This window comes from Porites lutea, chromosome 3 (assembly GCF_958299795.1).
Source record: "Porites lutea chromosome 3, jaPorLute2.1, whole genome shotgun sequence".
NCBI lineage: Eukaryota > Metazoa > Cnidaria > Anthozoa > Scleractinia > Poritidae > Porites > Porites lutea.
This window is the reverse complement of record NC_133203.1, coordinates 26425511-26483010: the sequence shown is the minus strand read 5'-3', so window position 1 is coordinate 26483010 and position 57500 is coordinate 26425511. Positions and strand designations below refer to the sequence as shown.

Sequence of the window (57500 nt, the reverse complement as noted above, 5' to 3'; positions counted from 1 at the left end):
ATCACTGGTCAACACGTGGCCCATGAACGGGATCTCGTTGAGACCAAAACGACACTTCTCTTTGCTCAAGGTGATACCCTTATCGACACAGCACTTGAGGAAGGTACAGACACGTGCATCGTGTTCTTCATCTGTTCGACCCCAAATAATCACATCGTCAGCGATACAGCGGACTCCCTCAAGGCCTTCAAGAGCATGATGTAGTCGTTTTTGGAAGATTTCACTGCTGACTTTCAAACCAAATGGGAGACGAAGCCACCGATAGCGTCCGAAAGGCGTGGCAAACGTGGTCAACAAACTTGATGCATGATCGAGCTCACAGTGAAGGTACCCAGACTTGAGATCACAAACAGAGAATACTTTCGCCTTGGTAAGGTCTGGAAGAACATCTTCTAGAGTGGGAAGCTTGTAGTGTTCACGTTTCAGTGCTTCATTAAGAGGTCTTGGGTCAATGCAGATACGAATTCCAGCTTTCTTTTCAGCAACAGACATTTGACTGACCCAGTCAGTAGGTTCATCCACAGGCACAATGATTCCTGCATCCACTAAACGCTGAAGTTCATCTCTGACAACTTGTTTTCTAGACTCAGGCAGAGTGCGGGCACAACGGACGACAGGAGTGGAACCTTCAATGGTTGTTAAGTGAACTTTCTTCCCAGGTAGGGTACCAGGGGTGTCTTTAAAGGCATCAGGAAACTGTTTGAAGTATTGGCTACCATGGGTGACAACATTAACTGCTTTAAACTTGTCATAATGGACACTCATGAGATTCATCTTCTGTGCAGCAATACAGCTGAGGAGAGGTGTGAAGTGGTTGTCAACAATGACAAAGTCCACCTTGTACTTCTTCTTAGTGGTGGGGTTCTTGACTTTGACCTCACACTTGCCAAGGGCAGGTAAAGACGTTTTGTTCCACATCTGAAGATGAACCCTCTCAGGACGAATAGCGTGCTGATCCCCCAGGTAGTGCTTTGGAAGAATACAAACTGTAGCCCCACAGTCAATTTGCATTCTGACAGGCCTTTTGTTGATTTCCATTTCGCAGAAAATAAGCTGGTTGCCAGGGTTTACTGAATTGACAACTTGATCTTCAAAAGCTGTTACAGTGCTAATTGTTCCAGTGCTGCTTTCAGATGAATCAGAGGAGTAACCATCAGCAAGAGAGTTGACACCTTGGTGTTTACACTTCTTTGAGGCTTTGAAGTGATTTCTTTCACCACAGGCTGCACAGGTTTTTCCCCAGGCAGGGCACAATTCTTTTTTCATCACATGAATTTGAAGACAGTATAGACACTTCTTCTTTGCAGGTTTCTGATCATCACTTTGGGGAGGTTTCTTGGTTTTATGCTGGTGTTTATCTACGTTTACATGCCTTTACATGTTATTTTTGTGTCACATAAATTCATCTTTCGTGAAGTCAAGTTCAACAGCAAAAAAGTCAGTTACATGCTTACATTTTCATGCAGGCCAGGTTACATAGAATGTTGAAAGATAGTCGCTATACACATAACACTGAAAGCAGAGGTAACTAAAAATTACACTTCAATGATTCTGTATAATTATTTCTTTGTATATCCGATATGCTGTTCATTTTATCATGGTTTTGCCCATGTTTTTAAACGTTGGCTATTGTATGTTTTCTTTGCGAGACATCAACGCGACACCGGATAGGGCTGTTGGCATTGCGTGTGGGTCGCAGAACATTCCAGTTCTGTTTGTTACACCATGCTGACGAGCGACTGGCGAAACAGCTGTCCACTGCTACAACCCCGTTCTGCTGAGGTTCTGTTGGTGTGGTGTTTATGTCTCGCAAAGTTAATTTTTTACGTAGTACGGTCAGCCTTGCAGTTCACATGTTTTTAAATACATAATATTATTTATAGTTCCTGATTGACTCCAATTCATTTATAATAGGCTAGCCCTTCAATAATGACCTTAAGAATTGAAAAATATATTAAGAAAATAATATTACTTATTACGGAACCACATAAAAGATACTTTGTTGCATGTATATTCCTCACAACTGGCAAGAAAAAATTCTCAGCTATCAAATGAAAATGACACCAGAGTCACAAGCACAAATGGCCATGTACAATTTGTAGAATCAGTAAGAAATGCTGCATGTGAACTTTTTCATGCCAACTGAATTTGCTACCTAATAAGCTTCAATTTACTTTGAAACAATTTCATTATGATAAAACAGTACAACTCCGTATATACTATTTTTGTTGTGCCAGTCAACTGAAGATAGCTAATATAAACAAATATCAGGTTTATCATATTTTGTTTTTTTAAACACAAAAGTAGGATAAATGTGCAATAGTCTAACACTATGCTGTTAGATTGAAAGTATTTACTATTAATTATTGGCATAAAGCAAAGGACAACTACTGACACCTTCGATTTTCCATTTTCCTGCATGGACATTGTCTCAAGAGCCTGCTTTTTCATCTCCCCATGCACACGCACTGGGGCATGTACCAATGGGTTAATGGCATGTTCTTTATAGAAAGGATATATGTGGCAATATATGTACCTGGACATTCTTCTTCCCAACTCCTATCATGAGCTGCTTACCAGGCTCTTTACACTTGCCACACCCAAAATAACCATTAAACTGTTTCATACATAGCCACATGGCACAAGCTGGTGCATCCACAGTAACATCGAGGAGAATGGCTTTGTGTGTTCGTACCTCCTGTTCTGTGGGTGAAGGGACAGTTAATCCTTGGAGAAAAGAATAAAGAAAAATATTAAAATTGGAATCAACAAGAGTTACTTATAAACAGATTGTGTGACATGACTCCACTGAAATGGGTCTCGATCAAGGGCATGTTTACACTGTATTGCTATAACAATTGTAGAATAACCAACAGATAAAGTAAACAATTACTCTTGAGAAGTTCCAACAAGTTACTATCACGTTAATTAATATATGTACATGATGTAATTTGATTTAAAAGCCACACCTCAAGTTGTGAACCTTGCAGGTCCTTGTAATTTTCTGCTACAGATTTGCATTAATATTATTTTTCCCACCATATTTAGCTTGCATTAATTTATTTTGTATGTATATTTGGGTGATTGTGCGTGGTAAGAAGAATGACACACTTACCACTAGAGAAAAGCCCCTTGATTGAAAGGGAAAATGGTCTTAGAAATGTTGGTAAGTGCGGCTTTCCTTTCCCAAACCAAAGTCCAGCAAACAAACGATTTTTACGGCTCGATCTGAGAAGAAAAATATATTAAATAAGTAGATATTTAGTGCTTATACTATTAAGAGAAGTCAAATAATTATTGTATGATCATGGAATGTTTGGTTACCTGAACCAATTCTGGTTATGTAAATAAATAAGTGCATCAAACAAATACATGTATACTATACAGTTCCAGGGTCCAAAACTATATCAAACCTCTTCAAAAAGGAGCAAACTGGTGACTGACTTAAATGTTTAAGTAGCGAGATCATAAAGCTTGGTTGCTAATTTTATATTTCTATCCATTTACTCTAAAATTTCCATTTTACAGTCAAAATGCAAAATTTTATCTCACTTTGCATCTTCTTTAGTGTACTTGTGATAAACCTCAATGAAGAAGCTGATAGCACTCAATAAAACAGATTTGTTTGTTTTGTTTATAATATCTGGTCGCATAAATTGTACATTTTAACCTAACTGAAATACAATATAAATCTATTATATATAACCAAATAGTGAATAGGAATCCTAGTCTAATAGTAGAGTGCTTGATTATATATATGCTTAACAAGCCATGTACATTAACCTTTCCAGTGGTGGCAGTTCATTAATTGTGAGATAAACTGGCCAGACACTAGCACCTGTAGAACGCACAATTGCTACACCATCTGTATTTGCTAGAAATGATAAATTGCTTGGATCATACAGGAAACCTCCTTCTGCACACAGGCGGCCCAAGCTCACTGCACGTGACTCTTGCTTGCGAGCGGTGTTGTATTACAAACGGATTTACAAAGGCTTGTATGGGATGTCAACGGTTTTTTCTTAAAGGAGCTGTGTCACGAAATTCAGCCAAATTAGGTAATTACAAAATGCCCGTTAAATTAAGAGAAACGTAAAAATAACCGCTTAAAACATTAAAGGAAGGTTAAAATAACACAACAGAAACAACAGATGCCACGGATGGGAAAACTGAAGAAGATTGAAACGGATTGAAATTACGGTTTTTGAAAACTATTCAGCCTAACAGTTTTTCAAAGTTGACCCCTGCTGCTTGCAACTTAAAAAATAATGCTCAGGAGACATATTTGTTTGCCTGTTTTGTCATTTACCTGTAAATTCTTTGCTTAGTTTAAGTTCCATAGCGATTGAGGTCGAGTAATTGGCAAAATTAAACAAAATGAACTGGACTGCCGTGACACAGTCCCTTTAAAAGAAGGGAAAATGTTATGTTTTCAAATAAAATCGACTTGCCTTATTGCCTTGTTGTATTCTTTGTTGTTTGCCCGCGTCTCCGGCCGTTTTGAAGCGTTTTCGGCGAGTTAGCGTGTTTTTGGTGTTCCACTGCTAAGATAAAGACAAGGCAGCACAGAGATTTCAGGAGCAACCAGGAGTGTCCGTCGCTCGAGGCGAATAATTCCGCTGGAAAATTACCCCCCGGCCTCAATTCCTCCACACATTCAAAGCAGAGATGTTGCAGTTCCATGTCCATTCACTCGATTCGCAATACCTCCCACAGATCGTTCACTAGCGATGCTTTTATCTCTTGCTCGATCGGCTTCCCAATTTCGAATTACGCTCGTCCAAACTGCCGTGGACACGTTCGCCGATCGCATAGTATGTCGGGTAACTAAAATAAGCCCGGCGAGGGTAGCCAGCGTCTTGCAGTCGACAAACAAACCCGTTAGCTCCCCGGGTCCCCTCGAGAGGTTTTGTCAAGACCGCATTGTTTATATCGACCAATCAAAATCGACTGGAAATGTGTTTGCAAATTCAAAAATAAAAATCGCTTTTAATTTGCTTTGATCGTGGAGTGAATACAGAATCGTCCTCGAGGAATTCGCAGAATCGAACGTGATTTAAGACTTTGTATCTATAGAGTGAATTGAATAAAATGTAAAAATTGGTTTTAGTCCCTTATTTTACTATAGCGGACCGCAAAGGAAACCTATGTTTGGAATCGAAGGACTCAAAAACGGAAATTTGGTTTATCAACGGAGTTGATAAATGTAAATTGACCACCGTACAGAGAGTGAAAAACTGACGTCTCGAGCGTTAGCCCTTCGTCAGCCGTTCACTCTGACATTTATCAACTCCGTTGATAAACCAAATTTCCGGGTCCACGGCAGTTTGGACGAGCCTAATTCGAAATTGGGAAGCCGATCGAGCAAGAGATAAAAGCAACGCTAGTGAACGATCTGTGGGAGGAATTGCGAATCGAGTGAATGGACATGGAACTGCAACATCTCTGCTTTGAATTTGTCGAGGAATTGGGGCCGGGGGTAATTTTCCAGCGGAATTATTCGCCTCGAGCGACGGACACTCCTGGACACTCCTGAAATCTCTGTGCTGCCTTGTCGTTATCACCTTAGCAGTGGAACACCAAAAACACGCTAACTCGCCGAAAACGCTTCAAAACGGCCGGAGACGCGGGCAAACAACAAAGAATACAACAAGGCAATAAGGCAAGTCGATTTTATTTGAAAACATAACATTTTCTCTTCTTTTAAGAAAAAACCGTTGACATCCCATACAAACCTTTGTAAATCCGTTTGTAATACAACACCGCTCGCAAGCAAGAGTCACGTGTAGTGAGCTTGGGCCGCCTGTGAAAAAGTTGAGTGAAAAACTCAGAGCCACTACACATGGCTACTCTCATAGTCAAATTTGCCTGTCTGGTGAGGCTTTCTTGGAATCTTTTTGACTGCAAGCAAGCCCAGTAGAAGGCCAATCACTGAAGCAAAAACAAAAGAAACGGAGAAAAAGGAAAAGAAAAACAAAAAAACAATTCAAAAATCTCAAAATTTTGATTTCTGCGCATGCCCGAGCCTGAATGTCGTAAAACGGGATGCTAGTGGCAAGAAGGGCAAACTGTTGTTTTGCAAATGCCTTTTGGACCAGATTAAAGCTAATTTGGCCGAAATACAGCCAGAAAACCACCAAAATGTCCAAAAAAAACGCTTTTTTGACAAAAAGCTCCGGGAGTCAATGGGTTAAAGTTTTAAAGCGATTCATCGTTACAAGAGGATCATGAGAGGTACCCTTGTTACCAGGCCCTTACTCCATTACTCAATTCTCGTCCCCCGTCCCCAGAGGCCTCGATTCCAACGAGAGCGCGGCCTCTGGGGATGAGAATAGGCGATTCCAGAATTGCGCAGGGAACTATGGCGAGATTTTTTTTTAACTAATCGATAAACCATTTAAATCGATAAATATTTGACCAAGTTTGGTGATTTTAGGGTGAACAGAAACCAAGTTATAGACCTTGAAACATGGTTCAAAATCCATGGTTCAAAATCTGTATAATGTCGAAACATCGTCCCCCAAAACCATACAAACTCTTATTTTTTTTATCAGTTTTGTGACAACTGTAAAATCCCGTCATTCAGCTACCATTTGAAAGAGGCTGAGACGAAAATCACGCATGTTTGCCCATTTCTCAGAGTATCACAGAAATCATAAAAAAATGTAAGAGTTTATGTGGTTTTGGGGACGCTGTCTCAACATTAGGGCCTTGCATACGGCGGCTGAGCTCGCAGTACGAACGGCAATCAAAACTTAGGTGTCCTGACAAAACGATACGATAACAGCCTTTTTCTTCGCAGTTAACAAAACTAAAGACAGTACGTAAGTTGCTTTGGCCTCTACTAGTAGTTAACTTGAGTATTCCGGGTTTAAGTTGATGAGGAAAAGCATATTTTGTTCAAAATAACACAACTATTATCCTACTTGCCGATACTCGACGACGAACAACGAGCGAGTTGCCATGCCGAGCGCCGGCGACCCATTTTTGGCGCCAAAAGACAAGCTTAGAAACACAAAATGTCAAAATGGTACACATTTTTACTTATTGTAAACTGTAAAAAATTGCGATAAAACATTTCTTAAAAAGCGACGACGTTTCGACGTTATCTGAACGTCATTATCAAGTCAAAATATGTTAGTGATTTTTGGTCTATTGATAATGACGTTCAGCTAACGTCGAAACGTCGTCGCTTTTTTAGCAATTTTTTTTAATCTTAAAATGATTTTAAGAAATGTTTTATCGCAATTTTTTATAGTTAAATGCTTTTCAAAATCACTTCTTGTTCGTATTGTAAACTGGTATGGTTTTTGAAGTGCTGTTTAAAAAACGAGCAGCAGTGCTTTATCGGGTTTAAAAGCACGAGGCGTAGCCGAGTGCTGTTAGACCCGATAAAGCACGTGCTGCGAGTTTTTTTAACAGCTTCAAAAACATGCCTGAAACGCGTGTCCAGAGGGAATCAAAACAATGGAGTTTTTGTGCAAAGAAGAAATAAGCATATAAGAAAAACAAGTCGACCTAATAAGCAGTATGGTAATTTTTAAAAGCATACCTTTCTCCTTCACTCCTTATTCTTCGTTGACGCCGGTCGAAGGAGGTTGGCTTAAAATGCCGCCTAAAAGAAAGTTCAGAGAATTTTTACAAACTGCGCACCAAAGAAGAAAAAGCACTGCTGATAAAACCCGTTCCAAAATGAACACGATATCAGGGGCACCCAACGGCAATTTTCGGGAAAATATCTGTTCGGAAGACGATTTGAGATCTAGAATTTTCGGAGCATTTGTAGTAAAATTTCTTGCTTGCCTGCTGCTCCTAGGATTTTCGAACATCCACAAAATGGTATAATTACCCATTTTTAAGGGATTTTGACCCTAAAAAAGGCCACCGGGAGCCTTTTCCTGGCTGAAATTTTCGAGAAGGTAAGTTTTTATCCCTATAATTTTCGGATCAATAGACTTTCAGCTAGGAAATCCAAACAGATGAAAAGTTTTTAGGGGATAAAAATATGCCTATATCTACCGTTTGAATACTAAAATACGTTCAACAATGCTATGTTAAGTGGTTTTGAACTATATCCTCGTTGGGTGCCCCTGACGATATGTCCCAAAGTGGTCTTTTTATATTTTCGCACAGTGGCAAAATGCAAGGCTGAACAAACGAGCAGCGAACGAAGACGCAGCGTTCGACGTGGAACTGGACAAAATCCAAAGTCTAGATACGAACATTATTAACATGACGTTGAGTTTTTGGTTGACAAAATTTACTGAAGACGTCTGGAAGGAGGATGGCTGAGATTGCGATGAAAATGATTAGGACTATTTCTTAAAAATCACGAGTAATCTTTATATAAAGATCACTAGTGATCTTTATATAAAGATCACGGTAATCATATTATCATTAATAATTCAGTGGTAAATTCATTGTTTATGTATTGTTCCCCGATTTCCCCCGAGACCGAAATCAAAACCCTCTCCGGGCTTTTCAGAATGATCATTCTATACCGGGTATAAAGATGCAAGCACGTGACTGATTTCTGTCATCTGATAGGATAATAGGCTCATGAATTATTTATGAGTTTTTGAAATGTAAATCCCTTTTCGTGGATATTTAATACAATTTCCAGTGAAAAAAGTTGCCTGATTTCGAAGCCTTTCCTGACTCGTTTACTTGACGTCAGGACACTAGATTTTTTCCCGCTTGCTGAATCCTGATTGGTCAATTCAAATTTCCCGCGCGCCAGCTGTATGCAAGGAGAGAAGTTTGAATGGATTTTTGGACCATGTTTTGAGGTCCATAAGTTGATCTCTGTTTACCCTAAAGGCATGAAACTTTGTCAAATGACTAATCTCAACGTGATCTTTCATACAGTGGTGTCAGTGTTAGGACTGGTTAAAATATGAAACTCGCCTACTGGCCGGTGTATGTTAAGCTTACATCTGTGAGCGTGCTGGACTGTGGAATAAAGATTCGCGAAATGAAAGTCTTCTGACATCTTTCTTGCCATTGCAGACAGGGCTGAATAACGTCTGCGCATGTGCGAGATCTCATGGCTCCCGCTAGCGCCAACGGCCTGGGCACCATAAAAACCTCGAAAAAATGGCAATTTCAATCCCGTCCAAGAACCGAGCAATGGCCCCGTCAAACCGCCTCAGGCGACCTTGTCGTGTTTCTCCAGCTCGTGTTCGCTTAATACCTAGCAAGCCCACGCACTGGGCTTTGCATGTGCTCAAAGAACAATAGGATGGACGTAAATAAAATCCAAAACCCGGCGTAACTCTGATGTCATCTCCCAAATCCTCGATAAATCTCTCGTGTTTACGCCCTGTTTTCACCAAATGTACAAGCTTTAAACCCCAGTGTAAAAAAGGTATGTGCCGACCAATGGTCGAGGGAGCTATTGTTAAGATTTCTTTCTACCGTTTTCAGTGTGGCTCTACCTTTTCACCATAAACTGGGCACCATACGAAAAACGCCGCCATTTTTTCGAAGTTTGGTATGGTGCTCAGGCCGTTGGCGCCAGCGCGAGCCATGAGATCTCGCACATGTGCAGACGTTATTCCGCCCTCCTGCCAATTGCAACCCGAAAATTGGTGGTGCAACCCGAAAATTGACACAAATTTTCTCAATTTTTACCGAGCGGATTTCGTCTCACAGGAGGGAATTCTCTGGGCATATCTTTGAGAGTGACCGAGAAAAAGCAATTTAAAATCTTCGCTTTTGCTTCAACGTTAATTGGTCAAGTTAAACGGCTCATTTTGTTCCAAACGGACACTATCATTATTATACTGATTACGCAAAATATTTTATAAGCCTATGAAGTTTTCTTTTACATGTAACAGTAGCGCTTGATAAAAAAAAAAAAACAAACAAACATCGAAAGTTTCGAGTTCAAGAGTAGCTTTCTAATTTAATTATTTAGCTAAAATTTGACTGCTATGTAATAAATAAGAATTCGCTTGCAGCGCTGTCTTGTAACCAACAAGTTTTATGGAAGGTAATTACCTTGAAAAATTAAACTTAACCTTGCATGTACAGTAATTTCTATGCGCACGTTTTTTTTTTTAAGAAGCACTTAAATTAACCGGGTATGTCGGTCAGCGGAAAATGTTTTAGACCTAGAGTATTCAATATGGCGGGCTGAGATACTGAGGGACGAAGGACTTAAATTTGTGCGAAAAATTATCTGCCAATGGAACGAGGAGACGAGAAGGTGAAGGCTGGACAATCAGGGGCGTAGCCAGTCTTTTTGCATAGAGGGTTCCTACTGTTTATTGCTTACCTAATTGGCAAGCGAGGGCCGGAGGCGCTCTTTACTAGGAAGGGGCGAGGGGTTCCGAGAGCATGCTCCCCCGGAAAATTTTTAAATTTTGGGTCTTCAGAAATGGCATTTCCTTGATTCTGAGCACAAATTTCCAATGATTTCAGCGCCAAACGTAGTTAGCATTTCTAAGAGGAGATTGTAAATCTCGTTTTCTGAAGAGGTCTACCGTAATAGAATTAAAAATGGGTAATATAAGAGTTGTTTAACATATATAAATTAAATTGTTCATCAAATGCTGTAGACTTGTGTTTTACCGTTCACTCGGCTAGGATATCAGAAGAAAGGAGGTGCCGTGGATACTTCCGTGCAAACATGCTTTAATACCATAATAAACGTTCATTAGCGCAACGTACATGCCTGAACTGCACTGTTGGGTAGGTCGTGATCCGCGTTTAGCCACTTACGCCGCCAACGAAAAACTTCCACATCAAATGAAAACCTGGGGTGATGGTAGGTCATCTGCATTGTACTGCAAAGCAGCTTGCCAGCACAGGGTTTCCTTCTCGAGAAACTAGCCGGGCCGGAAGTAGGCACGGGAGGCTCGTATGATCCGTCCAATTTATGCACCCTCATAATATTGTAGTCTGTGATATTAATAATACCTATTTTCATAACCCAAAAGGGGGGTTCCAGAACCCCTGGAACCCTCCCCTGGCTACGTCCTTGCAGTCAATGCTGCAGGGCGGGACCAAATTTATGCATTCTCAGTACATCTGTTGACATAATGCACGAATTAGAAGTTCGACGTTTGAGTCGGTGTCGAGAAAATGAGAAATTAAAAGTTGCTCAAAATCCGTTACAGACTTATTTCGTAAAATTTTGGCTCTGAACGCGATTTATCTTTACCAATCACCTGTGAAAATTTCATTTTAGGTTTTATGGTAAGTTTTCGAGCAATCCTTGATTAAACCCGTGCTCATGTGACGCCATGTCTTGCGTACGAGAAAGGAAGAGTAAATGTGAGCTCTTTTTTTATCGTTGTTTATCGACCTTTTTTGTCATATTTTATTGGTCCTAGGCTTAAACACATGTTTGAACGGAGTTTGAAACTATCACTTAATATACTTAATATACTATCACTTAATATATAGTGATTTAACGCCTTTCTTGCGTCATTTTTGATCTCGCAATTAATACTGATGTCTGGCAAGCAATCGTAGTGAGTGCTACTGAGACTCGGAAAAGCTGTAGAAAGCCTCCTTAAGAGTAAAAATTTTCCACAAGATCACCCGTACAAAAACCTAGCTTGTGTACAGCCGCCCCCTTCCCTAAAAATCGGGGAAAGAAAAACAGGATTAGCGATGCCGCTACACAAACGTCTCTCTTCCTTATTTTTTTCAGGAGAGAGGGTGCTTGAACACAAACTAACTAGGCGCAAAAGAAAAACAACACTTCGATGTCTCTGACCCCGATGCCGAAATGAACTTTCAAACAGACTTCCATATTTACTACTGAGGAGCCGGAGTAGTTTAAATTTCACCATTTGGTGTGATCAAAAGGCAGAAATGTCCAGGAAAACTAATTAAACTTTGGAGGAGGCCGGAAGAATCCCTATCGGCTATAGGAGAAGAAAGGAAGAGGAATGGATGTCAGAACACACTTGGACCATGGTGGCTGAAGGGAAGTGTATAAAGAAGCGTCCGAGTGACAATTATAACAATCAAAGCTTCGAGAAAGAATTAGCCATGAGAAATCAAATGGACAATGAAGAGAAAATTAAAGATGGCAAGATATGATAAGTATAAGTATTCAGGGAGACCAATACGCCGGAGACCGAAAAGGGGTAATATACAAAGTATAAGATGAGCAAACTGAATATTTCTAAACGCACGGTTTAAATTAATAAACAAAACTTTTGACTCAAAGTTAATTTCCCCTTCTCTTTTAGGCTTTCCTTCTCACGGCGACTACTGACCACTCTTTCCTAGCTAGCCTTGTTCTTAGTCTGCTTGTCACCGACAGCAGAGATAAATGCCTGCCTTGCTTGCCTACCTGCAACAGTATCTTTCCAAGAGTGAAGTGCATGGGACTTCGTTTCAAGGTATCTTTGAAGAAAAAGGCGACACATCATTCTAGAGCCTTTTGATACTTCATCACAGCGAAGTGCTTTAAATGGTCGTTTAAATTTGCATTCGAACAACACGACCTATCTAAACCGGTCTCCTTCTTTTGAAGATGATATCAATGTCTGTGGCTTTCTCAATTTATCTTAAGAATGGATCTAATGTGCAATTGTTAATTGGTTCTAAGTAGTATGAAATGATGGCAATGGATATACGGTCAAGCTCTTACTTCCGTACGTTATTAGGGGGACAAAACATTGACTGTATTCTTTGTGTCTGGGTCATGTTGTCAAACGCCTATTTCTGAGTCTTCCTATTACACACGAACCGGTTTCGGTAGGTGCGGTTATCTCGTCAATTAACTTGCAGTCTGTGGTGACATAGCAGCCAAGATATTTGAAACGATCTACTTTGTTCAACGTAAGTCCTGCTATAGAGAAATCAGCTTATTAGTGGGCACTCAAAGTCTCGTTTTCGTTATAATAATCCGAAGACCCATCTTTTTTTTAACAGACTGCTGTAGACGAAAGCATCATTGCGTACTGAATACATAACGGCAATATCGTCTGCATACTAGAGTTCTCTTTAAATATGTGGTGAGTGTCTTTATCTTATGTGATAGATTTCAAGCGTCGAAACCTAAATGCTATATGATAGACTGATGTTCATAAGAGCGGGGTGCAACGTAATAGCAGTTTACCTTCCAAGAAAAATAAGGGACTAGTTTACAAAGTTCAAACGTATCGCCATGAACATCTGAAGATACTGATGGTTACCAAAGAAACTTCATATTCCTCGAACAAGAAGGGGTATATATCTTACCATAACAGCCTGAAATGTTTAGATAACTATTGATAGTAACATTTTTAAACTTTTAAAGACGAATCTCGGAACGAAGTTAGGTTCCCAAGCTCTACCAACATCAAGGACATCAATTCACACCCTCTTTTGGGGTAGCGGCAAAGATAGAAAAGCTGGTGTTGGCTTTGACATCTCCATTTAACCAAATCATATAAATCCGGTTCCTATAAACAGCAGCTTGATGACGGCTGAGGCTCCTCTCACGTAGAGAGACTAACACTATCAAGCACAAAAAGCTGCAAACCTTAAAGATAGGAAGAGCGTATGTGAAATCGGCCAGATGTGAAAATGGGACTTAAAAAAAATCTGATCTCTTCTGGACTCCTGAAAACAAGAGACGGAAAGGCTCTTTCAGATGAAGGGGAAGATGAAGTATCTTGCCTTCTACGCCATCCCAGACATCTCAGAGGCGGAAGAAGACCTTGAGATCTGTCTCCATGATCTAACACAAGATGAGGCCCAAAAGATATTGATAGCAAAGTTCCGAGTAGGAAAATATTTGACGAAAACGCAATCCATCTAGTTAAATCTGAAGCTTAAAGCCGGAGATCCCTAAAATCCGTTGTCATATCCTCTAAGGAGAGAGAGAAGAACGGTGGCGTCAAGGAGAAAAGTAAATGGGACTTGTGATCAAAATACCAAAGCTAGAAAGACAAACTAACTATTACCCATTTAAAAACAAGATCAAATAGGCGAAGTCCTGCAGGGCCCATAGCTTTGTTCTCCGTCAGATCATTCCCCCCCCCCCCCCCCCCACGAAAAAAAAATGTAATGTGAAACAAAACGCTGCACGTTGTCTTTGTTGGCTTTATTTAGATTTTCGATAGTTCTCACAAGTAGACTTTGTTAACTCCTTGGAAACTTGGGCATTGTTCGCAAGATTTGCAACGTATGTAAGTCCTTATTTGACAGCTTGAATGGCTAGTTAGCTGCCATGATTAGTTTAAGGCCAATACAGCTTAAGTGTGAACGCAGAATTCAAACAAGGTTGTATACTGTTTCGTACTTAATTTGGCAGTAGACTGGCTAGTCAGTCACCCAAACTGATCATGAAGCACTGCATTCTGCATACGCCCAATTAATAACTTAGATATCTTGATGAATAACATAACAGAATAACTTTTATCCATACGATGAGTGAACGATTTCGGGCAGTACAGTACTCATGGAGGTCACTCAATCATCCGAGGCTTAAGGTCTCGGTAAAGGAAAACGAGGTGCCCACAGAAAAAAATTCTAGTCGCGCCAGTATTTTCGCTACAAAGGCAAGTTATACATCAAATTAAAGCTAAAAGACTAAATTACCTTATAAAAGATTTTATTTCATCGAATTTCAAAAGGCGCTTAAGTTTTTTGCTCTCGAACTCAGAGGTATCGAGTTTGCTGCTGAAGCTCCAGCCCTTTCGCGTTGTTAAAGGGACTGGTTCACGATAATGCGCATGCGCGCCGTTTTTCTCTTCAGAATAAATTTGTTGGGTCAACACTAAATTCGAAATCGCCATTACCGGTACAATCTTTGAAAATCCTTCGTTTTATTCGGACATCCGTCGCTTTGGCTGGTCTAGTTATACTTCGTTTGTGGTGATTAACGTGTGGTTGTGTCGTTTGACTGGTTACGATTTAAGAAGACGCAAAAAATAATGTTTTGATCATGAGGTTCAAAAGAGCATCGTGGCCGTCCGGCAACAGGACGTTCTCAAGAGTCTTTGGAGATAGAGAAGTTTAGCCTATCGATCTGGTATGGTTCAAGGAGTAGTGTGTGGCCTACGAAAAGAATACAGGACACTTGGAAAGTGGTTAAAGGCATGATTTCGTTCAACTTTGATTTGATTTTTGACTCCGACCTGTAGTTATACCGCAACAGGCCGCGCGATCTTCACCGATCTGGTACCAATTGCTTTGCTTTACCATCGTATATGTCTAAGACTTGATGTTTTAAAATAAATTATTGCCTGAATATTCTGTTTATAATCTAGTTTCTTTATGTGTGCTACTCGATAACATTTGTTTTGCGGAACACTGACCTGATGCAATGCGAATGAATTTGTTCATTTGCTGATAAGCAATTGAAATTTATGCTCAGTTAAGGATAATCTTTATACTCATATGTTGTGTGCTTTTGTCACCGGTCAAGCGCTATTTGTAGGTATTTGCGCGTTTATATAAGGCGAACTGAGAGAACAGTAATAAGATGTTTGTTTACAAATTTTGTTTGCCGATCGGTGACCGCTTTGTTAGCGTGGATACGACCTCGTAAAAATACACGTTGGTAAATGTTTGTTTCAAAGCAGGACAGGGCTGTAAATTTTATTCTTATCGGCTGCAACATATATCTGAGGAGTAGCAAAGAATAAACTTGAATTATGGGGATAAATAAAATCAAACCAAATGCCCGGAAATACTCTCGCGTCGCGAACAATTAATTTGAATTTTGTAAATTTACTTGCGTGCATTTAACTCGCTTCCGATTGGTTGAAAAATAATCAGCTACTGTCAGAACTCACACATGCGCATTATCGTGAACCAGTCCCTTTAAATATTCACTTCCTTTTTATTGCATCTGATTGACAGATAAAAGACCTAAAAAGGGTGTGAGGAAATTTGCATATGTCTCGTATTAGTGGAATTATTGCATTTCAAACTAAAAAGTCGAATCTCAAGCGCGATTTACGCAAAGAAACTGACATAAAATGAGTTACAAAGGGAAATCGGAAAATTCCTCACACCCTTTTTTAGGTCTTTTATCTGTAAATCAGATGCAATAAAAAGGAAGTAAATATTTAACAACGCGAAAGGGCTGGAGCTTCAGCAGTAAACTCGATACCTCTGAGTTCGAGAGCAAAAAACTTAAACGCCTTTTGAAATTCTGGTAATGTTGGCAAACAATTTTTTTTGGACCAGGGAGTCACTGATCTGCCTATGGGCTTTTTTTCATCACCATCTTTTTTTTTCAGACAAATTGGATTGGGATCTTGCAAATTGTGTGAATAAATTTGGTTATGCCGACAAGGGTTCTGTTTTTTTGTAAACCGCCATGAGCTCTTGTTTGGCGAGAGCTTAAGATCGGAACGTTTTAGGACGGTTGAGCGAGAGGAAGGTAGAATGATTGTAATAGGAGGTGAAAGTAATAGGAGATGAAAGTTAAAGTACCGAGGTTTTATTCAGGTTAACTTGCCTGCGGGCCAGTCCTTATTTGTTTTCGCGTTTACCAGGCGGGCGTGGAGCGCGAGATAGGGTGCCTGTCGTGCGCTCCACGCTCACTTCGTACTTTTCTACAGTTAGATGAACACTTAAAATATTAGTTGCAGTTACACTTACCCTCTTCCCCAAAGGCTCCCCTTGAGGAAAGAGCTTTGGTTGGGCTCACTCTGGGCTGGGATCAATTTCATGTTTGCGTTTACACGCTGTTTATTGCCCACGGGGAAGAAAAACTTGGAACCCATTTCGCGGTAAGTAAACACGAGAGAGTGACAAAAATCGTGGAACGTTTTTGACCATTTTGACCCTTTTAATTAAACCTCCACATCAGTTAAGTTTAGCGATAGCGATGCAGCACTTGATTTCAGACAACAAAGGTGTCCTTCATTCACGCATTATCCGGTGCTTGCAGCTGTTGTCTTTGAAAAAAGATAAATTGTCGCTTGTTAGTCCAATTGCACTTGGTTCGAACGACTTCTTAAGGAAAGAATTCTGGACCACTGATGGAAAGAAAACTCCCGAGAGTCTCAACTAGCTTTTGAATTTATTAAACGTAAAAACATTCACAGCAGCGCTTGAAATCGTGTTGTGTTAAGTCCAGTTGTCGGTAGGATTTTGGCGTCAATATGAACACAGCACGTAAACAACACATGATTTCTAGTGTTGGTACATTTCACTTCCTCGTGATCGGTTGAGTCACTTTGGGGTCCCATTAACCCATAGATCTTACCTCGGGAACTGTCTTGGGGAATTCTATTATTCTTTTTGACATATGCATGGAAATTTCCCTGAGGAAATTTCCCTGAGGCAATTTCACTTTGGGAAAGTCGGTTTACACACAAAAAGTCGCCTCCCCATGTGGGCAAGAGCCATTTACCCAAGTAGAATGGCTAGGGTAACCGCACCTATTTTTTAGTGAATCATAACTGATGTCTTAATGTGATCACATTTGTTAGGAATACTGCTCTTTACAAAGCAAGAATTTGTGGTTGTGTACTATTAGAGTGATTTTATTTGACCCGTGAAACAGTATCTAACAGCAAGTACCATATAGTTGCAAAGTAAACAAAACAAAACAATAAAATTAGAGTGTAATACTGCGAAGTATTCCGGTATTTATTTCACGGGTTAAGTGAAAACACTCTTACTTCAATAATTTTGCCCTATAATAGCATACCCTTAGAGGCAGGAGCATTTGTGCGCTAATAGAAATATGTTCCATGGTAAACCCTAGTTAAGTTTACCACAGCTTTAGTGTAGGAAATGCCATTTACCGTGGTTTATGTAAGCCCACGTATTGAAATAAGTTCTTTATAAAATAAGTGAAATAAAACCTTTATGACTAAGTGAAATTTAAGAAAATTAGTTAGTCCCTGCTGTGTAACAGTGCAGGTTTTAAAATTTACTCCATTCGTATCCACTAGTTTAAACTTGATGGATTGTAACATTGGTACATTTGAAATAATTATAGGGAGTACAAGGATTTATCACCTTCACAACTAGTGGAATTTTAGGGGAAAACATTTTTGCTGCTGTTACACATTGCAACTGTTTAACTTATTTTTAATAATTTCTTGTTATTCTTGCTTAACAGATTGTAAGTGGTGTGTTTATCTAGCATATACTTCTGCTTTTGAAGCACCAATCCAATAACTATCACCTTTACGGCATACAAAATTTTGAAAAATAAATGTCCCTGCTGTTGTATATTGCAGGTTTTACAAAATACCGTAGTAATTACTCAGGATTCTTGATACAACAAATGGTAACTTAAATATAATTGTTATTCAGTACTGTTTTACAATATGTTGTCTTTTGCAGTACATTGTATTTTCCTCAGAACTTTAAAATCTAAAAACTTTCGACAGGAGCTGGAAAGCTATGCGCACTTTTTCGAGGGCAGTGGGCATATTTCTGGCATATTTCTGGTATGTTTTTGAAGTCGTTCTAAACTAAAAGACTTTCAGCACGTGTTCGTCCCGAGTTTTTATGCTGATGAAACGCTGTTACTGGTTTTGTTTTGTTTTGTTTTGTTTTATAACATAGTATTATGCAGTTCTTGAAAACTTAGCAGTTCCTTGAAAAGTCCTTGAAAACTTTCCAGATCCTTGAAGTTAGTGAGTTTTTGCAGATCCTTGAAAAGTAATCAGTGAAAAAGCTGACTTTGCAGATCCTTTAAAAGTTCTTGAAAAGTTTCTAGATTTTTGAAAAGTTCTTGGATTCAGTGCGATCTACCTATTCTGTTGGGAAGCATTGAATTCTTGATACTACAGAGGGAATAGAAACCAACATCAGCAATGGTCATAGTTGTAACTCAAGAAAAACATTTTTAGTCTTGAAGTCGACTTTGCTTATAAGACTTAAGAAAAATTTTTTGCTGAGGCAAATTCTCTATCGGAATAATTGAACCAAGCCTTATAGCTAGTATTTCACTCATAAGAGGTTTATACTAGGAATTTTTATTGAAATATGTAATTAGGAATGAACTTGTTAATTTATTTAGGTGCACAAAAAACTGACGTCAATTTGTTAAGTCGATCAGTGAAACAGGGCTTAATAATGTCTGCATGTGAGATGTCATCACAACCATTACAGTACCATTCTCGTCCCCAGTGCTACTTGTCTTAAAATCTTGTTGACGAGTAGCTCTTGTCGCACCAAAAAATTCGAATTTTTTTATTGCCTGACAATAAAATGCATGTGCAGCAGAAATGAAATAAAGCTCTACGCATTCCATTTTACTTCCGGTCCGGATGGTAGCACGCTCGCTGGTGCGCTTTATGAAAAAATGCGAAACAAATGGCGACCATTCCCGATCAATCAGAAGGAATCGTAACCGAAGCAGTATGTCGACTGCAACGATGTCATTTTCGATTGTAATCATCGCCTTCTGTTGTAGCAGCCGAGAAGGTGAGAAGAAACGTTGAACTCTGAGAATTCAATCAGCTAATACATCAATTACTTTGTCGCTGACCATACCTCAAGAAATCATAAAATTAAAGGTTCGAATCGGCAGCGGGTTTCAGGAAACAAGGAAACCTTGAGCCAGATGAAAAGGCGAAGAAATACCACACTTGCTAAACAATTTTGTTACGTGCTGGAATAACGAGATGTCCGCGAACAAGGCATAAGTAAAAAGAACTCCCAAGTACAATATAAGGCACGTAACAAAAGTGTGACATGAGCAGTTGGTTTTGGGGGCCGGCTCCCGCCAGGGCACTAAGGCCATATGGCGCTAAGTGGTAAACTTTAATTTTTGTTTAATTTATTAATTTCAATGAATTAATTAGTCTAGAGGCAAGGAAGTGGTGGAGGTGAGATGGGAAAGGTGCATGTGTACCCTACGTAAAACATGTTCCATCTACGACATTTAGGTGTGAACATCGCAAAGTTATTTATTTGTTTCAAGTAACCCCTTGCTGTCCTTGTGGTACTATTCTCTTTAGAACACAACCAATTTGCTCTAAACGCATGCGCAGATTAGTTAGCGTTCGTGGCTTCTATATTAGGGGGAGGGTATATTGCATACGGAATCACGCACGTATGTTGAAAAATTTTGGACTGTTTAACAAAGCCGTAAAAGTGGGATTCCAACGGACATATGCGAATAATGAAGTGCAATATCTGACCCAAACGCATCTTAAGTTTAAACATTTGATGGGAAATCATTAAAACTTTGAACTGTGTAAGCGGGGACCAACGTAACAAAGTAGAAGCACCGGATCCTAATAGAGGATCTAATCAACTATGTAAATGTAAATAGACAGAAAAAAGAAATGCTGATTCAACAGTGAAGGAACTATATATTTGCCAATATTTCGAAAGGCACGGCCTTTCTTCTTCAGGGTCTTACAAATGACTGTCATTTGTAAGACCGTGAAGAAGAAAGGCCGTGCCTTTCGAAATTTTGGCAAATATATAGTTCCTTCACTGTTGAATCAGCATTTCTTTCTTCTGTCTATTAAAACTTTGGACTGTTTAACAAAGCCGTAAACGTGGGATTCCAAAGGATATATGCGAATGAAGTCCAATATCTGACCCAAATTCATCTGAAACTACAAACATATCACGGAAAATCATGTAAGACTTTGGACTGTCGATTGTTTGGCATAGCCTTGAATGTGGGATTCCAATTGATCATGATATATCCGAATAAAGTCCAATATCAAGCCAAAACGCATCTAAACTACAAACATTTAGCTGGAGCTCAGTAAAACTGTGGATTATTTTGCGTAGCCGTGAAAGTGATATTCCAATGGTGAATGAGAATAAGGTCCAATTTCTGACGTAAACGCAACTAAACTGCAAACATTTGACGGGAAATCAGTAAAACTTGGAACTGTTTGGCGTTGCCGTAAAAGCGGGATTCCTATGGATGTATGTATGGGAATCATATGAAGTGCATTATCTAGCCAATGACGCATCTAAACTACAAACATTTGATGAGAAATCAGTAAAAATGTTGATTGTTTGGCATCGCCGTGAAAGTGACATTCCAGTGGATATATGCGAATGAAGTCCAATATCTCGGACCCAAATGCAACTAAACTACAAACATTTCACGTTAAATCAGTAAAACTGTGGATGGCTTTGCATAGCCATAAAAGTGAGATTCCAATGGATGAATGATAATTAGGTCCAATATCTGTCCCAAACGCATCTAAACTACAAACAATAGACTCAAAATCAGTAAAACTGTAGACTGTTTGGTATAGCCGTAAAGGTGGTATCCCTAAGAATAAATGAGAATCGAATTAGGTCCAATCTCTGACCCAAACGCACCTATATTACAAACATTGGACGGGAAGTCGTTATTATTGGGTCTTTTATTGGGTCAAACGCATGTTTGAACGGAGTTTAAAACTATCGCTCCGTATACCAAAGTAGCGTGCGCTATTGAATCGCGGAAAACTATTTTAAACCATCTTAAGAACAAAAACTTTCCTCAGGAACACTTTAAAGTGATTTGATGGCAATCCTGAAAGCCAAATCAACAAAGTTTTCATTTAACAGTAAGGGGAGACGCTAGCTCAAACAAGCTTCACCATTTAAGGACCTGACGCCAAATGGATTCGGCGTTAACTTGCCAAAGCGTACCTCTCACTAAATTGTTGATGTACAAGAACGTACAATGTGTACAGCCGCCCCCTCAGGCTTCTCTCACGTAGAGAAACTAATATCATCAAGAACAAAAGGTGCCAAACATGAGTATAGGAAGAGCGTATATCTTATCACTAACATGACAACTGGGACATTAAAACAAACTGATCTCTCCAAACTCCCGACACGGAAAGGTTTTTTCAAGGAGACGATGAAAATGAAATATCTTGCCTTGCACGCTCTGCCAGACATCTCTGAAGCAGAAGAAAAGACCTGGAGGTCTGTATCGTTAATAGATATAACAAACGATAAGGCCCAAAAGGTTTGATGGCAAAGATCAAAGTTGGAAAGCACTTAACGGACACGGAACCTATCCTGTTGAATCTGACAGATTAAAACAGGAAATCCCTGAACTCTGTTCGCATATTTTCTTAGAAGAGATGGAGAGGAACAGCCGCGTCAAGAAGTAAAGCAAATTGGACTCATAATCAAAATGCCAAAGCTAATTCATTCCAAAGAGACAACCTGCTGTAAACGGAGAATTATTAGCTAACCAAAAGCAATATCGTGCAGTTCTTCTAATTTTTTTTATAAAGGTACCCTCTAAACCTGTGCTTTCATACTGTTGCATAGCATTCCTTTTCATGCCTTGTTCTGGCCCTATAAACTTCTGATTTCAGTTGCCTTAGTTTCTTTCTTCAATCTTTCTCCAATAATCGTCCGTGGGCCATTATTAAAAGTGTTCCTTCCAACGTTCAAGCTGATCATCAGCCTTGGCAAAGATTCCACTCGGCTTACCTTAATTGATTAGGTCTCCTTCTACCAAGAATTCATGTTGTTACATTGAGCTAGCCTGTTAAAGGAGCTCAGTCACGCCGGGTATTTTGAGTTATTTTGAGCATCGACAAAATTACTGTTAAATTGAAGGAAACCTGAAAATAATACTTTACCAAGATAGAAAAACACCCAAGAGATCATAACAAAGCATAAAGGAACAAGGATCAGGGGTACCCAACGACAATTTTCAGAAAAATATCTGTTCGGAAGACGATTTGAGATCTAGAATTTTCGGAACATTTGTTGTAACCGTGACTGAGCCCCTTTAACATCGCCCTAACTTGAAGCTTTTATAGCATCTGTGGCTATCTTGTTGATAGAGGACCTCTTGTCTGTTCGACATGCTATATGTTTACTTGCTTTCCTTTGATTCCATGCTGTTGCATTGCATTTCCTCTAGTCAGTATACGCCATGTCCGGGCCCTTTCAGCTTCCGTTTTCAGTTGCATTGCTTTCACTTCTTTCTTCAATCTTCCTCCGAGCGTCCGTGAGCCATGCCATTTCTTTCTGTTTGAATTAATCTTCTCAAAACATCTTCACTTGTCTTTAATAGTATTCCAGTCACATCACTTCTCCTTCTTGGCTTCTTGTCCCAATCTAGGATCCAATAGCTCAAAGCGATTTTTTAGTTTTAACTTGTCATAAATTATGTAATTATGACGTCACAATGTGCGCAATGTGCTTCTAAGATTCACACAATAAAGAAAACAGGTATCTTGACCATCGTGATACTATGTCGTTACAGTAATTGTAACATTGGTGCCGAGACCAGGATAAAATGACAGAGGATATAAGCAAAATGAAATCGATCCGAGCAGCCTGCAAAAGAACACTGTACACAAGATTTTAAAAAAGCGAAAAAACTCATAACTTCAAACAGTTCAGATCACGCTGAATTGGAGGCGCTCGTGGACAGACTCACACGAAGAGCTGGGGAAATAGCGCAGATGGATGCTAAGATTGTGATGTCTTTGGAGACAGAAGAAGATATTCTAAAAGACACAGAATCAGCCCTTTTGTTTCAAGACAATATATCGGACTGGCAATTCAAAATTAAACAATTTCTAAAGAGTAAACAAGAAACACCGGAGAGTCAGTTCCATCATAGTAGTTTCAAACAAGCACCAACACCTCGAATACATATAAATCTACCCAAGATAAACATCAAATCCTTTGAACGAGATCCACTTGAAAGGCTCACATTCTGGGATAGCTTTAGTGCAGCTATCGATAAAAATCTTGAACTGAGTGATGTTGAAAAAATGAATTATCTAAATGGAATGCTTAAAGGAGAAGCAGCGCGCGCTATCTCCGGGCTGCCATTGACTGAAGAAAATTATAGAAAGGCAACTGAGCTATTAAAAGAGCGTTTTGGCAAAACCCAAAATTTGACCAACGCTTACATGGAATCATTATCCAAGATCCACGCGCCATCTAGTGACACTAAAAATTTAAGGGAGTTTCACGATATATGCGAAGCCAATATTCGTGGCTTAGAAACACGTGGAGTAATGACCGAATCATATGGAAGTTTGCTAATTCCCATACTACTAAAGAAAATACCCGAGGACATACGCCGCTTAATATTCAGAGCAGATCCTTTAGCAGATAGCTCCCTGGATAGATTGAGCGTAGCCATACGACAAGAAATTGAAACACGAGAGAAAAGCCACATATCCTCTCTAGAAGATTCCACATCTGTTGCCATAGACGGAGAAGTATTCGTACCAACCGCTGGCGCTCTAGTAACCAATGCTCAACAAAAACAAAGATTTCTCAACAGAAGATCGAAAGTATCACGACCATGCACCTACTGCGCGGAAATACACCGCCCAGAGAAATGTGACAAAATAACATCTGTAGAGGAACGGCGATCTATCCTTCAACGCCAACAAAGATGTCTAAACTGTCTTGGACTCAAACACACGAAAATTGAATGCTACTCTTAAGGTCGATGTCTGAAATGTAAGAAGAAACACCATACTTCAATTTGCGAAGAAAAACAAGAAAATCCAACACAAAGATCATCATATCAAATGAAAGAAAACAGAAATTCAAACAGTAGTCAGTCACCTACAAATACCATAGCGAAGAACACAACCCACTTGGGAGCAACACATTCCCTTCATCCTACAAATCATATCCTGATGCAATCCGCCATCACAAAGATAAGTGGAGCCGGTAAACAATATCGTCAAGCTCGCATCCTGTTCGATACGGGATCACAAAGAACCTTTATTACTCAAGATATGAAGCACAAACTTGAACTACAAACAATGGGAAAAGAACTCCTGGATATAACTACATTCGGCTCATTTCAAAGTACAAGAAAAACATATGATATTGTCTCATTTTCGCTATCGACAGAAAAGGAGAATATCAAAATAAAAGCGCTGGTAACTCCAATTATTTGTCCACCGCTATCAGTCATGATGAAGAATCTGAAGATACCTCCTGAATTAAAAGGACTCAAACTTGCAGATCGTTTGCAATCATCACAAAATCGTGACGTAGATATCATCATTGGAAACGACTATTATGGTCAGCTGATTACAGGAAAAATAATAAAAACTGAAAACGAAGCCTTGATTGCTATAGAAAGCAAATTCGGTTGGCTCCTGTCAGGACCCGTTCAAAACGAGAGCAACCATGAAAACGACTTAAACCCACTGTGTCAAAGGATCGAAATCATGCCAGTAGAAGAGTCAAAACTCGACAACTTATTAACCAAGTTCTGGGATATCAACAAAATACCAGAAGAAAGCGACAAAAATGATGAAATCATCATAAAATTTCAGAAGACTATCCGATTTAACAAGGTAACTGGCAGATACAACGTAAGACTCCCATGGAAACTAAACAAACACGATCTACCAACAAACCTCATTTTAAGCAAAAGACGATTGAACAGTCTTCTAAACAGCCTCAACAAGAAAGACCCAGGACTTATTAAGAAATACAACGAACAACTCCTTGAACAAGTTAATCTCGGTTTCATAGAGAAAGTGGGGAACCTCAATCTTCACGAAGGCATTTTGCATTACATTCCCCACTTCCCTGTTTTTAAAACAGACAGCGCGACAACCAAGATGCGCATAGTTTATGACGCATCTGCCAGAGTGTCATCAGAAGCATTGAGTCTTAATGACTGTCTACACACAGGTCCAAATCTAATGCAGGATCTAACTGGTATCCTACTAAAGTTCAGAACCCACAGAATAGCGTTCACAGCAGATAATGAAAAAGCTTTCTTACAAATCGAACTAAATAACCAAGACAGGGACGCTACTAGATTCTTATGGCTAAAAGACATAAACAAATCCGTTAACAGTGTGGACAATTTGGAAGCTTACAGATTTTGCCGCGTTCTATTTGGAGCAGCGCCCTCACCCTTTCTACTAAACGCAACAATACGATATTACCTCAACGAAAAAGATAACTGGATAACGAAGGACCTAACAGAGAACATGTATATGGACAATGTGGTCACAGGAACTAATTGTGACGATAAAGCCTTAGAATATTATTCTTTGTCGCGAAGTTATCTACAAGAAGCAGGCATGAATCTACGACAGTGGTCCTCTAACTCAACCGCTTTAAATCTCAGAGCACAAGAAGATAATGCACGTGCAGCTCAAACGACAAAAATCCTAGGACTCACTTGGAACTCAACAAATGACATGCTATCCCTTTCACTAGAAAAAATGATCAGAAAATCAGAAGCTATCACAAAACGTACTAAGAGATCCACGATCAGCTTTGCGTCAAAATTGTTTGACCCCCTGGGCTATGTTGAACCCATTACAGTTAAAGCAAAGATCATGATCCAGGATCTATGGAAACAAAACTTAAGCTGGGATGAGGATGTTCCAAGCGAACATAAAGACCAATGGCTTAACTGGATCAGCAATATCAGCAATTTGACGTCGGTTGAAATACCCAGACTATACTTCCTCACAAGCATTTCTAATAGGCAACTTCATATATTCTGCGACAGCAGCCAACTAGCTTACGGAGCAGTAGCCTACCTAAGAGGAATGTCAGGAGCTGAAATATACACCGCGTTCACAATGGCTAAAACCAAAGTTGCACCCATTAAAACACAGACCCTTCCACGACTGGAACTGTTAGCAGCACTCTTAGGAGCGCAGTTATCTGAATATCTAACCAAGACACTACAGCTCACCAAAACCAAATGCGAAGTCAAATGCGAAGGATTGATTCCCAAATAGTGTTATCTTGGATATCATCTACTAAACAATTACCACAATTTGTTCGTACGCGAGTACACAAGATAAAAGAAATAACATCATCCAACACATGGAGATTTTGCCCAACATCGATGAATCCAGCCGACTTGCTGACTCTGGGACTTAATACAAAAATATTCAACGACAGGAAACAGCTATGGTTTCAAGGACCGCCATGGCTGAGAGAGCCAGAAGACAAATGGCCTCCACAACCCGGAACATCAATCCATGCACAGTACGAGAGCCCACAATTGGCAGTTATAGTTATGCCAGATATTGAAGAAAGTCCAAACATACTGAACATCATTGACTTAACGAAATACAGCACTCTAATACGCGTAGTCAGAGTCACTGTCCTTCTTGTCCTCTTTGCAAGAAAGTGGAAAGCACCCGAAGTGTATAATGATAACATCCTCACCACAAAAGAAATGCTGGAAGCCAGAAATTTGTTACTAAAAGCAACTCAACAAATAACTTACAAACAAGAAATATCAAAAGAACAGCGATAAATTCAAAAAACCTGCCATCGTACGACAACTCAATCTTTATCTTGACGATGAAGACCTACTTCGCTGTCGTGGAAGGTTACAGTACACAGATCTACCCTAGGATGCAAAGTTTCCCATCCTCATGCCAAAAGATAATTACTTGACTACACTCCTCGTCCAATCTATGCACAAGATGGTTATGCATGGTGGAGTTTGTGAAACACTAACTCACATCAGACAAACATATTGGATACCACAAGGTCGACAGTTAGTTAAAAGAATCATCTCCAAGTGCGTGACATGTAGAAAAACCCAAGGACCACCATTTCGATCTGTACCCACACCACCTTTACCGAAATCAAGAGTTCTACAATCACAGGCCTTTCAATTTACAGGCATCGATTACCCAGGTCCTCTTTATGTTCGTGACCAAGGAAATCAAACTTCCTCTAAAGTTTATATTGGTCTATTCACTTGTGCCGCAGTACGAGCTATACACCTCGAGTTAGTGGAAGATCAGACAACCCAGGCATTTCTTAGGGCATTCAGAAGATTCATTAGTCGACGAGGTGTTCCCGAATGTATCATTTCTGACAATGCAAAAACCTTCAAAGCTGGAGCTCAAGAACTCCAAACGATAAAAAACCAAGTCCTCAAGCCAAATGCATCACAACAGTTCCTCGCCAACCATAACATCACTTGGAAATTCATAACAGAACGAGCCCCGTGGTGGGGAGGATTCTACGAAAGACTTATTGGACTAGTGAAAAGATGTCTCAAAAAAACTATAGGCAAAGCCTATCTGAACATGGTTGAACTAAACACCATACTCATTGAGGTAGAGGCAGTGTTAAACAGCCGTCCCTTGACATATCCTTACGTGGATATTAACGACCCCTCTCCATTAACTCCATCGCATTTCTTATGTGGACACCGTCTTCTGACATTACCAGACACAAGAGTTAGCGTCAAAGAATCAGATCCAGACTATATCCCAACTGATGTTTCAATAAAAGAGCTAACGAAGAGAGCAAAGTATCACGAGATAGTGATACAAGCCTTCTGGACACGATGGCAAAAGGAATATCTGACAAGCCTGCGTGAATATAACTCTTACCAAAAGAAAGCATCAAACAAGACAGCAGTTGCTATAGGAGACGTTGTTCTCATACATGATAATGTACCACGTAATCAGTGGAAAATAGGTGTTGTTACTGATTTACATAAAGGGAAAGACGGATTAGTCAGATCTGTCTCTTTAAGAATAAGTTGTGGTAGTGAACTATGAAGACCCATAGAGAAGCTTTATCCATTAGAAGTGTCGAGCGAGAACAATGCACAAGGTATTGAGAAGGAAGACAAAGAAGCTATAACCGATAAACGACGTTTCCCAGTACGACTTGCCGCTCAGAAGGCAATTCATAGAATCCGTGAACAATCACAAATGAATACTTGACATGAACGATATCAGATTCATTACGATACTATTCTTAAACTTTTATCCTTTGCTAATCATTCCATATTATTTCTTATCTAATCGGTCCGGGAGAGTGTCATAAATTATGTAATTATGACGTCACAATGTGCGCAATGTACTTCTAAGATTCACACAATAAAGAAAACAGGTATCTTGACCATCGTGATACTATGTCGTTACAGTAATTGTAACATAACTAGAATTCCCTCCTATATCTTCCGAATTATGTTTTCCCACGCCATATCGCCTTGAAAAGAACTTCTGGATTCACCGTCGGTTAATTTTGATGTCATCAGTTTTGCTCTCGGTTCCTGCATTTGGTGAGCTAAGAGAGAACTGACAATGCTCGAATACGCGTGTATTATTCGTCGGGGCAGAAAAGTTATCTTGTCAATCTTATAGATGAAACTGACCGAGCTTTGCTGAAGCGTAAGTGGCGACTACATGACTGAGCTAAATAAACAGCGATTGAAAGGCTTACCGAATGCCAGTTGGACGAACTTCTCTTGGGCTAATGACATTACGAAAACGTGGCTTGCATTGGCCGCTGATCAGTACTGTTCAAAATGGCTGCAACGATGTCGAATTTTGGGCTTCTTTGGGGACGAATTTCATAATTGTAAGGAAAACCTGCACTTTAGAGGCTGAAATTTCAGTGAACTTGGTAAGAGGGTTAGCGTTGACAAAAACTTTACGTTTTTTTTGGCTGATGTACTTGTAGCTTCTCCGAGTTAATTCTCAGTAAAGGTCACAAACCTGTGATTTTCCTTCCTGAATGGCGGTTTCTGATATTAAAAGTCAACACACCAGGGGCACCCAACGAGAATATAGTTCAAAACCACATAAACATAGCATTGTTAAACGTATTTCAGTATTTAAACGGTAGATATAGCCATATTTTTATCCCCTAAAAATTTTTCATCTGTTCGGATTTCCTAGCTGAAAGTTAAGTGACCCGAAAATTGTAGGGATCAAAACTTACCTTTTGGAAAATTTTAGCCAGAAAAAAGGCTCCCGAAAATTCTAGGTGACCTTTTTAGGGTAAAATCCGTTAAAAATAGGCAATTATACCATTTTTTAGATGTCCGAAAATCCTAGGAGAGGCAGGCAAGTAAGAAATTTTACAACAAATGTTCTGAAAATTCTAGATCTCAAATCGTCTTCCGAACAGATATTTTTCCGAAAATTGTCGTTGGGTGCCCCCTGCCTACACTAGCATCGCGTGAAGAGAATCTTTATTGGCACTTTTCCGAGAAGAAACATTGCACGACAAATCCGCAAAGTACACGTTACAGGTTAAATTTTGCTCTAAACCTACGCGCATGGATGAAGGTTGTGTGAAGAAAACGTATCCTGCCGCCAATACTTCCACCTCCTTCTAATAAATTGCTTTCGAATAACTCGAGCGGAGTCCACCAAGAAGCATGAATGACTTGCCAGTAATTGGATACCCATTTTCGCACAAAACTCATTTTGGAGAGACATCAACGTTTTTTCGCCGGTGCTTTATTCCAAACGGTTTTGGACAATGTTAATACGTGAAAAGGTAAGCTTTGGTTTCAATAACCTTGAAATATGTGATAAAATCTACCGATAATCATTCAGTGATCATCTCTTTCAGTCTCTTTTCATTCAACTTCAAATGTCTCAAAGATTTCTCAAAAATGTTTCAAAAGCATATTCTTAGATTTCATAGATCTTCGTGGGTCCTGAAATGTGCGTTGGACTCTATAAAAGAGAGCGATTTGTGTCCTGCGAGTATAAGGATGCCAGATGATTTCAAGGTTGGGACTCTCTCTCCTCCACAGTTCGCACAGAAGCAAAGAAGATTCCCCTCAGCAAATTAGAGTGCGAAAAAGAGTTATGGCAGGAGCCCTAAACCAATATGGCCAACATCCCGGGAGAGGGTTTAAGGAGGTAGGCTTTTGTTGCTAACCACGTATTTGTCAATTCACCTTCTATGAAAATGCTTTTCACTGCTTATGTTTTGTAAAGACTTGAGATTATTAATCAAATTCAACCACACAGAAAATTTACAAAACAGAGGTTGTGTTTTCACTAGGCCGATTAACTAGCTGAACATTCTTCCTAGGTGTTTGTTTACAGACCGACATTAGCTACTTAAACATGACATCTGTTTTTACTGCGTAGTTACTAAAACACGGAACGACCTAAAACCACCTAAAACCACCTAAAACCATCTACAACCACCTAAAACCACCTACAACCACCTCAAAAAATTCAACAACCACCTACAACCATCTACAACCACCTCAAAAACATCTACAACCACTCGCAAACAATCTAAAATCATCTAAAACAGGGTATAAATGTCTGAAATAGTTTCACACATGTATGTAGTCCCGCAGAATCCTTTAGTCTAGTGTGAACGTGTCTCACTTGTAGAGCCTGATTTTATACAGCTATTAACCCGTTTGCAAGAATTAGAAAACCTTATATAATGATATTTGATAATTCTTTTCAGCAAAATGAATCAAAATGTTCTTACCAGTAACGTCCCTTGGCGGGGAGGGAAGACCCGAATATGTGATCCAAATTTTTCGTTCCGTTTTAGCTCGTAAAGTTCCAGCTACTCTAGCCTGTGCCAGGCTCTCAGATAGTATAGTGGGGACGTATTTACAACAAGCAAAGCGAAAATAAGAAGCGTGCATATCCCATCACTCCTAAGAAGAGGGCCGGGGTGAAAGTTGGGTTCCAAAACATAATAAAAGTATATAAAAATCGAGATAAATTACTTTAAATACAATCATTCACTATTACAATTTTTCAACCCATTTTTATTAATTTCGGCTCGTCTTAACTTGTTTTCTTCTGAATCCATTGCATTATAGATTTTTTAAAATAACATTTTTAACAATGATTACACCTACTAGTCTCCGTTTCCTGTGTCGTGACGCAAAGGGAGTTCAGCCTTGCGTGGTGACACAGGAAACGGGTGTGAAAGACACTAGGGTTCATCTAAAGGAGTCACCTGGAATGAACAAACATGTTTGGCGGATGAAATGCTAAAAAAAATTAACTTGTTCTTAGGAATGAAATCCGCAACCTCAGAACAAAACAGCAGTGAAGCAGACTCCGAGAGAGAGAGAAACCCTGCCTTGTGCCATTGCGTAAACAAATGAAACGTGAACCAAAACGTCTCACTGGTACTCAGGGTAGAAAAAGCCAAATCAAGTCAGTCTTTCGACTACGAGTTTGTTATTTTATTTTATTATTTTTTGTGACTTGATAGTTCATTTTGTAAAGTTCTTTAAGTCTTTTAATACACTTAGCATGATCTTGCATTTCATTTCGTGACTTAAGCCAATGGTTGATGATACAAGGGACCAGGGAGAGTAAGATTTTAGGGGGAAGTGGATGTTTTGTTCGATTCTCGTATTTCGTGTTCGTGACATGTTGTCGTCTCGCCTTATTTCAGACATTTATACCTTGTTTCAGATGGTTTTAGATTGTTTGCGAGTGGTTGTAGATGTTTTTGAGGTGGCTGTAGGTGGTTTTAGGTGGTTGTAGATGGTTTTAGGTGGTTTTAGGTGGTTTTAGGTCGTTCCATGTTTTAGTAACTACGAGAGTCACGTGTAGTGAGCTTGGGCCGCCCGTGTTTTGGGATCGCCATTCAAAGGATATGTCACGGAGGTTAGAAATTAAATATTGAGCAAATTATCTTAAAATGAGATGTGCACATCTATACATATGAAGTAATTTCAACTACTGTGGTTTACCTAGCGGCTCAGAGCTTTTGTGCGGGGGTAAGATTTAACAGAGAATGCAAGAATACAATAAAATGTTCAAAACATATCGCTCGATTGCCCCTAAGGTGGTTGAAAACTAGCAAAAAAAGTTAGGACATTAGAAATTGCAGATATTTTGGTATGTGAGGTTTGAGTAAAGAGTGAAAGACAAATGAAAAGACGTTGTTTATGAGGACATCGACAGTGTTTACCCTTCGTGCTATCAACCTCAATCAGCTCGCCATCGGTCCCCCGGTTAGACAGGCATCAAACAAAATACTGAGCAGATCGGGTCAGACTTTTTCCTTGCGTTTCGGCTGGTTAGAATCGTGAGAGGTTCTAATTAATGTTGACACTGGCACTGATTGCGCGCCACTTCACGGCAAAAAGCCTAGCAAAAATTGTCGGACGTCAGTTTTGGGATCGCCATTCAAAAGACTTGTCACAGAGGTTAGAAATTAAATATTGAGCAAATTATGTTGTGAGATGTGTGCATCTGTGCATATCAACTAATTTTTACTACTGTGTTTTACCTAGCGGCTCAGATTTTTTTGTCGATAATGAGACCTTAATGCATCATAACTCTGTTTATAGTGGTTTCGATTACCAGACTTTTTTCGGGAAAGGAGCCCGCGCTCCTCCCCCGAACTCAGGAACGTAGACCGGACACGAGAGAGCGGGGAAAAGCAAGCCTATGGTTATAGAAAATTATAAGATTTATCAGCCGGAGAATGAGAGAATACAGTAACATGTTTAAAGCATATCGCTTGATTGCGTTTAGTTAGAGAGTTGATTTTGCCAGTTCGGTGATATTAGCTGGCACGAAAAAGTTAGGACATCAGCAATTGCAGATATTTTGGTATGTGAGGTTTGAGTAAGGAGTGAAAGACGATTGAAAAGACGTTGTTTATGAAGACATCGACAGTGTTTACCCTTCTTGCTATCAACCTCGATCAGCTCGCCTTTGGTCCCCGTAGACAGGTATCACACACCGTTGAATACTAAGATAAGCGCAGATCGGGTCAAACTTTTTCCTTGCGTTTCGGCTGGTTAGAATAGAATCGTTAGAGGTTTTCATGTTAATGGGGACACTGGCACATTGCGCACCCCTCCTCACGGCAAAAATTGTCGGGCGTCAGTTTTGGGATCGCCATTCAAAGATTTGTCACGGAGGTTAGAAATTAAATATTGAGCAAATTATCTTAAAATGAGACGTGCACATCTATACATATGAAGTAATTTCAACTACTGTGGTTTACCTAGCGGCTCAGAGTTTTTTGTGCCGGGGTAAGATTTAACAGAGAATGCAAGAATACAATAAAATGTTCAAAGCATATCGCTCGATTGCCTCTAAGGTGGTTTGACCAATTCGTTGTTAAAAACTGGCGCGAAAAAGTTAGGACATTAGAAATTGCAGATATTTTGGTATGTGCGGTTTGAGTAAGGAGTAAAAGACAAATGAAAAGACGTTGTTTATGAGAACATCGACAGTGTTTACCCTTCGTGCTATCAACCTCGATGAGCTCGCCATCGGTCCCCTTAGACAGCCGAGGCATTACACAAAATACTGAGCAGATCGGGTCAGACTTTTTCCTTGCGGCTCGGCGTGTTAGAATCGTTAGAGGTTCTAATTAATGTTGACACTGGCACTGATTGCGCGCCACATCACGGCAAAAAGCCTAGCAAAAATTGTCGGACGTCAGGGATCGCCATTCAAAAGACTTGTCACGGAGGTTAGAAATTAAATATTGAGCAAATTATGTTGTGAGATGTGTGCATCTGTGCATATCAACTAATTTTTGCTACTGTGTTCTACCTAGCGGCTCAGACTTTTGGGTCGATAGTGAGACCGTAATGCATCATAACACTGTTTATAGTGGTTTTTTTCGGGAAAGGAGCCCGCGCTCCTCCCCCGAACTCAGGAACGTAGACCGGACACGAGAGAGCGGGGGAAAGCAAGCCTATGGTTATAGAAAATTATAAGATTTATCAGCGGGAGAATGAGAGAATACAGTAACATGTTTAAAGCATATCGCTTGATTGCGTCTAGTTAGAGAGTTGATTTTACCAGTTCGGTGATAATAGCTGGTACGAAAAAGTTAGAACATCGAGCAATTGCAGATATTTTGGTATGTGAGGTTTGAGTAAGGAGCGAAAGACGATTGAAAAAACGTTGTTTATGAGGGCATCGATAGTGTTTACCCTTCGTGCTATCAACCACGATCAGCTCGCCTTTGGTCCCCTTAGACAGGTATCACACACAATACTGAGAGCAGATCGGGTCAAACTTTTTCCTTGCGTTTTGGCTGGTTAGAATCGTTAGAGGTTTTCATGTTAATGGGGACACTGGCACATTGCGCGGCACTTCACGCGCGCCACTTCCATTCAAAAGAACTTGTCATTTTAACATCATAACACTGGTTATAGCAAATCATAGTTTTAACAGAGGCGGCTTTGCCGGAAAGAAAGCTCATAGGAGTATTTTTTATCAGATCGAAGGTAGAGGCAGAGAAGCAGAAAAATACGAAGGTAAATCAGTTGTACGGTTGCGATCACACTAAATTGTCAAATAGATACAAAAATCGACGAGGATTTTCAAAGCACTCTATCTTGCAGCCCTGTGCAATTGATTGAGTCAGTTTGATTTTATCCCATGTACGAAGATAAGATGGATCTCTCCGTTGGTCGAATACTCTGGGCTATGCGGTATATTATATATCATTTGGTTCCCATATACAGCCATGCACGATATATCTTACCATATTGTGTTTTACTGAGCTAGTTATGGGGACAGTTAGAAATAATCCGCCTTGGACTTACATGTATAATTCGCGAGTCCCTTACATGTTGCTAACAGAAAAAGTTGTCCTGAGCTATTTTCACATTATTAACCGAAAAAAAAAAACGGGGAAAATGTACATTTTGCAAGGTGGGAAGTAACTCCATTAGATTTGACGGAATCTTTTTCCAATACTTCGACCTGATTATTTCTTATTCCTGAACAACGTAAAGTCCGACATCCCCTGCTCGAAAAGCAAGAAGGAGATCAAACGTCGTAATGTAAGACTTGCTTGATTAGGCTAAATAAACCTAAGACAAATATATGATACGGGGAACATAGGGGGAAAAAGTTTTTCGAATTAACTTGTGTTGGCCGTTTCCCGACTCGAAGAGTCATGCAATAGACATATCTTTTCGATGTTGCTCTGAATTAATATTTAACTCTTTTTTTCAGGTGTTTGCATTAGAATAATAATACGTCGAGGGAGACAAGAACAGCGAGGACATGGATATTCGTGCCGACATCTGCCCTACTTTCATGACCTGGGCCATTTCTCATGGCAGACATCGTTGCAATCTTCGACACCCATCGTACAGATATCTTGAGCGGCCAAAGCAGAAAGCATCCAGTCCTCAGCCAGCAAATGAAGAGCCAAAACCGCGACAACCAAATTCTTACGCAACCGTTTTAGCGAAAAACAAACCTCCAGAACCTAAAAAATTTTCGTCGACTTACGTAGCGACCTTATAACGAAGAATACTTTGGAGGAAGAATGGCCAGCTCTTGGATCGCCTGAACAAGGACTGACTATCAAAGGTCCGGACGAGAGATCCAAAGCTACGGCGGATCAACTTGAAAACGATAGATTATTCGCAGAAAACTTACAAGATAGCGAATACACGCAGTTTAGTGAGTATGACGAGAACGACGAAGATAATTACAATCCAGAAGAACAGAATGAAAAAACTTCTGGAGAGAACGAAGAAAATAATTACAATCAGGAAGAAGAAAGTTATGATGACAACGACGGAGATAATTGCAATCCAGAAGAACAGGAAGAAGAAACTAATGAAAAGAACGAATTTTCGTTTGACGGGCACCACGAGATAGAGCTAACCCATACAGAAGCGAGCCGAGCACTACCAAAGATTTCCCGCATGTGTGACATCTGCATGGATCGACCGAAAGACGCGACCCTAGTTTGCGGTCACAGGTATTGCTACCAGTGTGCGCTTCAGATGCGGCTCGATGAACGCGATTGTGCCATTTGTAGAAGATGCATTGTGTCTGTAATCGAGACTTACAACTGAACGCTAATGAGCATGTTTGTGAAGAGAGCAGCCACCCGTATTGTCTGTATCTGTCTTCTTCAAGTTCTTGATGAAGGCTACGGACGCGAACACAATAAGTGAGATATAAAATCAGTATTTTCAGTAAGAACTGTTTAGCTTGTGTTAACGCTGAGTTTCATAGGGAAATTGGCATGAACTACGCTGCACCAACGTCTTTTCGCTGGTGCAGGCCGTTTGAGATTTCCGACCCTTTAGGACTCCCGCCATTTTAGATTGCGTTATTTTGGAATTTCGCGCCAATTTGGACTCCTCGCTGGAGCTTCCGCGTGCGCGTCACATCACACAAATCCCAGCACGGCCCTTTAATCTTTAATCTTTACTAAATATACTCCTAAAACAGCATAACTACACAAGGGGTTTCGAAGCAAAAATAAATGAATAAATAACTATAAAAATATATGTACATATGAACACGCAATGAAATATTATTTTGTCACTAAGAGCTGTTGCGTGTGACGTTGAGACATATTTGCTTTGGATTTTGCGGGAAAGAAAGACTTAATTTAAAAAAGTTGCTGTCATGTTAAAGCATGAGTTAATTAAGAGTCGTTTTCAAACAATTCGTGCTAACATACTTTTTAATAAGTTCTTAAATACAATGTAAATATGTCTGACCTTAAAAGTCTCACTCGAACGAGCATTTCTCTGAGAGACATCCCTTTTCCTTGGCTTCTTTGAATTTTTCCCAAAGGGATGGACCATTATAATTTTGAGAGTGTCGAGTTTCTGCACTAGAAAAAGTGGCAAAGAAGATCGTGTCTGCGAATCACGTAAAAGATTTACACGAGGAATTTAATCATTCCATCATTTGCGAGAATTTTAAGAATAGCAAGGACTGCAAATCTGTTACTGAACTCTCGGCTTTTTCACGCTTAGCTGGATCATGTTAGAAAGTGTAGGGCCATATTTCGTTAGTAATTAAACTTTGGAGAGAGTTTTGTTTTGCTCCCTTTCAGAGCAGATCAAGGTCAAAATGAGTCCTCGTTTGTCTGGGTAGAGTTTATGAAGACTTTAATTATGAGTCAGCAAGGTTGTTTAATTTTTACGGTCTGTGATCAGTATCTTTCGTTTCTTCTGCTGTGTGCTGGTGGACGGGATAAGAATCTAGCCAGGGAATACTTATTTTACCTTGTGTTTGGTTAAAAATTACTATCAAATTTGGTATAGAATAGTGTTGTCATTCAGTAACTTTTTGAGAAGGGCTTTAGTTGCAAGTAAGAGCAAATACGTTGTCGATGGTTACGATAAAGCTCTTGGCTCGCCGTTGGTCCCCTTAAACAGCTGCCATTATCGTTCAGGTATTACACACAATACTGAGATAAGAGCATATCGGGGTCAAAATGTTTCTTTGTGTTTTGGCTGGTTAGAGTCGTTAGAGGGTTTAGATAATGGCAGCCCGCCACTGCTTTCAATAAGCAAAGATCGTCATTCAAAGGGCTACACGAAAATTTGGTTTATCAACGGAGTTGATAAATGTAAATTGACCACCGTACAGAGATTGAAAAGCTGACGTTTCGAGCGTTAGCCCTTCGTCAGAGCGAATCGATTTTCGTGTTCACCCACCGACGCAGCACCACAGTTTCTTCAGAAACTACTGAACCCCCTTTATTCAAAGGGCTAGTCACGAACCCTGTAGGAAATGAAATATTAATTTGATTATTTCACACATGTATGCACGCTTAGGGAAAAAAGATCCTGCAGAACCTCTAAAGTAAAACTTGATAAACCAAGGAATGTTACGTAATTTTATGGGTAATCTTAATCGAACTAGCCTTGTTAACAACTGATTTATTATGAATAACACGTTTACTTGCGGGAACCAGCGGTAAATGACATGCGTGATGAAAACTGGCACAAAAATGTTAGGATGCAGATATTTGAAAGAAATGTTGAAAGCTGACATCTTGATTAGTTGCCAATTCTTTCCCTCGAATATTAAATTTATAAAGCTTAGATAAGTCAGATTTAGTATGCTTTGAATTGAAAATGCTCATGCTTGATAGTTAAATAAAGTGCAGTGTGTATGTAACGTGGTTAAGGCTTTGATTTAGGGATACGGCTTTGAACGGTGACTTGTTAACTGGCTGCGTTCACTCCCGCCCATGTAGATCTGGAAACGCACCAACACTGTGGGGTGAGACATTTTGGGTCCCCATATGCCGATCGAAGCTGGGGATTTAGAGTGTTAACGTGCCGGTCTAATGAGAAAGTCTGCAATCATACTGAGCTCCGTTAAAATACGAAAACGAGCGACAGATCACGGAAAATTTAACTTTTGTATCTCTTAATTAAAAGGTACTGCAAAAACAAACACACGTACCAGTATAATAATTGGAAATTTAAAAATCGGTCCTATTTTATGGTAACTTTGACAAATGCTATTTGGTGTCACTGTCACCAATGACAGCTAAAACATCGTCGTCATTCGAGTCAGATTCCCAAACAGAATCACTCTTAGGGCCAGCTGGCTTGTCTTCTGAGGAGGCCTCCTTGTCATTTCTGAGATAGAAATCTGTGGTGATCCTCTTCAGTTTGTCTGGTTTCTTACCAGCAGATGGAAATTGGTGTTCCTTGAGGTACCTGTCCAGCTCTGATTTACTTTCAGTTTGCTCAGCTTTCCAGATTCAATTAAATCAGACCAGTTATAGTCCTGGTACTGCTTGCCCTCTTCAATGGTTCGATTCAATCTTCTCTCTCTTTCTCTGATACTAGCAACTGTTGCTAGCTGTTCCAAATGCTTAACTATGATAGCTAACAACATGCTTCTCTTCAACACAAAATTCTTCAGAACTCACAGTTGCTTGATGAGATGGATCCATCCTTGAACAACTTTTTGGTATTTGCCGTAGGGGCAAGATCATCTATGGCTGTAGCCTTCCCATTGATCGTTCTTAATGTCTTGGAAATAGGATGGTAGTGACCTGCATTGTCAGGATCTGGGTAAGGTGCAGGAATTCGTGAAAACTTTGGCCCAACCCACTCTGCCTTTCCTTACCTGTTGCACAACATTTCATCTTTCTTCAGACATCCTTCTCTCACATACTCCATGTAATCTTTGTAATTTAATGATATCCAGGAACAGATTTCTTTTGTGTAAGGTACGTCCTGTTGAAGAAAAACGTGTTCTTCTTTTCTGTTACAAAGCACTAAATGAACTCATTGAATATTGGCGCACCATCAGTTCGTTTGGAAATTTCTCCTGCACAGTGCCAGCGCCGGCGTTTTTCTCCATCCTCTGCCTCTCGTGCTCTTCATATTCTTTAAAAGTAAGGGTGCTAATTTCTTCATCACTTAAGCCATCAAATTTCTTGTACTGCTCCCACTGAATGGTTGAGCCATCAACAATACTGTCTCCGATAGCGCTGTTAGTTCTTTCAGCTTCGTTGTCAGCGGAGTTCCCTCGGGAGGGGTAAGCTAGAATGCGATGGTCACTATTATGAATTAGTGCCAATTCTGCATCCCTGAATCTCACCTCGAAGTTACTGCAGCCGACTCCTGGACCAGCATCTGTGAAATCGGCCCATCTTGGCTTCACAGGTGGCAACTTCAACTCTGCAAGTTTCTCTAACAGTCCATTGCAAGTTGCAATGTATGTGCTGTACTGTTTTTGCAAGTCAGCCGTACATGCATGTGGTTTTATTATAAAAAGTGTGAGCATTTCTAATTTTTGAAATTTTCTAAAGCATTTTTGGGATGAACAAGAGTGTATAATAATTACTGAGACTACATTTGTTACATCTGTAAACCACGTGATATAGTTGAGTTGCACAGGTCATTAAATTGTTGAGTTGAAAACCATCCGATCTGTATGATGAAGTCATGTGTTGGTTTTCACGTATACAAATTTTCGGAGCTCCCCCCCTCCTAGCCCAACTATTTTTTCAGAGCCCCCCTTCTGGTGTCTTAAAAATTTTCGGAGGCCCCCTCAATATCTTCACCCCCCTTGTCATATTAAATGAACTTTCCCTTAGAGCATGTTTTTTTTAATCTACAATAACCTCGCACGTTGGAGAACTGTCCTCAGAGTTTTCCAGGTTTGTACTTTGGACTATCTGACAAAACAGTAAATCAGCCTCATTAAAACAGAGAGACACCGAATGTCCCCTTTTGTTTGACTGACTCTCACTGTTAAAATATAATGAAACGATCAACAAGTACAGAGTCCGATTCGTAGAATCTCAATCATGGAAATCCGCGAAAATGATGAGTTTTCTACTCACCGATGGATACAATTCACTTTCTGGCTCAAAAGTATATAACATTGTAGATTTTGGACTGCAATCCATTAGAGTTTCTACTAAAATCTAATATATCTACTAAAATTCGGTAAACTTTACTAAAATGTAGCTGGGCTCCCGAATGTCATGGAATGTAGTGAATTGTTGCTGATTATTGATTATTTTGTGAGTGCGCTATTTATGGATGAAATACGGCCGGAGAATGACTATCTCTAATCTGCAGAGAAAGTTACCCACTATGAGGATAATGAGACTGCTATTATATTCTTTTGGTCCCCGCAATCAAATGATCCCACGAATTTATCAGAGTAGCGATCTGTGTGAAATTAGACAACGCCGCGGTCAACTGAGAAGTTTGTTTACCCCTTGGCGCTTCCGTGGGAGGATGTTTTGACAGGTGAGGAGCTGCTGTTTTGATTACTCAAATGTTTTTTTCTTTTTTTCGCCAGTCAGGCATAAGCACTTGATAACTCGATACCCCTCTATAAAGCCTTCCCGCAGCACGTACAATTAATTGACTGAGAGTTGTTGGACGAGCAATGTGGGGACTCAACTTCTAGTTCTACAAGTTGTCACTCCACTACCACTCCAATGTGAACTGAGCGGTACGCAGGTATGTCCTTTATGTTGGATAGTTTTCGCAATCGTATCACTTCCACGTCCTCTTTTAACAGACTTTCGGCAAACTAATTCGAGGATAAATAAAGTTCATGTATGTATTTATGTATTTACCAAATAATAGACGTGTAAATACAATTTTGATATGCAGGTTGATCCACGCACATAGTACTTGGCAAAAATGGAAAAAATCTAAGGCGTTTTCCTAGCAGTAAATGGAGTTTTCGAACTGTTTATTTGTTTTACTCTATATAGAATCTGGTATAACTTGGAGATGGCTGGTTTTAGCTCCGCTTAACATGTTTAATTAATTTGTTTCAGTTCGCCGATCCGACGTAAGATGCAGCGTAGGATGACAAGGACCAGGCAACCGCGCTCAGCGGTGAGTTCAAATTATATACAGAAACTAGGGTTTATCTGTTCGTGAATGTTTGGAGTGTCACTAGATGATCCGTCCAAGGTTTTCTAGACATTTTATACGCAAGATGATTATTTTTTCTTCCGAAAGTATCGATCAGATTGTGGATTTTCTTTTGAGCGCGGGAAAGTCAGTCTTCCCGCCAAATTGACAGGGCTTACTAAGGAAAGAATTAATTGGCTATTAATCAAAGCCAATAAGATTTGCTCTATTATTGTACCAAACATGGCGAACGGGAAATCAACCGCCATCATGGTGCAACAGTGTGAGAGCGTAACACGCTCTCACACTGTTGTACCCTGATGGCGGCTGATTTCCTGTTACAAATAAATCAGGGAAGAAGTAAAGAGGGAATCTATGATGGACTGTCACACGTTACATAAAGGAAAAGTCGTTATTTTGGAGTGGCCAAGCAATAGACTGACTAGAGTACTCAGTGGGAGGTAAATTAAGCTTAAGCTTATTTTTTGATAGCAGAAATGGATTCATTCTACTCTGGGTGCCAGAGCGATATTTTTTAGCGAAGCTGCGATTGTGAGCGACGAAGCCGCGATCGAGATCGTTTCCGAACGTAATTTCTAATTGTGTAGGTGCTGTAAACAAGAAGACCTTCGTTAGCTTGTTTCGGCACTTTCGTCCTTGTTTAATACGCCTAACTTTTTTATTTAAATTCAGGAGTGACCAGAGCTCTCAAGTCTCACAGTTTTGCCGTGAGACACGGTTTTTAGGGCAATCCCACGGTCTCACGATGAGACAAATAACTTGCTTCCCTTTCAAAATAATGTCTGTGTAGCAGTGGAACATTCACCTCCCTAGACAGTAATGACAAAATTAAGTTGAGAACCCACCCTCTTTGTGGCTTAGGTTGGCATGCATAGACACCTGACCAGCTGTAACCAACACCGCGGCAAAACGCACTGCGCATGAGCACAAAATTTAACATCCGGTCAGCTTTTTATTGCCGGTCTAGTATATAAACCAATTGCGTAAGCATAACATTGCCGTCGCACCAAGTTTAAAAGCAAAAAGGGAGAAACAGACAAAAAAGGGAGCGAAAAAAATCACTTCATTCGAAAGCTTATATATTTTTCTAGTGTCAAACTTTTGCACCACATGGTTTTCTGTTTGCACCAATGGTGAAAATGATGTTTGAAGTTTGCAGGTCGCGAGCGCTCGACGAGACGAATTTGTTTTGACTGGCTTTCTTGCTGGTTTGGCATAAGTCTTTGGGAGAAAGCGATAACTAAGAAAAGGATGGCAATGCTTATGAAAGAGACCCAAATAAAGACGTCATCATTATCATTAACACTAGAACCAGGAAATAAAATTTTAGCCCGTTCAATAATTTTTTTATTATCTGAGAAAACAAGAACTCGGAACAAAAGATGGGCGGGATTTAATAACAACTTCGACTTTGATGACTAGTGCAATCACGAACACCCGGAGCTTTTAGTGCCGGGAAACTAAACATGCCTATAAATGACTTTCATTCAAGAAAATGCCTATTTAATTCTTTTACATGGTTTTTCTTTGGTTGACCACTTCAGTAATTTCAGACTGTGCGGCTCGGCTGCATCTCATGCAAACACGAAACTTCCAGCTGCTAAATACATGGCATGAAAATTTCAACTTCTAAAAGCCATCGAACCAGCTTTCGCTCTCTGATTCTGAGAATGAAAAAAAATAAATAAATAGGGTTGTCAACTTGCTGCCAACTTCAATAGTATAATTAAGCTTATGTTTCATGAAAATCAACTCAGCTCTAGAGAGTTTCGTTTCAAAATACGGTAAAACTCACTGGTAAATAAAACTACAAAGCGATTGTGTGTTGTCGTTTTCCAAATAAAGCTCGAATCGGCTTTAAGACATGAAGACTGAGAAACTGGAGAACTGAATATTAGAACTACAATACACAAGCTTGCAATGATAACTTTTTATGTCTTAGTTTCAGCCAGGTTAAGTGAGAAATAGCAGTCAAAAACTTTGTTTTCGTAAATGAAAATCAGTTTACCTGACGCTCTAGCCAAAATTAAACACTGAGTTATTATCAACTTACCTTTTCTGAATCTAATCGACTAATTGTTTCAGTGATCTGTGCCTGGTTATCCATAAAAGCAATTTCAATAACTACAAAATAGGCAAAAACACGAGCAGCATGAAGCAGAACAACTGAATCACAAGCTGCACACAGAATGAATCCGAGGGTGCGCGGGAGACTTTGATCTGACTTTGTTACATTGGCGCATGCGTAGACGTTTTGCCACGGTGTTGCTGTAACCAGGGTACTTTCTTGAGGAAGAGAGAGGACCCTGGGAATGAGGTTGGTGATATTGTCATACATACTGTGGATAAAAAAGTCCATAATTTTGATCTTGTCCACATTTGTTCCATAGCGCATGCAGTTTTGGTTAACATGCTACTAAGTCTTATTCAGGAAGACTTTTGATTCAGACCTTTGTACAACCCAAAGGACAATATCATTGCTTCTGAGTCGTTATAATCACCCTGAAGAACCATTCGCTGACTCTTCTTGATGCTAATTATTCCTTACCGTTTCAAGCTCTTCAAAAGTGTATTTTGGTTCTAAGAACAAAATTTTGCTGCCTAGGAGAAAACCATGACACACAAGGCCATGTTTGTTTTCAATCAGCGTGAGCTAAAAAAACTTCCCCTAGCCCCTAGAATATGCAAAGGACCAATACACAATAATATTATTCTACCAAAGAAATCTCTGGGGCATGGGAAAGAGGCAAATAAGATCAAGCTCTTACCTAGGCTCTCATGCAGACTTTACCTTACCCATTTTAATTTGCAAGATTTTCTGGAATATGAAAATAGGTTGCTAATTTGAAGTTCACTGTCACTTTTAAGGAACCTTGTGGAAGATTTCAAGGCGAAGACCAAGAAGGCTTTGAAGAAAGGTTCATTAATGAATTCATAGGTAACATTTGAATGCCTAGTTTTTTTAGCTAAATCCCATGTACTATAATGCTCTTGATAATAAATTATGCTGGGAGGGTTATTTTATAATAAGGGTCCAAATGCTATAATACAAGCTTACTACCCTGTGAGTGGTTAGTTTCCAAGCTTACAGTATTTAAAATCAAGTGATGTACATGTAGCATCTGTTCCAGCCCAAATTGGCCTGAGGGGGGAGCGATGGCCTTTGTTCCACCTCTGACTTCATCACCTTTGCCCAAATAAGGCATCATGTATACTCAAACTCTTCAGAAGGAAAAGGCCTTGCTAGTAATACTTAAAGCAGATATCTTTATCTTAGAGGATAACTGCTGTTTTTTATTTGGTCCGTGTAAAACACAGATGGTGCTCTCCAGACCAGAGTAAGGGGTAAATTCCACACCGAGGGTAAAACTGTAACACTGACAATATTATACTACTGAAATGACGTAATTGTTAGCTCCCTTTAATATCATTCACATTTGAATTTAGGGCTTACCCTCATGAAAATTTTCAGCATCCACATGTTTCACAACTGATCACACATTTTCACCAACTTTTGGGGACTTCTTTAATGACTCCAGCTCTATGGTTTAGATGCCATAAAGAGCTGATTTAAGGGGACTTTTTTCTTGGGACCTCAAAATGTCCCCACTAACTGAACAGACCCCACAGTTCTGATGTGTTTCCATATCCTTGTCCCCGTAAGTAGGCTGGTGTGAAGGCATACAAACGAAATATTAAATTCTTTCCTGACACATATTTGGTCATTAATGTCCTACATAAATGCAGCAATCACATTTTCAAGGTTCTCTTCGTTTGTAAGCCAGATATGCTAACAAATTGAATGGTTTTCCATGGTTAACAATAATTATGTGTCCAATGAAGACAGATTACAACACTATTGCCCCTATCAGATGTCATCTGAATAAAACAATTTTTTAATGGTGTTTGCAATGTGCCAATGGTTGCTATAACAATGGTACAGTGCTGCTAAAAGATCTGTTAAAGCTCTGAGTTTTTCAAAAGCAACTTAAAAATCAATTCAGTGACCTAGTATTTTTTTTTTAATATTATTTAGAAAAACCCATCAAATTCTCTAGATAGTCTAATACATGATAGGAGAAAAAACAATACTGTAGAACTTGATTTACTTAGGAAAGAGCTGTAGGAATCGAAGTCTACACTATAGATTTTTTAGAATTTTCTTAGTTTATGAATGCGAAATAACGAATCTTATTTGCATACAAAAATATCAGGGTGGGTCACCAAGCTAACTTTTGACATTCAAGCTTTATTTCTGGTTATCGCAATTTACACTCACATTTCTGTTTCTGGTGTTGTGTTTTGAAGAATTAATGGCTGACTTGACAGCTCATCCTCACAAGCAAAAAGCTTCACACGTTCTTATTCAGAGAACATGTACAAGAGCATTTCTGAAATTGGATTTCACATTGTTCTGTGAAGTTATGATGTGCAAACATTCCAGAAGATAATCATTGCTTGAGATTCAGACTGCTTACCGTGATGACTGTTGGAACTGTCAAAGTATTATGGAGAGAATTCTCTTGTTGGATGCCACTTTTGAGGAAACTGATTTATTGATCCAGACATGTTGATTAGTAGTTGTTACACTGGTGCCAAATCGCCAATGCTAGTTCTCCGTACAATCCATTCAGATCATAAATACCGACGGTATTTTTCATAAAGAGCTTGGAGTGTGTTATATAGAAAAGATTAGCATGTGCCATTTTCTGGATCAATTATGTTAAATTTACTTGAGGAGGCCATATTTACAACTTGCACATGAATGCCATTGTGTGTGGTATAGCATGTTTTTCTTATACATGTAGGTTTCACTCATTGAAACAGATGAAAAAGTTGTGACCATGGGATTTATCTATTTATCACCAGGCGAGCCAAAACCCAGTGTGACCAGCCTTTGTGACTTTCCTTTAATTTTGATAGCAATATTAATTAATGCATGTGGCCAATCTGTAAAGTAGTCTGTATTTTGTACCCCAATCTGCATTTTACCACTGGCCAGTGACTGCAGTCTGCAGTTTGCATTTGAATGGTGAGCAATTTTCCATCCCTGCAGGCTAGCTAGGCTCCATGGTAAGATTGTCCCAAACTACTGATGCTCTCTTGGAAAATAATTTTTTAACTGAAAACAAAGAAATCCAGTGGAAGGCCAACAAATGTAGCTATTTATGATTATACAGCTATGTTATTTTAGGTTTAATTTTCCCTACATTATTTTCTGTAACAATGCATTTGTATAATGTCACTGTAAGTTTCAAATCGATCATTGTTCAAGCTTCTGTATTGTCCACATGCACACTTTTTGTTACATGTAGATAATTATAAATCTTGTATAATTATATTTATTATGTTGTTGTTTAATAGGGAGAGGCGTGTTCACAACAAAAACGTTTTCCAAAGATGATTTTCTTCTAGTCTACAAAGGAGAACTTGTTACAGCAGATGAAGGATATCGGAGAGAAGACTCGTATCATCCAGACTTGGGAAGCTTCCTCTTTTTTTTCAAAGATGGTATCAAGTGCTTTTGGTAAGCCTGCTAGGAATACAGTCTTTCTTTCGAAACACTGACAAAATAAAAATGGTTAGTATAAAAATTTTTATATGGGCAGCAGCCAGGGGACGGTCCCCGGGGAGGCCATTGTTGATACAGGAGGTCCCTGGGTCCCTTCCTAGATCACTACATGTACACAGCTGGATGGACCAGAGATTTTAGCTTACTGACAGTCTTACATTCATACGGCTCATATAAGGTATCCGTATACCCCAAATGACCATAATTTGTTCGTGCCACATTTCATGCAAACCCCAGTAAAGTATATATTTTCTGAAAGCTTAAGAATTGTAGATTACGAAGGTATATTCATTAAAATAAAAAAGTTAAGGCTTTCTGAATATAGCATCCTTATAATTTCCCCAAAGTACATGTACAAAGGTTCACTAAACAAGTTTGTTTCCGGTTGAATTCAAGTGGGAGGACGTGAGCAACATTGCTACATGTGACCCGACTAGCTTGGTCTAACATGTGATTGCAAAGAGGGAGCTAACTGCTGCAACTTTTGCATTTTCACAACTATTCAAGATTAGTGGAGACGTATAATAATCGCTCAGATTGAATTGAAACCAGAGCCCATATAATTATATGGCTGCAGGAAAAACCGAAAAACCACATCAGATGCCAAATTCAAAAAACTCCTAGTATTTTTGATGAAAACTGAAAACCAAATGCTAAGAAATGGAAAATCTGCAAACTGCAATGAAAAGCGATCTCAAAAATAGCCAAAACTGCACAGGACTCAAGCTTAACTTTTGTTACCAGTGGGGTGTCTTGAAAACAAAGACCCCTAAGACCCCAAAACTTGATACCATATGTGCATTTTGCAGAAACAAGTGCTTTGTTTTTGCGTGGCTTCTGAAGGATTTGTACTGACGGCATGTAATAAGAAGGAAATGTTTTGTCCGCAGTCTCCAAACTAAGAGAGCTATCTATTTGATGAAAAACTCCATTTCACGTAGATTCCACGTGTAAAGACATTAAAATATTGTGTAGCTGAAATGGAGTTCTTGTCAAACAGATAGCTCTCTTAGTTAATTGGAGACTTGACATAACATTTTGTCACTTCCTACCAGTGGGCTTATGGCTATAGTGAAAAAGAGCTCTTTCTACTAACCATAAAAAATTTTCTCCTAAAACAACAGTGAAAACACTCCATTTTGTTTTTCACAACAACTGTAGAAATTCTTGCTCGCTCATTGGCTAATTTTCATTGTCAAAAGCGGACGGACATACATGAATTTATAAGTTATGGGGCATGGGATGCGTCAATAAGCGAGAGTAGACAGTTTTTTATCGTAGAAAACAAATTGACGTCAGTTTTTAATGCGTAGATCTGTCCTGTCCTGTTGTCATACATGACAGGACAGTCCTGTAAGATTGTCAGAGTAGTGTGGGGATCCACTTGGCCAATCACCTCGTGGATCCACAGCTACATGTACTTGAAATGACAATGTTATGATGAAATTCATGATCAATAACAGGACAGACGCATGAAAAACTGATGTCAATTTGTTAACATGACAAAATTTTTCATCTCAAGGCGTTCCAACCCAGCGGTACTTCAGGCGAAGAGCCGGGAAACTGGTCCATGAATTATGCCTGGTTACTAAGCTACAGATGTCAGTGCTTAGAAATAAAGAAATACCTGTCAACAAATACCTTAAAAAGATGAAGCATACATGTATATCAAAGTTAGCGAAAATGATTTTTCTAATTAAGTTGAGAGGCATTAATATTGTAAGTTTAGTTCAAGTCCACAGCTTTCTAGACAAGAGTCAGTCATAAATAAAAATAACCAAGGCTATTAGCAATGAGCAGGTAATTCAGACTTTGGGTTTGAAGTTGATGGCATAAAAATATTCACCAATGTAATGATTGACATTATCATATCTTGTTACTCATTACATTTGGTGTTCAGTCAAGAACTGTAGCTTTAATTTTCAGCTTTAATTTTTTTTTCTACTAGTCTGGCGTACAAATGAGAACTAACAGAGTCTTGAAATTGCACATGTTTACAATGGGGGTGTTCGGATTGTCCCTTTTGTGGCCAGGGCTAGACTTGGCGGTGGTCAGCTAGCCAAGTACCACTGGATTTTCAGTTGTGCAGGACTGTCATTAGTGGCTGGCAACCGGCTTTTATAGCCGGCTACTACAGTAAAATCAACCGGCTACTCTCAGTCTGAAAATTAGTGAAACACATCTGTTATGAGAAGATTTGTTTGATTTATGACTGGCTACTTTCCCTGAGAGACCACTTTCTAAAAACCTTAATGACAGCCCTGGTTGTGGCGAGTGAAATTCCTTAATCAATTTAGTTACTAGCCATGTTGACTACCAAAATTATGGAGGGAAATTTCTTTGTCAGCTGCAAAAGATACACTCATATGCCATCTGACTGGTGCAGATAAAACTAACAAATTACATGCAGAAATTTTCAGAGGTAAAATGTGGGAAGATGTGTCGATTATATGGAAAACACACTTGATTATGCAGAAATTTCAACAGTTAACAAAATTATTATTGATATAGTAAAACCTTTTGAATGCACCGAACAACTGTGAAATGAAAAGCACTTCAAAGTCTTACCCACATTGTAAGCTCTTCAATAATGCACAATACTTTCACCAACTTTGGCATTTGTTTGTCTGATCTTTTTATGGTATAAATTGTTGACAGGTATTTCTGCATTTGCACAGTTTTTCTATAGCATTTTAGCTCATTTTGGAGCAGGTATATTCTGCAGGTTGCAGGTTGTAAATGTAGGTTGAAACGATCGACTTGTTTATTTGAGGGGGCAGTGTAAAATGCAGACTGCGGACTGACTGCGGACTATTGTTTTTAGGGTTAGAAAACAATGGGATTTTTGTTGTCACGTTCTCATTTGCATGGTGAAAACAATAGTCCGCAGTCTGCGTTTTACACTGACCGTTAATTGAGTTGAAGTCGAATAACCCCAGTATAAAGGCTACCGGTAACCCCAAGCAACCTAAGCTAATTTAGGCTAACCGAAGTGCTAAGTAGTTTTTCAACCTCCAACCAGCAACAGATACCTGTCCCCCATTTTGCGTGGAATGTGCTTAGCTTAGTAACCAGGCATTTTCCACAGAACTAGTTTCCAGGCTCTTTGCTTAAAATAAGTTGGAATGCCTGGTCTTCAAGAATTCTTTGCAAGTCTTTGGAATTTTTGCTTGTGGGGCTGTAAGCTAAGGCAGCTGCTTTATCACTAATGTAATAGGGAACAATTTTTCTGCAGAAAAAGCTCTGATTATGCAGAGGATGCGTGTGTTAGCAAATTATGTGGATCCCTACTGCAGCATCCTGTCAGATGATCTGTTTTCAATGGGCTTATAAGGCCCTCTTTATATGTCGCATTAGAGACGAATTTAATTCACATGAATTTGCTAGCAATTTTCTTCAACGCTAAAGCAATGTATAAAACAAACTGAATTGCTCCTGTTAAATTATATTTGTCCAGATGTTTTATCTGTTTGCCCCAGACAGATAAAATGTCTGAAATGTGTGTCACTTTTATATGTCGCTTTTCATTCGCATCAAAGTAATTGCATAAATTATTTTTCATGACATAAATTATTCCAATGGCTAATTTTGAGCACACGCTCACAGTTTTCCCGCACATAGCATGCATATGCGTACGGGGAGAAGAGTTCCCGCGAAAATAAAAAACATGGCGACTGCTGGAGCCCTTTTCCGAAAAACGTTGAGTCAGACTTGTTGGTCATGCAAAGCTTAAACGAAGTACAGTTGTATTTCATGTGACAGACCTGTATTCATTCAGGATCCTGGGTAGGTCTGCTCCACAGTTGAAGAGGACTAGTCAGTGCTCCAAGTTTAAGTTTTTCAGAAGGCACCTTTTAGTGACTTCCATTAACATTAATTGGTTGGCTCTTCAAAAATTAATTTTGGTTTGCAAAACCGAAATGTATTTAAATTACACACTTACCTAATTACATGGAGAATTTATTTAGTAAAACTGTGAAAAGTTTGAACCCAGGAGTCATTTCAAAAGTAGGCTGAGATTGATCGTCCGGGTGAACGTAGTCCTGAATAGGACTGTTGTTGTTGACAGTGACTGACGTTTCAACAACCTGTGCGGTAAGTCATCTTCAGAGTCAAAGTGAGTTGTATCACGTCAGTTGATGGTAAAATACTCTGGTTATTGACCTGATCGGTCAATTTATTTAGTATTTGTAAGGACATGGTATTGGTTCTCTTTATGTAGTGAGTTTTTTTTTTTTTTTTCATCTTTCAGTGTTGATGCCACATTCTCAAAAGGTCTTGGGAGACTAGTAAATGATGCTCCTTCAAATAAAAGTAATTCTGTGATGCGAAGAGTTAAAGAAGGAAGTGAGACATATCTTGTCCTCTATGCCCTTAGAGATATAAAGATAGGAGAAGAATTACGCTATGACTATGGCGTTAAAGATCTTCCTTGGCGCAAGATCAAAGGTAATTGGATCCTAGCTGTAATTATTTTGAAGATAAATTTATTGTGAGTATTAAGGTGACTCGACCCAGTTTTTTTGGGGGGGTACCATCCTACTTTGAAGCTCTCTGGTATCCCCACCTTTACTTTTATCGTAAGTCTAACACATAGAATGGATAACATATAGATCAATCTACAATATAACAGAAAATTTTTGGTGATCAGAGTAAATGTCACATGGTTATAATGCCACGCCCCTTTGAGGTCTGAGTCGAAAATCTGCTGTTGCCGGCATTTTTTTGTGAAAATCTCTCGGCTACACACAGTGCGCATTAGTGCCTTGCGCTGAACAGAGTTTCACCAAAATCGCAAAGACCCAATTTGAGAAATTCAGCGGTTTCCAAATTTAGGTCATAATTTATGCGAAAATGATCCCTTTATTTTGGGCATCGTTATAACAAATGGATCCTTGCAAGTCAGCAAAACGCTTTAGGGCCTGCACGCGTGCTGAACAAGAATGCTGTATAATGACAGACTAGAAACAATAGACAACTCCCAAAGCACAAACTCAGCCAAAATGCTAAAAATCTTCAATGTTTACTCAAGTTTGGGCTTATAGAAGATAATGTCACAGTTTTTCAATGACCATGAAATTCCGAGTCCGGGTAGTGAGTTAATCAATTGTGGCCATGAAAAAATTTGAAGGAAAAAAAACTACGAATTTTTAAGAAAATGCTTTTTTCGTGAGAAGGACTCTAAAACACTGACAAACGTCAACAAATAGCGAAAACTATAATTTCTATATGTTTGCTTTGCTCGAAATCGCGTGCATTTACAAGGCCCTAAAGCGTTTTGCTGACTTGCAAGGACCCATTTGTTATAACAATGCCCAAAATAAAGGGATGAATCTCATAGTTTATTAGATATAATCGTGTAAAGTTTGCTTATCATTTTCGCATAAATTATGACCTAAATTTGGAAACCGCTGAATTTCTCGAATTGGGTCTTTGCGATTTTGGTGAAACTCTGTTCAGTGCTAGGCACTAATGCGCACTATGTGTAGCCGAGAGATTTTCATGAAAAAATGCCGGCAACAGCAGATTTTCGACTCAGACCTCAAAGGGGCGTGGCATTATAACCACGTGACATTTGCTCCGATCGCCAAAAATTTTCTGTTATATTGTAGATTGATCTATATGTTATCCATTCTATGTGTTAGACTTACGATAAAAGTAAAGGTGGGGATACCAGAGAGCTTCAAAGTAGGATGGTACCCCCCCAAAAAAACTGGGTTGAGTCACCTTAACATCATCATTCTGTAGGTCCCCTGCACTGCTCAGGATTTCACTTGATTTCTTATTGTGCAAACATGATTCATGTACATGTATGGGCTACGTATGATACATGTGTACAGTAATAGAGCTTTATATACATGTTACAGGCAGTCACATTTCTAATTCTCAGTGTAAATGAGTTTTTATTCTTAACTAATTTTTATAGAGAATTTGTATTAATAAGACCCTTAATAAGACAATTAATTATGTAACGGTCAATATTTTTATATTATCAGTGGAGTCTGGAAGTTGGTCTAAACTTACTCTAAATTCTACCATTTCGTAGTCTTTTCTGAGATATTCCTGAAGTTCTGTGAAGCTTGCAATATTGTGTGCCATTTCACAGTGGCAACAATGAAACAACTGATGTTGTATACTAGTCTGCAACCTGTCTTTCACTTGGTCTTTCCTTTCATTACATTAGATTGTTGTTTAATTTTATATGGAAATGTGACTCTCAATACATGTAGCTATACTCTTTCTGTCATAAACCTAATGGATTTCTGCTCAAATCATTCCATTTTACCATTCATGATTCAGAGAATAAAGACAGCTTGCAAGTGAAATATGGGAAGGTGCAAAGCAGTAATAGCAAAGTGAGCGAAGACAGGACAGATAATGTGGATAACACTGCTAACCTGAAGAATGCTGATATGCTACATATAGATTCTCTTACCAGCAATATGAATGTACACTTCCCAATAGACATAACAACGAGTCAAGAGATCTCTTCCATGAATCAGAGTAATTGCATATCTGCCAAGTCCTTACAACGATTTCAGCGATGGAAACCTGGCCTAGAACCTAAAGAGTGCTGGATAAATGACGAGGTGTGCTTTACTAGAGGCACTTGAATTTACACAGTTGTAGATTTGCATCTTTCACAGAGCTTAAATGTGTGACCGCTGGGATCGCCAGCATGTCTGGATTTGATTTTCACTGTCTGGCAACTAACTATTTGCACTTGGTTGTCAAGCGGGCTTTTTTTAAATTTTCATACCCAACGAATGATTGGACTGAGTGTCAAAGTACCATACTATATACTTCTTGTTTTAATGCATGTAGCTTTTGAAATGGTGTTCTTCTTGTGAGATTTTTAACCCTGCAGTTATTTGAAGATGTGAAGTGAAATTAACATCTTTCATTAACAACATTCCGTGGATCTAAGATTTTTGAGAAAACTTTAGTCTGTATTCTTTGGAAATTAAGCTACGCATATGCAATAGATTTTGGAGAGGAGAAAAAAAACGTCATTCAACTTTAACATACGTTTAAGAAAAATTGACTACCTGAGTGTGTTAACCTGTAGTCCTGAGAGAGAAGCAAGAAGTTTTCATATCTGGCCTATTCTCTCAGCACACATTTTTCATTTCATAATACTGTACTTGTCTGTATTTCAATCTAGAGTGCAGTCATTTTTACAGACGTTTGAAGATTTCCTAACTACAACCATGCTTATTTATCTTTTTCGTAGGGTATTAATGCATATAATGCACTTCTTGCCAGGAAGTTTCTAAAGATGGTGAGATTTGTTGGCTACATATTTTCACTTCAACAAAAATAATGGGGATGCAAAATAATTAATGTACCTTGTTTTTTTCTTTCTTTTTTTTTCAAATTTAAAGGGCAAAGCAATCTACATTTTCAACTCATTTTTTTTCCAACGATTGAAGAGATTTGAAAGCAGTGCACCAGAAAATATCCTTGATTCTGTTTGTCAGGTAATTAATTATATAGTTAACTATGCATTTGTCAGTCAGTTGAGACTCTTATTATTTGTAAGGTAGCTAGAGCTTAAAACAAGGGATGTCTGGTTGCCAGGGCAAGTAATTAAATTTTGCTGCTAACCAAGAAACTTTTCATGGGTGTGGAAAAGCCTAAGATCAAAGATCTAAGGCCTAAGATCTAAGACCTAAGACCCACTCCAAATCTCAAAAACTTCAACATGAGATCCCCTCTGAAACTGAAACACTGAGACCTGTTTTGCTTTAATTTGAAACTTAAATCATCAGAACAGTGTAACTTTTGCAGCCCAAAATTATTTTTCTTGCTGTTCAATCACTCTTTGATATATCTTGTTTGAAAATGTGACAATGTCACTGCACAGGACAATGTAACAGGGACTAGGACAATGAAATGGTTAACTTTTCAAGAGGATTTGCTGTAATTACCAACACCAACAATGTAACATGACACAGAAATGGTGACGTACAAAGGTAAACCACAATCATATACATGTACATGTAACAAGTTCAGTGTCATGTGCACAAGTTCAACATCAATCAGCATGAATTTTAAAGACTTTTTATGCTTTAGCAGGCTGCAAAATTTACACCTGTTGTTGATTTAAGTTTAAAATTAAAGCAAACTTGGTTCTTAGTTTTTTAAATTCGGAGAGGGACTACTTACATGTAGGTCTCAGGTCTTGGATCACCTCTTGGAACTTTGAGACACCCACTTCTCATTTGCATTTGCCCAATTGGTAAGAGCTCAGGCAAGTTGTCAACTTTCCCAGGACAACCAAAATTTTAGCACTGCTAGTGTCTACTGTCTCAATTTTCTCGGAGCTCTGTGAAGATAGTCAATATGTTATTGCTACTATGAACTAGGATATTTTTTTGCCCCACATCGGAATTGGGGGTAATTGATTGGGCAGATATATATTGAGTTCTCACGGTTGTTACTTTCCGGCTCATCAACTGTAAAACAAAAGGGACATAAATTGCCAGAAAACCAGAATTGCTGAATACTGTCTCTCTCTCTCAGTCTAATTATCTTTCTAAAGTTTATAATTTTTTCTTAATTGTCTTCATTATATTTTAGGTTGGATTTATTTTTCATTTCTCTTGCATGCTCTGTCTCTCTATCACAGAATTAGATTTTAAAAGAATGATATCTTTGATTTGACATGCAATATCAATCATTTTTATTTAAATTGTTTTTTGTTACTTTTTTCATTCATAGACCAATCTGTTGAATAAGGAGGCTTGGGTTATTCCCATCAATGATGAAGCACACTGGAAAGTAATAGTGAGTAGAAGTACACTGTGGTAATTAAAACTTAAAAAACTGTGGCTGATAGAAAATTTATAGTTAGATATACTGTACAACTACTCCTGACCAGAAGCTGTGCGGTCCAAGCTCCTTAAAGAAGTGTTTTCTGTCTATCCAGGCAGAACTTCAAGGCTGCTGATCATGAGATAACTTCAAGGCCATTGCTTAGTTGGCACCTGGTAGCCTTGGACGCCTACGTTGTTAGTGTCAGTGACCAGATTTCTCTATGAGGAGTAGTAAATTGCAATGTAATTAGAATACAGATGAGCCAAAATCAGTGAAGTCTTGATTTATTTGATACCTAAAATTTCTACGTAAAGGGCCCATAATAAAACATGTTCATATTTCACATTTTATTTTATTAATTATCAGCTCTATTGAGTAAATTGGTACTGAAGACTAGGGAGACTGGTCTTAGATGTGAAAACCAAATATGGATTTACCAGTGATGACATGGGCAAGTCCAGACTCCCCTCAATATGGCTTGGGCTTGATTAAAATCTGTTTTTTATTTTGAAAGTCCAAAGGGCTTCTTTACTTTTCGTTTTGAAGGCAGTCTACATATAGACATCCTTTTCTCTTTTCATGATTGATCCTAACTTAACTCAATATTGTAGATGTTGTGGGGGCTTCCTTTTTAATAGTGTTATGTTTTTGGCACTGATCCAGATAGTAAACTTGACTGACAAGTTTTTGTGCCTGTATGATTCCATTGATCATGAAGAAGGTGATACTAAAGACATAAGGCATCTCCAGACAGTCAGGTAAGCTAATAATATTATAAAAGATACACTTACGGAAGACAATGATAACACTCTACATATGATTTTTAAGTTGAGGCTCATAAAAAAGTAAATCTAATAATAATATTTCAAGTGAAACAAGGTCTGTCATTAAGATTAAAAGTGCTGACACCTGCCAGAACTCCGGCGAGCATTAATAATTCTGTGTTTTGCAAAACTTCTGAAAATGTTCAAAAGTCTTTGGCAATCCTTGGGTGATCATTAATTGGCAATTAATCTTTGAATGATCTATGGAACTCGTTAGAAAGGTTTGTGTGATTGTTAGAGTTGTGTGAAAATGTTCAGGTGATATTTATTATTGTTTAAACTCTTTATTATTGTTTATTTTATCCTTATCTTCATTATTGTATTTAATATTGTCTGGGGATCTACGTACAAAACCAATCTTCGCCGTCTTGTCTCTTTGCAAAAGCGAGTTATCAGAATTATTTCTAAATCAACTTTCGATTCTCATTCAGACCCTATTTTCAAAGAATTAGAACTACTAAAACTTTCCGATATTAGACAGCTAGAATTAGGTAAACTTATGTTTTCTCTTAACCATTCTCTTTTGCCT

The 57500-nt window shown here is 39.0% G+C and overlaps 4 protein-coding genes and 1 long non-coding RNA gene across 5 annotated transcripts in view; 4 read left to right on the top strand and 1 right to left on the bottom strand.

Moving 5' to 3' along the window:
- Positions 1-2100: 2100 nt before the first annotated feature.
- Positions 2101-4779, bottom strand: LOC140930835 (uncharacterized). Its single transcript, XR_012164889.1, has 3 exons — positions 4452-4779; positions 3116-3228; positions 2101-2727 (listed from the first exon to the last, which is right to left on the bottom strand). It is a non-coding gene; the product is annotated as an uncharacterized lncRNA (long non-coding RNA).
- Positions 4780-23327: 18548 nt separating this feature from the next.
- LOC140932056 (uncharacterized) lies at positions 23328-24329 on the top strand. The gene has a single exon (XM_073381719.1). The coding sequence runs from the start codon at positions 23328-23330 to the stop codon at positions 24327-24329; it is 1002 nt and encodes a 333-aa protein (XP_073237820.1).
- An 87-nt stretch (positions 24330-24416) lies between these two features.
- Positions 24417-26612, top strand: LOC140932055 (uncharacterized). Its single transcript, XM_073381718.1, has one exon. The coding sequence runs from the start codon at positions 24417-24419 to the stop codon at positions 26610-26612; it is 2196 nt and encodes a 731-aa protein (XP_073237819.1).
- Positions 26613-27311: 699 nt separating this feature from the next.
- On the top strand, positions 27312-28406 carry LOC140932054 (uncharacterized). The gene has a single exon (XM_073381717.1). The coding sequence runs from the start codon at positions 27312-27314 to the stop codon at positions 28404-28406; it is 1095 nt and encodes a 364-aa protein (XP_073237818.1).
- A 13610-nt stretch (positions 28407-42016) lies between these two features.
- Positions 42017-57500, top strand: part of LOC140930798 (uncharacterized) — a 40047-nt gene continuing 24563 nt past the window's right edge. The window contains exons 1-9 of the mRNA XM_073380511.1: positions 42017-42195; positions 44624-44693; positions 47120-47282; positions 51580-51776; positions 53628-53917; positions 54562-54609; positions 54713-54808; positions 56052-56117; positions 56811-56905. Coding sequence (XP_073236612.1) covers positions 51653-51776; positions 53628-53917; positions 54562-54609; positions 54713-54808; positions 56052-56117; positions 56811-56905 — 719 coding nt within the window. The 5' untranslated portion in view covers positions 42017-42195; positions 44624-44693; positions 47120-47282; positions 51580-51652. The remainder of the gene's footprint in view (positions 42196-44623; positions 44694-47119; positions 47283-51579; positions 51777-53627; positions 53918-54561; positions 54610-54712; positions 54809-56051; positions 56118-56810; positions 56906-57500) is intronic.

Bases quoted from the DNA above. Each gene is read 5' to 3' on its own strand.
- LOC140932056 (XM_073381719.1), top strand. From the start codon at position 23,328: ATGGATGCTAAGATTGTGATGTCTTTGGAGACAGAAGAAGATATTCTA.
- LOC140932055 (XM_073381718.1), top strand. From the start codon at position 24,417: ATGAAAGAAAACAGAAATTCAAACAGTAGTCAGTCACCTACAAATACC.
- LOC140932054 (XM_073381717.1), top strand. From the start codon at position 27,312: ATGGTTATGCATGGTGGAGTTTGTGAAACACTAACTCACATCAGACAA.